The sequence below is a fragment of the Cavia porcellus genome, unplaced genomic scaffold, assembly GCF_034190915.1.
Source record: "Cavia porcellus strain 051 isolate PalLab524CR breed Dunkin Hartley unplaced genomic scaffold, mCavPor4.1 scaffold_37, whole genome shotgun sequence".
In the NCBI taxonomy this organism is placed as follows: Eukaryota; Metazoa; Chordata; class Mammalia; order Rodentia; family Caviidae; genus Cavia; species Cavia porcellus.
Genome location: NW_026947520.1, coordinates 7,666,632 through 7,738,720, shown reverse-complemented (window position 1 = coordinate 7,738,720; position 72,089 = coordinate 7,666,632). Strand labels below are relative to the sequence as shown.

The 72,089-nt window shown below is 37.7% G+C and overlaps 1 protein-coding gene and 2 pseudogenes across 1 annotated transcript; 1 reads left to right on the top strand and 2 right to left on the bottom strand.

Moving 5' to 3' along the window:
* The first annotated feature begins 8,545 nt into the window (after window positions 1–8,545).
* LOC101787354 (neurexin-1-like) lies at window positions 8,546–9,309 on the top strand (annotated as a pseudogene).
* Window positions 9,310–19,064: 9,755 nt separating this feature from the next.
* LOC134474737 (endogenous retrovirus group K member 5 Gag polyprotein-like) lies at window positions 19,065–20,903 on the bottom strand. The gene is made up of 2 exons (XM_063243273.1): window positions 19,646–20,903; window positions 19,065–19,501 (listed from the first exon to the last, which is right to left on the bottom strand). Exons 1-2 carry the CDS (start codon window positions 20,901–20,903, stop codon window positions 19,065–19,067), a joined length of 1,695 nt encoding a protein of 564 aa, XP_063099343.1.
* Window positions 20,904–47,864: 26,961 nt separating this feature from the next.
* On the bottom strand, window positions 47,865–63,478 carry LOC100735408 (olfactory receptor 5M5-like; annotated as a pseudogene).
* Window positions 63,479–72,089: the final 8,611 nt, after the last annotated feature.

The window sequence follows — 72,089 nt, the reverse complement described above, 5'->3', positions numbered from 1 at the left end:
ATTTTCATAGTATACATTTTAGAAACTTTAGAGATCAACTTTGGCAACAATTACCAAGATAACCTGAAATTCTGTTCCTAAGTAGGAATCTAGTGAAAGTGAGGATAAACCAAAGGACATAAATGAAAATTTTGTAGTATGATTTGGAAGAGTTAAATATTGAAAACATTCAGAATATTTATCAAAAGCTACATATATATATGTAGGAATATAGCATTTAAAATGGACAAATTATTTCTGCATAGAATAACATGGAGAATCAAACAACATAAAGCTGAGCAAAAGAAAACAAAGGAGAACATGTTGAATTACAATTCATATGAGTTGAAAAACTAACACAATTAGTTGAGAATGGAAATTGATAAATCAATTAAATTCTGTAGCCATGAGTAAAAAATGACAGATAAGACTGTGAACTTAGTATTTTAATATTTTATCTTGGTGGAAATTATGTGTAATTTATTTCCATATAATAGGCACAATGGCAGCTTTGCAATATTTTATGCAAATAAAGGATACAACTGCAAGTATGTTTAGGTGTGTAAGATAGATGACCATATTACTAAGTTTTATTACTTTATTTATATAAATCATAAAATCTAAGTGTTTTCTATACTGTTGCTATATAATTGTATTTTGTAAGTATTGCTGATGTTCAATCACTACAAAACTTTAATATTCCTTTCTTATCTTCATATGTTGTGTGTGCAGTAAGAGTACTTTTCATTGCTTACCAGTGCGAGTCTGGAGACAGAGGCCTTAGTCATACACTGCAAGCTCATGAAGCAGATTATTATTTATGGGTGGCAAGGGTTGATGGAAGCCTGAGATTCCTTGTGAACCATTGCCTGTGGGCTCAGGAGACTGAGCACGGTGGATGAAGTCCACGGGAGAACTGTCCTGCACTATCCAAGACTTAAATGTACTGAAAATAGACTGAGATGTACCCATTTTGAGTAAGATATTATTGCCTTTTATACTGTATTAGGGCTAGACATTTAACCACAAATAATAAAATTAGTTATAAATAGGAAGAGATGGGAGTGGTGACACACTCCCATTACCCCAGGACTTAGGAGGCTGAGGCAGGAGAATTGCCATGATTTCAAGGCCACCCTGGGGTACATAGTGAGTTCAAGGCCAGCCTCAACTTTATAGTGAGACCTGTCTAAGTAAGTAAGTAAGTAAGTAAATAAATAAATAAATAAAGGAAATTATGAATGAAGCAATTGCACTTCAGTTATGCAGCAATTATAATGTAATTAAATGACTCAATCTGAAATTCAGTTGAAATATCTTGTAATGTCCTCTCTATATTGTGATTTATTTTTATTTTAAAAATGGCTTCATTTTGATTATATTTTTAAAGTACTTATGCATATAAATTGATATTCTTCCTCCAATTTACATTTTTGTATCACTTGCACTAGTATAGCTAAGGCTTCCCTCCAAACTGATATGTACCTTAGAATTCATGGATATTGCAAAGCTTTCACTGTGACTTAACATTAATGAGAATGTATGTATTTACACTGATTTCCTAATGCTAAAGCACAGGCTGTGATTGCAGCAATAAATATCGCATCTCTACCTTGTACACAATTCTCAATAAAAATTGTATCACTTAGCTTCATTTATTTTTAGAGTAGATAAGTTTCCAAGTAAGTATGCTCATTAATATTTAAGATATGGAAATATGTTTGTTTTTGATGATCATATATTTCCATTATCATTTTTGCAAAGTGTGTATCAGCTTATGGCATGAGATCATATCGATGTTTCCATATTTAGATTGCCAGAAATTTTTGCAATCAAACATAATTGTAAACGGCTACCTTCATTTCACAATTATCTCATTGTTCTGAGCAATGAAAGGGGCAGATGTTAAGATCCATCACACATTGCTGTAGCCTAAAATTGGTAGATTTCCTAATGTGAATTAGAAAGAATGAATAACATTTCCAGTCTTCTACAAAAATACTAGTTCATCCTGATTAATATTAAAGTGCTTCAAAGTCATATCCAAAGGAATTGTGTTACTTTTTTTCCACAAAAGAAATTATAGTCACATTAAAAACGGTTTACCCATAAGGTCTAATGTTTGATTATAAATACAAGATTTGAAATACTTTTATTTATGAGATCACTCAAGAAAGAATGACATTAGGGGCTGGGGATTTAGCTCAGTGGCGTACGTGCCTGCCTTGCAAGTCTGTGGTCATGAGTTCAATCCCTGGTACCAGTAAAAATGCAAAAAAAAAAATAATAATAATAATAATGAAAAGAAAGAATGACATTACAATATCCCAAAACTGGCTTTTCAGCTTTCTGAATCACTCTTGGTGAAGTTCTTGGGAAAAAGAGGCAGAAAGAATTAACAAATTTTGGCATCTGCAGTTTGCCAACCACTGTGATACGTGTACTTATTACTTGTAGAGAGCAATGTATCAGGTTGGTCAAAGTCAGAGTCTTGAGACTGCATCCTTCTTCACACTGGTGTGTCACTTTGCCTCTCTTGCTTAATCTCTGTGTGCTTCCCTTTTCTTACTGGCGTAGTGATCTAAATCCCAGAGTCTGCCTCTTAGGATTGCTGTAAGGTTAAGTAAGTTAATGCAAGTAAAACACTGAAATTAATGGCTAGCATGGAGTACGCACAATTAACATTCACCCCCTTTTTATCCTCAGGATGTCTTATAAAGTGCAAGTCCTGATTTTCACATTACTGATGAGGAAACACATACTCAGAGAATTTTCCGATGAATAACAGAGGGTCTCACAATTTTCAGTAAGTTAAAACCTTTTATGATTAAATTACACTATGATTGTTTTCACTCTAAATATATATTGGTAGTTTCCTGTCTGTAGATTTAATGAAAAAGAAAACCCAGAAATTTGGGTCTGTCCCTATAGTCTTTAGACTACATAAAGCTGCAAAGGGAATTTATTACACTAGGGGCACACAGGACTGTTTGTTTTAAAATGTTTAGGAGAAGCATAAAAGTGCTAACACTTTTTGGAATCAGGAAAGTAAAGAGTACAGTGCAGGGAAGATTTTGAATCAGTAGAAACACTGTAGCCAAAGATTGAAGATAAAGTTCACACAGGTAAATGAGCTGACTAGATCATTGTACTAACAGACAGGTAACTTTTTAACAGGAACCATGTGAAAATTGCAGATTGGACCTACAGTAATGCTCTCTGGAACTGTTGCTCCCACCACTATCATAACTGATTGAGAACACAAGTGATCATGAGAACATCATGGAGACTTGTTAGATTTCACTCTTGAAAACAGGCTGTCCATTCCACTTTTTTTTTTTTTGCAATTAGCTTTAGCTGAACACAGGACTATTTGCGTGAAGTTTCCTCGCTATTCACTCTATAGTCAATATATAATTGGTAGAAAAAAAAAACTTAAAAAGACCGTGAATGAACTAGATTATTTTATTTGTTCTATAATCACTTAATGGCTTCATAACTTTTGCTAAAATATTTTTTTGATATTTACTTATGCTGCATTTAAAATTTCATTTGTGTTTACAAAAACCATGTTAAAATCATTATTTGATTATATTTCTAAAGTGGTCCTGTGGGAAAAGCTGGAAATTGCTAGTTTCCATTTTTGAATAGTCGGAGGCTTAGATTCCAAGGAAATACTTTCCACTGGGTCAGGTAGAATAAAGTGGCCTTGGAATCAATAACAAAACTTAGAAATTAGTTACTGAACATTTCTAAATATTTATGTTCATTTATTCATTTACATGAATTGGAAGGCAATAACATATCCATTTTACTGAGGAGGTGACTGAGGTATCATAGGGTTAACTATCTTGCCAAGGTTACAATTTGTAAATGTCAGAGATAGAATTTTATTTTCCACACATTTAAGCACTTGTCCAAACTGCCTTTCTAAAGACAATAAAAACTTTCAAACTTGTGTTTCTTGCCTTCTAGCTATTTAGACTCCCTTACAGAAGTAATGTATTTGAATACGGGCTTATCAAGAAATGGGTTCTGGTTTCTTTGGACGGAAGTTAATATTACATTTGGAATGTGTATTATTTTCCTGCTCTTGCATTTGTCTAATTCTTACATTCTTGCTTTATAGGACCTGGAGGCAGCAAAAAGGCTTACCTTACAGCACTTGAGGTTGAGGGTATTGGGTTTGTAAGCCGAAATAAAAATACCTGTTGTTTCTGCTCCAGAAGTAACCCTGGAAAGAAATATAACAGGAATAGGAATTTATATGTCCACAGGACACAAGCCATCGTTTAAAGCCATAGACTCAGACTTCAACACCAAACCTGCAAGCTCCGTCCGAGTGTTCCTGACCAGCACTGCGTTCTAGGCATGCCCCGTTACACAGTGAGGACCTCGCAGTCTTACTATTTCCAGGTTTTACCAGCTGCAAAAGGAGAAGGAGGGGAGAGTTAAGCAGGTAGAGAACTTGATTCCTCTCGGGATGCCCACTGCCAAAGCAGAGCACAGAAAGCTGGAAGATAAGAGGCTGCAGCGACCTGCACCTATGGGAAGCCGGAGGGGGTCTCCGAGTGAGCCTGTAAACCTAGTTCTATTGGCACAACTTGGGCAGAGCGTGAAAATCTGGAGCGATCCCTGGGGCTGGGGATCCTTAAGGAGCGGCGCAGGCACACTGGATCTTGGAACACAGGCTTCTGCTTCAGTCCACGGCCCCGGCACTGCATTTAAATTCCCTCCCTCAGCCCTCGAGCCTCCTGGGAACCCCTGCACCTCCCGCCAGCCACCTAGAAAGCCCTGAGGGTTGGGATCGCTCCCACAGGGTCTGGGCATGCTCGGTAAGCTGCTCGGTCTCTGATTCCCTGTATCCTCTCCAGTGTCTCGGGAGGGGGAGGGCGGAGGAAGGTGGTGACAAGTCGGAGGCGCTTGCAGCAGGTCCCCGCCAAGGACAGGCCCCCGGCCAGGAGGCGCTGCCCAGGTAAATGGAAACAGGCCTTGCCTCTGCGCCCTGGGCGCGCAGGTGGAACCCCGGGATACGCAGCACCCCTGCTTCTCTGAGGCACCCCGGACCGCCACAAACGCTCGCTCACAGCACGCGGGCCTGGGGCGCTTTCCATGATGCTGCGCAGAGCCAGCTCCTCCCTCTGGCTCCGGGGCACAGCTCGGTGTCTCTCAGCCCCTCCCTCTCTCCATCTCCTCCCACTCCTGCTCTCTTGCTGCACGCTCTCCCCACCGGCTCTGAGGGAGACTGGGAGAGAGAGAGCGAGAAAGAGGGAGAGGGACGCTCAAGCCTGACGCCTCTGAAAAGGCAGCAGCTGTCGCCTTGTCCGTAGACCCTCAGAAATCCGATGCTTCAGGCTCCAGCGGGACCTAAGGGGGAAACCCGGCAGGTAAAGCAGCTTAGTTTGGCTGGGGGAGGAGATGGGGCGAGGCTACCGGAGAAGGATATCTCTTTCCCTGTTGTAACTGAGCCACCATCTGCCACCAATGCAAGGCGAGCATTGGGGGAGGAGGGTGGAGGAGCGTAGATCTTGATTGTTTTGCATGGCTAGAAGGTGAGGTAGTGGACCTGGGGTAGAAACTTAAACGCTAAATGCAGTGATTTATTATCAAAAGAACAAGTCGGTTAAAAATCAAAACAAATGAATAATATATATCTGCCTGTTTCCTCATCCATCCACAGGACGCCTATGCATAATTTGTGCTATAGACTCGCAGCTCTACGAAACTGCTCTGGTATTAGAGATGCAGATGGACGGGAAAATCAGGGAGAATTTTGGGCGTGCACTGGTATTGAGATACTTTACAAAAACTTATGGCGAAAAGGATAGGAACTTCTAAAAATTCTCACCCTGTATTTGTGGTGCACTGTGAAGATATACGTTGAAGGGTGCAAAGGTGTATGTGTGTACATAAACACTAAAATAAATGCAACTGCAGACGATGAGCGGATTGTATTGATTCTTCCAGTGACTTGGGAATGAATTTGATTCTAGAAATGAAAGAAAAGATTAATGAGGCAGTTAGCTTTTGAATTAGAGCTCTTCTTGTTTTGGCTGCAGTAAGACTTTTTTTCTGATCCTTCTATTTCATTGTGAACTTACCAGGTCTTTCTGACACCTATAGAGAATCCTCTTGCTTCATATAAATACAGATTTTTCCACACACAATGAGCTTCATCTAAGGACTATGAGAGCCAGTTGACCTCCCTTATGGTAGGAATATAGTCTTCTACGGTTTCCCCTTTTTCATTCTCAATTAAAAAAATTGTCAAGGCGTGAATCAGTGCAGCACAGAACACAGGGGTGAAAAAGTTATGCTATGTAATACTAATTAATAAAATAATCAGCCTTCACAGTCTCACACATATACATGCAAAAAGGATTTTCTAGTACAGGAGCTTGAGAATCAATTCAAAGCACTCGATTCTAAAAACAGATTTATTTGGCAAATTACTGAACTTTTAGCAGATTCCTGACTCTACTTTTAAAAAAATGAAACTATAGTGAATAGTACACTATTACTGATGATTTTGAAGCGTACCTTTTTTGGATTTGGCATAGGAGTAGACAAGATACGACGAAATTACTGATTGTATGGAATGTATCAACCATAATAAATAAGGAACTATTTTTCTTTTCTTTGCTAGTGGACTGTGTGTGTGTGTGTGTGTGTGTGTGTGTGTGTGTGTGTGTGTGTTGTACTGTGGAGAAGACATCGAGAAGTGGTGAGGGACATAACATCGTAACATAACCAAGTGATACATTTGTAATTGTTTTCAAGATGTGAGAGTAGTTTTTGGCTAAAAATTACTTAGAAAATAATCAGTATTTTTTAATCTCTGTAGCATTTCAAGAACATGTCAGATTAAAGTTGAATAAAGAGAGGTGATTTAATGGAACAGTGAGTGATTCATTGGCCTGATTTTAAACTGTAGCACGCTGGAATGCATTGAATCTGAGGTGACATACATGATGACAACTGCTGTTCTGATCACACAAATTCCATGGACAGTCAGAGAGCAGCTTGAGAAGGCTTGGATCACTAGTTCTGCAAACTGTTTAACACTACCTATTTTGGAGGAACTAATATGGCAAATGAAGCAAACTGTTACTAGAAATGCACGCATGTTTATGGCTCTAATTAGATACTATGTCCTATAATAATTTATTTTTTAATAAAAAGGAGATATCTGCTTGCTTAAATTTTTAAGAGATTCTGAAGAAATCATCAAATTACAAAAAATGAAATGACAGGAATACTATAAAATTTTAAGGTGGCAGCTTCTTGCAGACAGTTTAATCTACTTTGCCCATTATAAAATCTGCTATCGCTAATATTTGAATAGATTGTCTTCTGTCCATGAAACTGGCAGAAAATATAGTTAAAAATCTTGTTTTGAAAAAGGCTTTTGTTCTTTCTTCATAGAGTTTAAAAATTAAATTTCCCTGGAAAAAGATAAGCAATATCAAATCTGTACCTACAGAAACCCGAATCAGCAATTAACAGTTACAGTATAGAAAGGTTTAACAACTTGTTGCAAGAGTGTGACTTTGTCTTACTTATAGATTAGGGCAAAAAAGCTCCAGCTAATAAGGTTAATTCTTCTGCTTACTGTGAGATTAGCACCAGCTACACTGTTGTTTTCTGAGCTGAAATAGTGACTGCTATGATATTGTAACTGACTATAGACTTTTTAAATTTTAATTTTCTACAGATTTCCGGATCCTTATAAAAAGACAAATTAAAATCAAAATGCATCATCAACTCACAAGCAATTGATATGCTGGCCTCTTAGCTTGACCTTGAAGAGGCAGAGAAAAGAAGAGTAGCTGCTGTGATTTGGACATCTAACAGCTTCTGGCTCTTTGACAACTTCCAGGTTTGAGACCTCTTGTTGCAGGGGTTAAAAAGAGAAGTGAACTCCAGCCAGTGAGGTCAAGCACAAGGGTTGTGGCTCTCCCTGCAGCATCTTCTGCATTGGAGGCCCATGATAATGGGAAAAGAAACAGGTCTCTGAAGCTACACTGGGGTTAAAAAAGCAGCACTCTGTCCTGGTTTTGGACACTACCTCCGAAGGGAGCTACTTGAAGCATTCCAAGAATCCCAAGATAGTGGTGGATCACTAGCTTGTAATTTTCTGAGGAAAGCATTCCTCCAATTGCCTGCTTCCCTTCGACTTCGACCTCGTGCCATTCTAGTGGTATCCGCAGATGTTAGCTTTTGAGAAATCCATAGCCTAGACACTCTTCAAAGACGTCACTGGCCACCAATGGATCAGTGACTTCCCTGTGACTTCTAGTTGACACTCAAACGTGGTCTGCCCAGTGCGTACTGTCTGTGGTCTGGAAGCTCCGTGGCTGCCCTCGGTACCACCGAGGTCCACGTGCTCCAGGCGCACTGGGACCATGGGGGTGAGGAAGGGGTTGCAGGAGGAAGACAAAAAGGAAGAGGATACAGGAGAGTGCCCGCTCGTCCCAGTGTCACCACCATGGTGTCTGGGCCCTCGCGTTGCTGCCCCTTGCTACGCTGCCGCCCCTGTGCCTCCCTTCCAGTTCCGGGCTCCGGCATGGGCACAGCACTGCTGCAGCGCGAGGGTTGCGCGCTGCTGTGCCTGGTGCTGCTCTTGCTGGGCTGCTGGGCCAAGCTGGGCAGCGGGCTGGAGTTTCCGGGCCCCGAGGACCAATGGACGTGCTTCCCCAATTGGAAAGCATGCTGCAAGAGAGAGCTCAGCTTCGAGCTGAAGACACATGCCACTCATGGCCTGGTGCTCTACTTCACGACGAGGGCTTCTGCGACTTCCTGGAGCTCGTGCTCATGCGCCGCAGCTGCCTGCAGCTCAGCTTCTCCATCTTCTGTGCTGAGCCCGCCACGCTGCTGGCCTAGACCCCTCTCAACGACAGGCGTGGCACCGCGTGCGCCTGCGGCACCAGTTCTGCAACACAACACTGCTCATTGACCACGTGGAGGCACCCTGGGCTCAGGTGCAGTCCAAGCGCCGCGACATGACAGTCTTCAGGGGGCTTTTCGTGGGAGCGCTGCCGCCGGAGCTGCAGGCCACTGCGCTCAAGCTCACGCGTGCCTCGGTGCGCCAGCACGTGCCCTTCCGTGGCTGGATCCGCAATCTGCGGGTGGACGCGACTCGCTCGCTGCCCGAGGACGGCACGGACGTGCGGCTGGACGGCCATGAGCCCAGCGGCGGGGAGGCCCTTCGAGGTGGAGGAGGGCGAGTGCAGCATTTGTCTCAACAGTGGCGTGAGCTCGGTGGTGGACAACCACGCCATGTACGACTGCTCAGGAACTGGCTTCCGTGGAGAGAACTGCAGCCGGTAAGGGCCCCACGCTATGGTCGGAACACGGGGAAAGGCGGTGCATGGGCAGTCCCCTCCTTCGTCCTGTCTGGAGTCAGAGGGCCATGTCCCACTCTGGGCACAGTCTCAGCTCAGAGGCCCAAGTCTGAGCAAAATGGTACTTTCTATTCCTGGGCTGCTGTGCTTCACTGGCCCCTGTATTTGCCTAGGTGACCTCTCTGCCACCACTAAACTCATGATGCACAGACTTTGCCCATGAAGTGCAGACAAGCGTCTGCAAAATGGTCCTCCAAGTCAGAGCAGAATGGCCCTCTTCTCTCCTGCGTTGCCTTTACAGGGCCACAATCTATCTAGATGACCACTAATTTTCCCTCCTCTGGCAATCAACGTGTGACACAGAATTCTGGCTTAAGGTGTAGATAAGCATCTAGAAGATGGAGCACACACATAATGATAATGAATCTCAAGAAGGGCTCCCTAGGGTCGTTCTGGAAAATACCCACGTGGTTCTTGAAAGGCCGGGGGGGTTCACAGGCACAGCTGCATCTTGTCACAAAGTATAAAGACCTGCTCTTGGTTGTGGTAAAAAAATGAGGGGCTGTGAAGATTTTATGTAGAAACTGGAGGTTTTTCTTGGAAATAGTATTCATTTCCATGGTTACATTCCCCCAAGTCCACCATTTGTCATATTTAAGTAAAATTTTGTGATTTCTGGAAGGTTTTTTTTGGAAGTGTGAGACAGGTCAGGCAATGCTTAGAAATGCTAGAGATTAAATAACATATTTCTTGATTAATGCATTGAGAAGAGAAATAGAGAAATTTAGGTATTGCTGGATTGGGAAGTTTCTGCAGGGTAATGTACAGGATGCGTGTGATTTTCCATGGCAAGAGATTTCCCAAGGATGTTCAGCTAATGACATCTATGTGAGTAGTGGAAGCCCAGATGTAATTTTTGGGGTTCTTGGGGCTTGAAACTGTGGACTTGAACAGGAATAAACATAGCTAACTTTTATTTTCAGCCCTTCACCAATAAATTTGAAGCTTCTGAGTGTTTTTTCTGTGTTGTCTCCAAACAGCGAGTAAGGAAAATATGGTTACAGAAAAGCATATGGACAGAAACCAGGAGAGTTATGTGAAAGCATGAGATGTGCCTGTCTCAGTGGCAGTTTAAAGTAGAGAGATAAATTATGAGTCAGATCATGGCAATCAACACAGAGATAAAAGGCATCTGTGCCTGAAATAGGGGAGAAGGTGAATTATTAAATCTGGTTTTGAAAGCTGTAGGGACAAACGCTCTATGTGTAGTTATTTTGTTTGTAATATCTTTGTTTTTTTCTGTTGACATTGCCAAGGGGAACTAGCCTTTGTAAATCTTATTAGCCTTGACAGTTCTCTCTCACTTGACTTTAACAGAAATGAAGACTTGATAAAGATTGCAATTGTTTAAATAACAAAGGGACTTAGGAAGAAAAAAAGCAGTTCTCTAAGAGGGTTCTGCAGCCTTCATAAGATTAAGGAGAAAGCAAAAGAGAGAGGAAAAGAGAAGCAAGGGTGATTTTATTGTCAGTGCCCTCATGTAGGATTTTTCTTCTAGGTATAATTTTGGCTTAAGTAATTATAAATGATTGTGTATTCCATGGCACATGGTGCACTTCAGCTTTGCCAGTAAATTTCCACAGATGTAAGATCAGATTTTTATGTTTCACAAAAATAAAGCAACATATTTTTCTTCTACAAAATCTACCTTAATTGTAAATCATGAGTAAAATAAATGAGATAATTTCAGTAGCATAATGTGCAGTTGCATACCTTTGCACTGATTAATAATAACAAACATATTATTTTGTAGGAAAATATTGTACTGAATATTCTTATGTCACTTTACGTGATAAAGAAGGCAATTTAATGAAATGTGACTTCCTTTCTTAAAGTAGGAAACAAATATGACACAGTGACAGCTTGTCCTATATGGGACAGTGTTTTAAATGGAATTTCTTATTTTTCTATGCATTTTAATGTAGGGATTTGGGGATCACGCATAATCAGTAACATTTAAGATTGGAGAAAGCATGGAAAAATAATTTTATAGAGAAGCATAATTAGATGTCTTTTAAATGAATTTTATTTTGTTAAATGGATAGTTCTTTCTATAGATGAATCATTTGAAATTATCAAGATGCTTATTGAAACAATATGGTAACTATTATAAAAGGAAAATCAATCCAGAAATGAACAAACACCAGGATTGTTTGTTCTGGGGCACTGATTCATTTTGAAAAATTGAGCTGATAAATAGAGTACAAAGATGACCAGTACTAAATGGAGGGAAAACAAAAGTCTGGATTTTTTTTTGATTGTCACAGAAATGTAAGATGAAGTGGTAAAAGCAGTCTGTCTTCCCAGAAGGATTGGCTCCATTTTGCTTATTTTCCCTGTTTCATGCATGTCAAGTGACTATTGAATAATTAATTGAGAGTGAATGCCTCTACCAATACTGATCATACACTGATGGCTAGGGATAGATGATTTCTATTTGGATGAAGTATGAACAAAGCCCTGCCTATAGCCATGTTTACACGTATTGCCACATTCTTTTTAAAAACTAATTTAAAAAAGCAAGTAAATATGCATTCATTAGAGAAAATTTAGGAAAAACTACAGACAAGCAAACATTAAAAACAAATTGAAATTTATTTGATCATAACTACAGTTTATTTTTAGATTACATTGAAATGGTCTAATAGTCTTTTAGTTGTTTGCACATTTAAAATTCAGTAAAAGAAACCAACTGCTAAAATGAAAATAAGACTACAATGAGAAAGTCCTCTTCTTATTTTCCACCCGAGTGCCTTGTAACCCCCTGATATATGTATGACTTTGTGGAATATTTTTATTGAATGAGTACATTGTTGATCCTTGCTCTACTTATTTATGCCTAGCAAATTTTACCTACTTATTATTGTTCTATAGAAAAAACATAGTATAAATTACATGTAATGTTCTGGTTCCCAACCGAGCTTGGGAAAGAGCATAAATATTTTTATTCCCAGATCTTAAACCAGAATGTCTGCTGAATAAGATTTATCCTTCAGGTTGACAGATGTTGTTTAAGGAAAAAAAATATACATATATATATATATACACATATATTTACTTATATATGTATACAATATATAAATACACATTATATATACATATTATATATATATATATATATATATATATATATATATATATATTACACAAACCTAATTTATGCATTGCTTATGTTCTCTGACTGCTCAGGTTCCTCATTCTCAGAATTCAGCTGCCCAGGCTTGTCATCCTCCCTGAGTGATGAAAACTTATGATCTACATAGCTTTTTTACTACTCATACTCTTCTAAGTGTTCCTGAACCATTATTATTCAATGTTTCTACTTAAGTATTTTGACTTTCCTCATAGCTTGAAAGAATTAGTGAGTTCCATTAGAAACAAAAAGAAAAAAGACAATCAATAAAACATTAAGTTATACATATACTAATGATTTCCAAGTTCCATCTATTGTAAAGTTCTGGTTGTTCAAATTTATGCTAGACTGTGTCTCAGTCTTGCATTCTTTCTTCTTAAATGGCCAGAACCATAAAAGATTGCTTAACAATGCTGAATGTGAAGGTATGATAAACACCATTGATAAATACCAAATATCATTAATAAACTCCCTTTTTTCTACAACTTTCCTAATGTGGCTACATAATCAGCCATATTCCTTCCTTCCTTCCTTCCTTCCTTCCTTCCTTCCTTCCTTCCTTCCTTCATTCATTTCTTTATTCAAAAAATATTGATTGTTTTGCATTTTCCAGAATACTAGGTTCTAGCAATAATATTTTGATTAATAGTACAAGTGATTGATGTGCTTATAGATGGACCTCATGTTCTAGTGAAAAGGTATAATAATGTTTTTTAAAAATGGCGACTTAAAATGATGGTACATATTTTGAAGAATGGTATGTGTAGTAGGGAGAAAAATTTTAAATATTGTGTGTTTACCTAATTCAGGAAAACGTTTCTTAGTGTTAACTAAGATCTGAAACATGGGAAGGATGTGGCTATGAAGTTGGGGAGGAGAATTATTTACTATGGAAAGGCAGAGGGGCAGAGTTCTATGCAAGGTGCATAGCATGTTTGAGCTATGGAGAGAAGACCCTTTAGTGTGGACCTCTTAATTCACACTGGAGAAGAGTAGACCCAGGTTTGGATCATGTCCAAGACTTATTGTTTAGGGTAAAAGTCACGAAGAAGAAATGGAAAGTAAGGGTGGAAATGGGTGATGTTACCACATTTATCATTTGGGAATAGAAGTAGTGCTACAGTGTAGAAAACAGATTGAATGGGGACCAAAGCCAAAGAAAAACTTATTTTTTTCTGTTTATCCATCAACATTTGTCAAGCATCCACTGTAAGTATGCATCAAACTAAGGGAAAAAGTAGGGGAAAAGTTGTAAATTCTTATTTTTTTCTTTTTCAAAGAGTTTTATGAATGAATCCTTCAAATCAGGATACCTGTTTGAAGGAAGATTCTTCTGGGGCTTGGTATAGACTTGTAAGCAAATTCATTATTTAGAACAGTTGTTTGTACTTGTAAAAAGGTATTATCTAAACGGTATTTTTTTTTTTTTTTTTGTAAATTGTCATGTGGTTTGTCTTGGATATACCTACTGAATCCTAGGGCTTCTGGAACCTGATGACAACCTCATAATTTATTATCTGCTAAAGTGTAATAAATTATACTCAATTTGTTTATCTCTTAATAATCTATATTGGCTGTTATAACTTGTGATTTTCCACAGATCACTCCACGACATTTTCCTGTTCTGTATGCATTGCCCACCCCTCCCTTTTTCTGTTCCTCCTTACCTGAGCTCATATAGATAAGTTAACCAATAACCTTGTACCTCCCCAACCATTTTTATCCTAGAAACATTCTCTCCTGAACCCACAGCTCTGCCAGCATTGTATCTCCGCCACCCTTTTTATCTTAGCAAAATTCTGCACCTAGCCCTCAGCCAACAGCCCATTTTCTGAGATCACTGTGCTCCAGATGTCCCTTGTAAAACTCCTCGGACTCCCACCCTGTCATGTGAACCTCAACCCTGTTTTGTGGTTTTTGCGAGTAAAAGCTGTATCCCCACTATGTTAGCACACAGAGGTTGTCAGTCTCCACTGCTCCCTGCCTTGCTGGCTTCCAGCTAAATAAAGCTCTTCTTTTTCTTCAACAACATCTTGACTCATTCTGAGCAACATTTGAGGATCTCATTTCAGGGCTAGAACATTTGGGGGCTCGTCTGGGATAGACTGAGATCACAATGAGTTCCCTACTTTCAGCTAGAGCCCTTTTTGGCTTCATTCGACCACCAGCCTCACAACCTGCTGAAGGACCTCTGTAAGTACATTTTGAGACTCCTAATCTGCACTTGACTTATCTGTCTATTTTAGAGAATTTGTTTCTTTGTAGGGAATATTTGTCTATTCTCATTTGTCAAATTAGGTGGTCTTACAGGGATTTTTGGTTGTGAAGGCATATTATACCATCCTCTTAGAGAACAAAAGGCCTTAGATAGTAGTACTATTAAGTGTCTTGTCTGCATCTTTTGTGTTTTCAGTGTCAGTGTCATTTGTGTCCTTCTAAGGGAACATTTTTCTGCACTGGACATGGGGCAAGGAAATTCAACCACCTCCATTGATCCATTAAAGCTGTTCTTAACCATTTTAAGGAATTTAAACATAGAGCCCGAGGCTATGGAGAATCAGTTCACCCAGGGCACCTCCAGGTCTAGAATGGCCACAGGGGGTTCTGGGTTGGCCAACCGAAGGTTATTTTGACATGCCTCTCATGGAGGCTGTTCAGAGATACGTCTTCAGCCCCCCTTCCCACCCTGACCAAATTGTTTATAAGGTTTGGATTGATCTCATATATGATTCTCCCTCTTGGATAAAGAAATATACACAGGCTTCTTTGCTACAGCCTCAGAACCCCACACTGCTGGCGCCCTTGAAGGACAAACCGAAACCAACAACACCAGCCTTAGAGGGAGATACCGAGAAAACCTTGCACCCCCACTTACTGCGTGACGGGTCAATGATCCCCTAGAGATGAGGAGCCCACTTCTCCTGAAAGATTCCCTCCAGAACTCAGTCCCATTTGAACTCGGAGTCATTACAGACAGGGCTCCCAAGATTCCTCTTCTGCCATCCCTGCCTTGCTCCCCCTGCAAGAAGTCCCCAACCCTGAGGACCCAGCTCACCCTGTTTTTACCTATGTTCCTTTCTCTACTTCTGATTTGTATAACTGGAATGGACAAAACCTGTCCGGCACCGCGTCTGTCCCGCAGAATGAGGCACACGAACACTTTGTCTCTGCAGGCTCCTTTATTGACTGGGCTACAACCTCAATACACGTCCGTCCTTGACAGCTTCCTACGTGTTGTGCGTCGGGCACTTCCTATACTTGGGCTTATATAGCTAATGTTATCCAATCATGGGATTACACGTGGGGACAGGCGATTGGGCGGCAACAAGGAAGCAATCAATCATTACCATATATGGCGGGGACAGTAAGCCGAGCAAGAACCAGGAAGCAGGATGTGTGCGCCATCTTGGGCACACGATGGGTGGGGGAGCAGCGAGGCGGTAGGCGGATGCCATCCTGTGGCTATATTCTCATGGGTAATACGGCAAGCTCCCAACATTTCCCCTTTTCTTATTTACAAGGAAGGACAGCGAGACCTTCCAAGTGACTACAGAGGTCTGTACCCCGCTGTGCATGGCTCTGAGGTCATCCCCCGGCACAGGTTGGCCACCCCCGCGTCGGAAAGGACCTCCAAGCCTCATCCTTTTGCGCAGGGCTAGGGTAATTCAGATGAAACCTAGATGCATACAGACATATAGCCTGACGTCTCTCTTCAAAAACCCCAAGAGTAGAATGTCATGCAGTACCATCTGGTCTCACACCTTGGTACCTCTCGCTGTCTTAATGGAACGGGGCCTGTCTTAGGTTGAGCAAGGTGGGGTACCTTGATCTTACCCGTCTTCGGCTCGCCCATTCATCATCCTTATAACTGATGCTCTGCAACATGAAGGAGATATGCAGTCGCCCGACCACCAGATGGGCCAGCCTCTGCCAGCTGCATAGCCGCCATGGCTGTAAATCTGACTTGTTGTTGAGTCTGCATCAAGCAATCAAGCAAGCATTTAACAACCACTAATCCAACCAGGATAGCAACAGCAATAAAAATCCAGGTAGTCAAATTGGGCCAGGAGAACCAAGAGGTGACATGATTCCATAAACCTTTTAGAACATCACTCAGGGTAGACAAATCAAATCTAACCAGGTTCAACTGAATTTTTTCTATTTCGTCTAATTCCTGACTAACAATCATTGACAGGTTGTGAAATTTTGGCAAATAAGTGTCCTGCAGCCATTTAGTCATAGTCTTTGTAGTTTCAGTCAGGTTGGTGTGAACAGGGGTGACGCAGACCCGGAAAGGCAGCCACCTCTGATCACAGAGTTGAGTGGCAACCTGCCACAACATATCAATCTCCTGCCCGATGAGCTGGATCTCTTCTTGTAGCCGAAGTATAGCCTGGCTGTTAAGCTCAATCTGTTGCCTTTGAGCCTTGATGGTCTCTCGTGTGGCGTTGCTCAGCCGATTGACTGCATCCATGGTCAGCGCGAGCTGCTCGGAGGTCCATGCCTGCAAAACAGCCTGTCCCACTGCAGGGACAAACAGAGAAGAGACCACCCCCGCTGCCTGCCACAACCAATCTTTTATCCCTCCTTTTGTTCTGGTTGGCAACAAGGAGAGTGTCCTGGGCTTGGATGGGAACCCAAAGATAGCTTGGACGATATGCTAGAATGGTGAAGGCCGGGTAACCAGTCCAACAATTAGAGAGTGAGCAAGAGGTCTCATTGCTATCGGATGAATTACAATGGAAGGTGTGCTGATGAGAAAGCACAAACACAAACGGGGGGTCTACACAGACCTCTGTGTTGAGTGGATGGGTCCCGTTTGACGCGCCTGTCACGTTAGCGGTGGAGGTATTGGACAGCGTCTGATTAAGTGTCATGAAGGGGCAAAGGTCCAAACATGCCCCCATTGAATAATTCTGAAGCTTAGTTAAATTACCCTCTTTTCTAGGGTGGGTGGTCCAGAGCCACCATGCCTCACGGGTTATAGGATAAGGGTGGATAACTGAGACACAGCGGCACCAAAAGAGCTCTGCCAGTCTGGTTATTCTAGGGATGTTTGTATCGCAGGATTCGAAGAGTGGGTGCCTCGGGGCCTGGAAGTCCTTACTACAGTCGGGCAAGATGGGCCATCATGCCTGATTAAGGGTCAGGCATGTTTTTGGGGACTTTAACCCATCTGAGGAATTGATTCTGGCTGTGCCCTTGCATTCCATGCGCGTCCAATTCACAAATTCCAGCAATGGTAGGGTTAAGTTGGACCTCTCTAGGGTAATAGACAAATTTGCATATGACAGTATAATCGTGTCAGGGGTAAGCGGGAAGGACATATTGAACTCACAATGGGTGTGTGAAACACGTTTATGGGGAAGGTCTAAGACAGTTTGATTGATAGTGTATACCGTGGGTGATGCAGGAGATGTTGTGGAAAAGGGGGCCAGGGTAGGAGGATGATGCCAAAGACCCCAGAGATATTGGGTGTCCTCTGCACCAGCCATGCTAGCAGCGGCGGCAAGCAATAGTGTGCAGAAGTATATGCTGTAGCTTTGTTTAGGGAACCTGGTATTAATGGGGGCTCCCTGGACACCTGCGGCGGGCGATACCAAAGGGGTCCTCCAAACCTCGGTTACCTCGCATCTGGGGAAGCGATCAATTTTCGAAGCCGGGGTCATCTTCAGGTATCTGGGGTTCCACTGACCGTGGCACGTTGGAGATCCTCACCAGTCGTTCTGGAATCCACATCGGCTCCTTCCCTGGTGTCTGTGGGAAGACACAAACCGCACCTCGGGTCCAGCTGAGCACTGGGTCTGGGCCATTCCATTGTCCTGTAAGGACGTCCTTCCATTTTACCATGCCCTTGTGCATAGGGGAGGGACTGGTATGCTCCTCTGCAGGGGAGCGATCGTGTGCATTCAAGTTTAAAAAATTATATGTAAACAGGGCCAATGAGAGTCTTCCTTTCGGGGGGAGGCCATGGCCTATTCCCTCTTTTTGTTTTTGTAACACCAGCTTGAGCATTCTATGAGCTCGTTCTATAATGCCTTGTCCTTTTGGGTTGTAGGGTATTCCATGTTTGAGGGTAACTTGCATCTTATAGCAAAATTGGGCAAAAGCTTGACTAGTATATGCTGGGCCATTATCAGTCTTTAATATCTTTGGCTTTCCCCATGCGGCCCAGGCCGCCAAACAGTGATTAATAACATGTGTGACTCTTTCACCTGTTTCAGCGGTGGCAAAAATAATCTGTGAGAGAGTGTCAACAGACACATGCATATATTTAAGGGTTCCAAATTCTTGGATATGGGTGACATCCATCTGCCAGATGTGATTGGGACTTAATCCTCTAGGGTTGATCCCAACGGAGGGTGTTGGCAGGAGAACCGTGCAATTTGAGCATAACCTCACAATCTCACGAGCCTGCTGTCTAGATATCCCAAATCACGTCGCTAGGGTGCGTGCATTAACATGATACAGAGAATGGAACTCCTTTGCTGCTGAATAGGGTTCCTGGTTAAATGAAGTTTCTATCAATTGGACTCCCATTTCAGGTGTTAGTATGAGTCCGGAGGCGGCACAGAGGTCCACTCCTGCTGACCCTGGGGTAGCCCTGACTGGCTGTTCACTCCCGGAAAGGGGCTGCTGGGGGAAAGGAGGCCCGCCTTGTAGGAGGGCCCCCTCTGGCCGTTTTTTGGCTGTGAGTCTTTACGGCCAGTCAGAGAATTGCCCTCCTTATCAAAAACAGAGCGGCAGTCCTTAGCAGCATGATGGCCCTTGCGGCACCGTTGGCAAAGGCCCACTTGTCCCACGTCAGATGTCCCATATTGTTGAGAAGCGGTACCTTTACCTTCTTTGTTTGGGCAGAACCTCCTGACATGTCCTGGCTGGCCACACTCAAAACATTTTTTACTCTTTTGCATCTGCTGTTGTGTTGCTGGAGGGTGGGAGCCGAGGGCCACATTAATTGAAGCGCCCACCAGGGCTACAAGACCTGAATTAGAGAGTGGTCCCCCCACTTCTCTACATAATTTGGTCCAGGTTTCTAAACTCTTGTTTTTATGTGGTGTAATGACTGCACGGCAGTCCTTAGTACACTGCTCAAAGACTAGCTGCTTTACCAGGGGCTGCGCCACACTGAGGTCGGGGAAGACCTTGCCAGCGGCATCTAGCATCCTGGCCACAAAGTCAGAGAATGGCTCTGTCATCCCTTGCACAATCTTAGTAAGACAGGCGGTATGTTCGCCTGGCTTGGCAAGCTGTTTCCAAGCGGCAATAGCGCACTTGGTAATTTGATCATAAACTGCCTGAGGGTGCCGGATTTGATCTTGCGCATGGGCTCCCTGACCTAGTAGCATATCCTTGTTCCATCTAGCGTTGCGCTCCCTAGCGTTCTTTTCAGCTTGCTCCCCACAATACTCGTCGTTCCAAGCCTTCCAGTCCATGAATTGGCCTGGAGACAGGCATGCCTTTGCAAGCTGTGCCCAATCCGAGGGTGTCAAAGGGGTGGTTCCTATATTATCCAAAAGAGCCTGTGTGAACGGAGCATTGGGGCCATAGGTAGAAACTGCCTCTTTTAATCCCTTAACCACTTTCATGTCCAGAGCCTGATAATAAGGCGTGCCGGCCTGGTCTTGAAAGACCGGATAGAAACCGGGGATGTCATATGAGGTGAGGCCCCTACGCAGGATGTCCCACAAGCGACCATGAAACGAGCGGCGTCCGGAGGACGGAAGTGTGGCAGGGAAGGGAGGGGGCAGCCCCCAGCCTCCAGGTGCGCTCATTCCCTGGGGTGGCTCCCAGGGAGGGGCAGACGGGGTTGGTCTCGTCCCGCCTGGGGTATGTACTTCCTGTATATCATTCTCCACTCTCTGGAGCTCTTCCTCTAAGCTCTCCATCAACCCTTTACATAAGGTTCTAGAGGGCTTATTAGTCTCCTGTCCTGTATCATGGTGCGAGCATGTCTTGCCGCTGTCTTCCCCTTTTGGGCCTGTCAGAGGGCCCTCCCCTTCCGAATCTGAGGAGTGATCCAGTGAACCAGCCTCAGAGGCCCCTCTTGAACTCTCTGAGCACGCCCGCTCAAAAGCATGGCGCGCCTTCTTAAGCCCTTGAGCTGTGCCTACCATGCTTTTGGCTTTAAGACATGCCCGAACCATCTCCCATATGGGGCGGACCATAGGGTTGACACCCATCCCTTGTTCCCCAGCAAACTGAATATCACATCCTAACTTGTCCCAGGAGGGTAAAGTGAGGGATCCTGTGGGCAGAAACCATGGGGCCAAACCATTGATACATTCGAAAAACTGCAGCACCGTTTGCTTATCTATCCTAATCCCTCGCACCTTAAGCAACAACCACAGCAATACGGCGAGGGGGCCGCAGTTAACATTGCCCATCTTAACAAAATTAAAGAGCCCCGAGGCGCAATAGCCAACAGAGGCCTGCCCTTCTTTTTCGGGCAATGTCGATCCCCGCAAGGGGTTGACAAGTAGATCCCTTAAAGTGTGTCCACCAAGGGCCGGGTTAAGCCGCCGCTCACCCGCAGGTACGTACCGTTTTTCAACACAGTCACAGGAGCCGCAGAAGGCACGGGAATGGTTTCGAGTCTCTGTACGGGCCACCAGCTGTCCGGCGCCGCGTCTGTCCCGCAGAATGAGGCACACGAACACTTTGTCTCTGCAGGCTCCTTTATTGACTGGGCTACAACCTCAATACACGTCCGTCCTTGACGGCTTCCTACGTGTTGTGCGTCGGGCACTTCCTATACTTGGGCTTATATAGCTAATGTTATCCAATCATGGGATTACATGTGGGGACAGGCGATTGGGCGGCAACAAGGAAGCAATCAATCATTACCATATATGGCGGGGACAGTAAGCCGAGCAAGAACCAGGAAGCAGGATGTGTGCGCCATCTTGGGCACACGATGGGCGGGGGAGCAGCGAGGCGGTTGGCAGACGCCATCTTGTGGCTATATTCTCATGGGTAATACGGCAGGCTCCCAACAGCAAAAGAAAACTATTTCAAGTGTCTGAAGTTATAATGCAGAGATCTATTTGCATAAAATATGGCAGCCACTGTTACAGGAATCTTGACCCATGAGTTTCATGTCCAACTTCTTGCCACCACTGCCCTTGGTGTTCCTGGAAGACAGAGTAGGCTGTCTGCCCCGGTGCTCAGGCCTGCCCTGATTTCTGAGCACTTGTCTGTCCTCAACACTGTAGATTGCCCCCGTTTCTTTTTCCTTGATCATGGCTGAGCTCCAGTTACAGTGCTCTCTCTCCTGTGTCCTGGGCCATTTCCAGCCCTGCCCCAGTCATTTCCGCTGGGTGCTTTGTTCTTGCCCTGCTGCACGTAACTGCAAGTAGGGTGATGTCCTCACATTGCAATCTCTTTATAACTTCTGTCAATATTTGTCTTCTGAGAAATACAACTTAGGGTGAAAGAGATTTGGGCAGTAGTGTATGCTCTTCCTAGAGAAGGATGGAATGAGAGGGCTGGAAAATCTTTTTGAGTTAAAAAAATAGCAACCAAAATACAAACTTAAAACATTTATTCTTAGATATTCTATTATGTTGTTTTCCAAGCAAAACTGATTATGCAAACCAGAAGTTTTGGTGCACTTTGACCTCTTTGTTGTTGTTGTTTTGTTTTGTTTTACCTCACTGATGATTCTAAAACTCCAGAAGAAGCCCTTACACACTGGGAGCTCTGATATTGGCCCAGAGGAATGCTCACTTCTCGACTCTCAGAACTGCAAGACTCAAAGTTTGGCAGCAAAGATAAAGGGTTGCAGACTACAGATGAATCAGAAAAAACAATGATAGGATAAAAAAGAGAATGATAGGATAAAATGATAGGACAAAAATGATAGGATAAAAATATGATAGGATAAAAAATAATGATAGAATATACTGATGCACTCTTAGTGACATTATTAATAATATGCCTTGAGCCACAGCAAATATGAGGTTTAGATTTGGAGATATGCAAGTACAGTGCTAGGAAGAAAGAGAAACATATGGATCCTTTAAAAACATTTCAGTTTAGAGATTGCTTTTCATTGTTAATTAAGTCATCATGATTTCAAATGACTCTATTCATCAGCTTCAAAAGGAAACACTTTGTAGTGAGCTAGTAAAAGGCTACACTGGCTGGGCAGGAAAATAACACCACCTCAACAAGTGTTGAGTTTGTGTGGGGATAAAATGTGAACAGAACACAATTGAGAGAACAACTATTTTTTGGTGAAATGCGATGTTTTTTTGAACTACTGTTTTATGACTTGGAAGCAGAAGAAATCGCATGCTAATAGAGCTGGCAGACCAAGGCCTGTTTTTAATAAGATCCAGTGAGCCACGTCACAGAGGTCAGTATCTAGAGCTGCCTGAGGCTGGAGGATGCAAAGACTGAACTTTTGCTTTCAGGAGCCAGCTTTGTATTATTGATATTATGCCATTTCTGCCTCTCATAGCCACCCACCGGGTTGATATGGTGTCCTTCTTACTTTACTAATACCGGGCATTAACCCTGACCCCCTTCTACCTAAAGCCATTTCTCTCTACTGTCGGAGTTATCCATTAAACACAGTATTTATCTGCTAGCTAAAGAATTAAGCACACCGTTTTAAGAATGGCAGGTAATCACTTTTATAAATCATTTTTTCATCTGCCTATTCTCATTTCTCATTATTTTCTCCTAATAGAACCCTTATGACCTAGGCCCATTGCTATTGAGATTGTGAATAATATTTGCATTATCATCTTGTAGTTCTTCTTAGTGCTCTTCCTTATGGACCTGATGGTTTCTGTCCAGTCTGTATTGAATGGAATCCCACCTACCATTGCAACCCATCTGTAAAATCTTTCCCATTGAAGTCTTTCCTGAGATGTTCTTTCTATTCAGCCCTTTCTCTTCTGTAGAGTTAGTGCTGGCTTGATGTAGACCCTCATTCCTACACTCAGTGTGGTTTATTACACTTATTTACCATCCCACCAACTCTTCCCTTTATTTCAAATCCATAGGGAAGCACTTATACCGGCTATTACATGAAAGAGCTGACAGAATCTGCCTTACCAGTAGGAACTCAGTAAATGTTAGTAAATCTAATTAATTTCAAGAAGCTAAGAAGAGAGAATATTCATGGTAAATGTCAAACACAACAAATAAGCAGGTGTTTGAAGAGAAACTCAGAAGTAAGTGAAAAGAAGCTTGACCTCAGTGAAAACTGTTAAAATGGATCGTCATTTCTTCCTTATGTAGATGTGAAGATTAAAAGAGTGCCATCATATTTCATATTCGCAGAGATGAGGTCTGGCAGGCACTCTTATGCCCTTGGATACAGTTTTGCAGATTATAAAATAGTACAACTCTTTTAAGGGGCATACAAAATGTAGCTATACAAATTTAAATGGTTATAAACTTTATTAATGTAACTTTATTTCTGAAAAGTTTTTTCCCTAGAATTACCTGAATACCATTTTTCCTAGAATTACCTGAATAAGTCTCACATGTATGTTAGCATTGATAATTCATTAAATAGACCATGTTAAATCCATGTTCAATGCCTCACAATATGCTGTGAATGAAATATATATATTGAAAGAACTGTGGGGGACCAGCAGTGACTGAAAATATAAGAAGTATGAAATATAAATGACCTTTTTTTTGAGAATGTGTGCAAAGACAACCCTGATCCCCTGGGGCATGGCATCTCCACCCCGGGATTGGTGATCTCTCCATGGAACACAAGTGAGGCACATAATTAACCTCAGTTTGGGGTGGAACATAAGGGGGCGCTAGGGATGCACAGGTAGCCCATTGGTCTTTGTTTGGCACCATAGATAAATTCCTAGGGGTGGGGGAGATAGGAGTCACAGGTAAATTCCTAGGGGTGGGGGATATAGGAGCACCTTGGCTTTACCAGCTACAGTGTCCGGCCTGGGCCAAAAACCTTTCATATCCCGTCTTATAATTATTATTGTGAAAAGGACAAAGATTTCTCTGACTACTTTCTGCTGGCAGGGGTCACTGTACTGGAGACTAGGGGAGTCAATAGGATGATGGCTGAAGCCCAGTAGATGTTGATGCCAGGTGTTTTAGCCAGAACAACTTCACTGGTGAATGCATGTATGTTAGACTGGAAAAACAAAGAGACAAGATGTTATGAGAAGATATAGCATTGTCATAGTTAAGGACCCAGGTGAGGTAGAAGGAAAGGCACCTTTGATTTAGACATGTCATTATATCAGGACCATGTGGAGGTAGGATTATTGTCATGGTGAGGTAGAATTCTGAAAATTAAACATGGGGTAAGGAGGAGTGAAGTTATGAGAGGTGCTTACTCCCCCATCTGAAAGGGTAAAATTTAAAAGGGTAGGAAGGTAAGGCTTATCTCTGATATGTATGACATTGGAGACTTTAGGAAATACTTTTTTAGAGTCCTGCTGTAAAAATGATCATTAGTAGAACATAAGAAATTATTGTCTGTGATACTACAAACTATTTTGAAAAAAATAAGAGTGTAATAGCTAGCGCTGATTTAATATCATCCTGTTTTGAAGCCCCATCAAGTTGTTGTTGATTTGTTTCCATTGGTTCTAACATGTTGTATCTTATTATACCTTAATGTATGTGATAGTATAAGCAAGTTTTTTATAGACAAAGAGATAATATACAAATTGATAAAAAAAAAGAAATTGATGTTTGGTTTCTGTTAGCTGGTTCTAAATATGCTACAATAATTTCATTCTCTTGAATGGTTTTATGGTGTCTTGATAAATTTGATGCTATAGTATATGAAGTTAGACTCAAATATTTCAAGGGAAGAGTCACTATAGTAACTACTATTAATGTCAATCTACCTGGGGGTGAAACAAATGATGCTTAAATTTTTCAGTTCTGACCATTGTTGTTCTATTGGTATGTTCTTTTTAAATCTCAGTCTCCCCCACTTTTTCTTTCCTTTTTTTAAAATTAATTTATTTCTTAGTGTCTTTTAACTAAGGGAAAACTAAATTTAAAATAGTGTGATAGATTATAGTAATTTTTTGTCTCCCTATTAACCTGATTTGAACCCCTGTATTGTTTTCCACATCTTGTTCTGACTATTCTATTATATTCTGTTTTACTTAACAGTATCAAGTTTGAGGGTATAGGCAACCATTTGGAAGGTAACCAGATATTCTATGATGCCCATTATTATTTGACTATTATCTTCTTTGGAATCCTGTAAGCTCTGCAATGTGGTTTTATTGGTTCTATGTACAGTTTTGTTCAATTCGTTTATGCCAGCTGATATAGGCTACTCTTTTTAGGATAACAAGAGGCATAATGGTAACAATTGTTGATCACCTAGTAATCCTTTTTTTTTTTTTTCATTTTATACTATGTCCATCCTCCTGATCTAACTGACTCTGTTTTGCTTTGTCACATTGGGTTTTTCTTTGATACATCTTGTTTTGTTTTGTTTTGTGTTTTGTTTTTTGGCTTTTTAAAAATCTTTTTTCTTTTCCTCTTCAAAGAAAAGTTTTAAAAACTGTGGAAGTAATGGAAACTAAAATGTGTGATTGTTAGCATAAAAAAGAGAGGAAGGAAAGTGATCTAAAGGATATAACTGCAAGTATATTTAAATGTGTAGGATAGAGAACCATATTGCTGAGTTTTTCTTGGATCATTGAACAGAACTGACTGCAGTCTCACTGCATTAATCTCCACTTTTATGCTTTAATTTTGTAATCTGGAAAGCAGTTTGTAAGATGACAATGTGTGATCTATTAACTGGTGAACTCTTACTGTATATTTTTTCTCTTGAAATTCTGTATTACTTCTAGCCTTTTAATGTCTTGCTTCGTTTAGTTTTGTTTTTCTCTTTAAATAAAAAAAAAGAAAAGAAATTAGGAACCAAAGTGGATAACAAAACATGACTTATCCTGTGAGTCATGACTGTGAGGACTTGGTAAGGCAGAGATGAGTAGGAAAAGGATGGTTATATCTAGGGCCTGACTGATGCGAAACCAGAATGGCAGTCTAGCAATTCTGATCACTGTTGAGGTTGCCAAGAATATCAGGTAGGTAGGTATGGGTTGCTGTAATCTGGTTTTAGTCCTTGGAATGATTTGCTGTAACAGAACTTTAGCAAGTACATCGGCAGTTTCTCTGGTTGTGGGAAAGTATTTTATGTATCCTGAAAAAGTATAAACAAAGTGAGAAGACAAAATGTATCTGTCAGTCATGAACAGGGTGGCCTGAGAAATTGGTAAATAAGAAAGGAAGGGGGTGGTCTTATATCACTGAGGAGAGGTTTACTAGCAATAACTGGTGGAAGCTGTTGAGGCCTCTGTGTGACTAAGTTAGCCTGTATAAAAAGGGAACAAAAGCATTTTAAGATTTAGGACTGGGACCTGCACAAAATAGGCCCTGTTTATAAATGTCATAGGTTGACCATTAATACCCATTCCTAGAGATTGAGGACTTACTAAGCAGCCTGAAAACTCAGGAGAACTCTGTACATATGGTCTCTATGTCCACAAATATAGATAATGTCTTACCTGAGAGTTTTAGTGGGACTTGGACACTGAGACGGACACCTTAAAGGGGACTGTCATTGGCCCTGAGCCCCATCAGTCTTTGGCAACAATTTTATCTGTCAGTGATGAATCTGGCAATGCTGGCATTTCCTGTGAGGGCTAGAAGTTAGTATGGCTTACCCACTCTCTGGTGGCTAGGACAGTCCAGTATTCTTGGAGTAAGGTCTCAAAGAACACCAGGATGGGGCACTCTTTTGCCCAATGTCTTCTGCTGCATTTGAGCATGGTCCATGGGGGGCAAGGCCCAGGCAGCTCCACTTCATGTAGCTTTACCTGTCTCAGAACTCCAAGTGTCACAAGTGTTATCATTATCTCTGTTGTTGAAAATATGAAAAGCCATATTAAGATCTCTATAAGGTTTGAAGGTCAAATTTTGCCTTTCTGTTTGGGATTTGGACTACAGTAGAAGGTATCTGTAGAATTAAGTAAGTATGCAGGAGTCAACAGGGTATTTATAACTTTAGTAATGACTTCCCACAAGGAGGATAAGGTCTCAAGAACTGTAGGAACTGACATGTTATTTATGTTATATATATATATAAGGCTTAAGTTTGGCTTCTGCTGCAGTGATGGTCCCACTGCCCTCTTTGAGGGGCCTGTTTTTGGCATTCAAGATCAGAGAGCAGGCTTCATCTGGATGGGGCACAACTTTTTTTTCCAGGGTGCTCATAGAATTACATACTTTTTTTAAAAAAAGGCTTTAGTCTGTCCTCCCTCTTTTGGAGTATAATCTCATTTTAATGGAAACATTTTGCAGCAAAGTTTACCAATATTGTGAATAAATCTACCAAAATTGATCTAATACTGTCAAATTCTGAACACATTTACTTCTTTTCACACCTGTTATTTTCAGTACTATGAACCAAGACAAATAAATTTACATCCTCTCGAGCTTTCTACAGCTTCCTATATACCCTCAAGTCTTCTTTTCCATTAACCAAGACAAATAAAATTCACATCCTTTCGAGCTTTCTACAACTTCCTATATACCCTCATGTTCTTTTACATTAACCAAGACAAGTCTACAACTTCCTATATACCCCCAAGTTAACAGTCAATTACCTTTCTTTTTTCTTTTCAGACAACATTAAAACTTTTAACCAAACCCTTCTCTTGGAATGGCAGGGGGAGAGGAAGCAGTGAGGAGACAAAGGGGATCCTGGTGGGAAAGGACACATTCTCAAAACAAAGGCTTAAAGATAGAGAGTTTTGTAAACTTGTTAGTTTGATAAGCCATAGATAGGTGTGGTTTTGGGGGGAGGGACTAGAAGTGGTCCCCAAGATAAAATCTGGCGTGGGGTCTAGCCAATGAGGTTACAGCCAGATGAGGCAATGGACCATGGTCTGCCAAGTTTAAAGTTGTCCCCCTGCATTCCAGACTAATTGGTATATTATATGGCTCAAAACTCTTAAAAATTGGCCGTCACCAATATTATGAGTGGACTTGCACATGGGTCTAGTAACAGCTCTGCCCAAGAGAACTTATAAAGCTCTGAAGGATGTGAGGGTTTCTCAGTGTGGGTTGATCCAGGGTGGACACAGGTTGCACAGAAAGACCTGCCTTGGGGTGAGGATGTGAGAGCTTTACATGAACCCATGGAAAGGGGGAGAAAACCCACCTGGGGCCTGGACCAGTGGCAATCTCCAAGAGTTGCTCACCTGTGGTAAATTGGGTCAGTGTTGTTTTTGAACTGGCAGAAACAAGCTTACAGCTCCCGAGTGTAGAAGTGAGGAATTAATGCAGGATGCAGTCTGGTCCTGGTCCTGAAGGGCAGGGGAATCAAACTGGGAACCAGTTCCAGGAGTCTCTCCTTTCCCATTCCCAGTCAGGGAACCATATGATAGAACTATGGGGGACTGGTGGCAGCTTTTCAGATAAGAAGTATAAAACATAAATGACCTTTATTTTGAGAATGTGGGCATGGCATCTCCACCCCGGGGTCGGCGATCTCTCCATGGAACATGTTGTGGGGAGATAGGAGCTCCTTGACTTTGCCTGCTACAGTGTCTGGCCTATGCTGAAACCCTTTCATATATTACTATAGGAACCCTAGGGTTATATCTCAGTGACACAAGAACTTGCCTGCCAAGCACACTGTCATGAGTTCAATTCCTGGTGCCTCCCTGAAAAGACAAAAATAAAAATGAACTGATACAAAAGTGTGTTTAAAATATATTTAGTGTATATAATCAGATTTTACATCTACAGGCACATACAAATGCAAATGAGGATTTTTTACACACTTGTATTAAAAAGGTAAATAACCTGTAAAAATTAGATGTTTCATTATTGTTAGTGTAGGAAGTAAAGAAACAGTCAATTGTCACAAGAAAACATGAATTTTAAGAGCAAGTTGATATTAATAAAGAAAGTTGGTGATTTTCCATCCTCTGGGACTTTCTGTGAGTTTTTTGAAATGTCAAACCAACAGTCGATTTCAGCATGAGACTCATTATGTGATTTTGCAAGGAGTTGTATTATGATGCTAGATTGAACATTTTGCTTTAGAAATAACAGGGTGTTCATATTGTCAGAATGGAATATGACATGAACCTTGCAGTATATATTGTAAAAGAATATCATAAAAGAGAATTACATGATTTAAATCTTGTATAATTCTGAGGAGTGTGTGTGTGTGTGTTTCTTTTTTTTAACTTAGACACAGTTTTCCAACTGGATGATCATTCCCTTGGTAATTAATGAAGGGATGCTAGCAGTGTGCATGGTCTGGAACCAAATGTAATGTTCCTTAGCAAAAGATCTGTGTAATAAATGTTGCATTTATTACATCACTCCCTGTTTTCACCCATCTATATTCTCCAATTAAAAATGGCTGAACAGACCAATGCTCTGTCCCAAATCAGTTTCATCATAATAATAATGTTTATTATTATTGTAATGTCTTCTTTCCCCTTATTTAAAACCCGGAAATGTCTGAAAAATTATAATAGACTTCCCTGCTTTTACCTCACACAAATATGAACTATCTATGACTACTTAGTTGACTCTTTAGTTTGCTTAAATTTATGAAGGCATAATGAAAGCTGAAAATAAGCTTAGCACCTCAACTGCTTTTGATTTCTTTTGACTAGTAACTTATGCTACACTAAAATGCCTATACTTTGAAAACAGTTCATCCATATTCATTTAGTCACCAATGCACATAAATTGATTTGTATGCTCATTTTGCAATTTCCATATATGCATTTATTGCAGAAAAGATTTGTGTGCACACTAAAAATGATTCTTTCCACTTTTCCTAAAACATTTATCTGGTGTGAGGCAACAGCACATGAAATCCATGACGTGTAGACCTGTTTCCATACAGAAAATGCACAAACATGGTGTTAAAGGCCTAAATATTCTCATTGGTCACAACTCCTAATTTAGATCTTGCTTTTTTTGGTAGGTCAGGTTCTTGAACTGTTCAGAGCAATACTTGAATTCTATGACGGTTATTTCTGTAGATTGTATGGATTATTTATCAGTGTATAATTTATATGGTAACTAAAGTTGTTCACTAGTTAATGAGTTCTACTTCTTACTTTTCTACCAATTACCATTACCATCTTCTACACTGTTTTATTTAAATGTATCTTAGGTTGTTTTTCTAGTTTGAAAAAATACCTGAAATTTAAAATAATATGATTTGTCCCAGAAAATGAGAGTTGTTATTAAATTAAGGATAATATTCCAAAAAACTAGAAATATTTAAGTACAAATTGCATGAAAAAACTGACAAAATTATTTTTGTCCTAAACATAAGGAATTAAAATAGTTTGGAAAACTATTATTTTGATCAATACGTGGATCTATTGAGTTATCTTTCATATACAATTTAAATTATATAACATATAATTAGTAATACAGTTTTGGAAATTCCCTGTGTCATAAATGAGTAAGAAGGGAAAGAGATTGATATTGAATTGCTCTCTACTACATCTGGGGGGTCTCGATTTTTATGTACAATTTCTCATTTAGTTTTCACAGCCAAAATCAGGCTTGCTTGACTGATTTTCATTTGTGTTAGGAAAACTAAGATTCACAATCTAGAAAGCAAGGAGGAGACTGGAAGACAGGTTTCATTTGTTTCCACTTCCCAGGCTTTCCTCTGATCCCTTCAGAATGGTTCAGGCAAACACTGTGGAGTCATTTGCTCCAGAACCCTGCATGGGCTCCTTCCCATGGTGAGCAGGAGAGCACTTGAAATACTCTCAGATTCCCTGTTGCTTTGATTTGAAGTCCAGACTGGTTCTAATTGATTTTAATTTTAAATTTTTATACCTTACCTCTGTTATATATATGTGACTGTTGTTTCTCAACTGAATTATGTATTTCTAATAATGGCCAGTGATACACTTTACATATGGCTTGTGAATATTACAGAAACATTGTTTATAATCTCAGCACAGAGAAGGTCCTTTGCTTTCCACTGTTATATAGTTCCTTTGATTATTCACTCTGGTGAATACATTTTCCTTTTACTTGGCTCCAGGATAATTTCTTCTTATCCTACAGCTACATCACCTGTAACCTTTTCATCATATGATGGCTTTTTTGGTCAAAAAAATACTCAAACTGTGTTACTTCTAAAACAAGTTATTTTAAGCAAAGGGACTATTACAGGAATATTCTCCTGTTTTCCTCAGATTCTTGATCCAGGGATTTGTGCATATTTTCACTCAATTTATGGTCATAAAAGGGTTAAAGACATCCTATTATAGTGATACATGTATGCCCATGCTTATAGCAGAGCAATTCATAATAGCTAAATCCTGGATATGACCTGTGTGCCCATCAACAGATGAATGAAAAACTTGTGAAAAAATACATATGCATAGAATGGAATACTAAGCCATAAAGGATAAATTTGAGTCATTTGTTGGAAATGGATGCATCTTGAATCTGTAATGCTAGTTAAAACAAATCAGATAAAGAAGGCTGAATATCACATGGCTTAAAGTATAAATAATGTAAAGACCAAAATAAGAAAAGTATAGGAAATGGAGAATTCGTGGATTTGCAAAGGAGAAGTGATCATGTGAAGGTGAGGAGAGGAAATGGGAAAATAAAAAAGGTCAAGCTGCAATATGTATTTATACCAATACCCCAAGATGAATATATTAACTTGTATCACTAGTATATATTAAAAATTTTTTAAAATGCTTATCAAGTCAGTAATTTCAAAAACATCATTTAAAAATAGAGAAATCATTCAAAACTAAGAAGTGTATGCGTTAGAGTATATTTTTGTGTATCATGGTCATATACTTGATATACAGTCCTTTTATGTAACTTTAAACATTTCTGCATCATTTTGAGAGTTTCATTTCACAAATGAGTCCTTAAAATATGGGTAAATATACACAACTCATTTCTATTTCAGAAACATGAAATTCTAGAGTGAAAAGAAATGAGAGATCTACCTCATTATAATATCTAAGTTGGTGATTGAGTAGGAAGTTTTAAACATGTATGAAATTATAAACAGCATTTAAAGGAATTGAGCTTAGGTACCGGGAAAACATTTGTGATCTGATAGGAGGTCAGTGTTTGGCTGGAGTTTGAAATCTACTGGTGAACTTCATGGTTATCGTCAGTAATGGTAGGGTATGTGGAACTCGGGTATAAGGTACACAGCAGGCTTCCCACGGTGTAGGTGTGCTAAGGTGAGACTTCTATGTGAACAGGACAGAGGGAAAAGTGGGAAGATGTGAAGAAAGACGATACTGTCTTGTTTGAGGAAATTTATAATTTGTGGTGCTGAGGAGAAAAAACACAGTGAAAGATGGTCACTGAAGGCTGGAAACTAAGTGTGGTGGGCTTAGAAGAATAGGATGTAATGTAAGACTCTAACACTTTTACTTTTTTTTTTTTTTTTGTACCGGAGATCGAACTCATGACCTTGCACTTGCCAGGCAGATGTATACACCACTGAGCTAAATCTCCATCTCAAGACTCTTAGATTATTGTGGCAGTGGTGATTGCTCTTGGATAGGAAATAAACTAGAAATAAATAGACATGGATACAACTGAGATAGACATTCATTTGACTAGGAATAGATGTGTACATGTTTTGAGTATAATTAGCATCAGACTCACCTAACAATACAACAGAAAGCTTGAATTTAATTTCAGGAAGTAAAAGAGGGTAGAATAAAGGATAAACTAGTCATAAGTCGGAATGGGGTCTGTGAGGAATAATAGTAAGGGAAAATCTGGAACCAGATACAATTATCCAAGGAAAACAAGCAGTGAGAACTGAAAATACCAGGTGATTCTGGCAAACTTTTGTAAGCAGATAGATATAGGCAGATACATCTAGTGACTGCCCAGTGTGACATCCCTTATGGGGTAACATTCATTCATTTACACAGTAATCTACTTTCCCCTTTTTCTTTGATCTAACTTCACATTTCTCATGCTTTCATTCTCCATTACAATCTAAACTTTCCATTTTCTTAGCACAAGAAAGTGCTCCTTTAGTTGGGTAGGGAAATTACTCTCCTGGTCACTAGTGTTGCCCTCGGTGCAGAACAAAATATTTTCATGGACATTTTTAGCTGAGAGAACAGTGTTATGAATTGTCTCCAGAATATTAATTCCTTGTCAATGTCCTAGTTTACTCACCTATTTTTTGTTTTAATTTCCATGATCTCCCATCCTTCCCTACCCAGGTACCTCACTCAGATGCTAACTACACTGCCTTCTGCAGTGAAGTGCTGTATCTCCAGATGCCATTTTTAACTATTGTTTATTTATATAACTATGCACTTTTAAGTTACTTTCATGAAATTTAATTTTTCTAAAATATCCTTAAGTTTAAAAGCTTCAGCTAAGCCCATTGGTGCAACCTGCCTGTAATCTCTCTGCTGAGGGTGGCTGAGGAAGGATATCACAAGTTTAGTTCTCTGGACAATTATGCAAGGCCCTGTCTCACAAAGGGCTGAGGCTTTGCATTGGTGGTAGAGTAACTGATTTTATTCACAGTACTGAAAACATAGAAAAACAACAAACTTTATATTTTGCTTCATAATACATTTTCAGTTGGTTGATGAACTGTCCAAATAAAATATTGCCAAAATGAGAGAAAAGATAAACATAAATAAGAAAATACAGAAATGGCCTGTATTGGAAGGAAATATTTATTTAGAGGCTACTCTCTTTTAGGCTGTACATCCTTCTTTTCTTTTATTTTTTTCTTACACAGAATGTTTATTCATGTTGCCTTGTCTCTGTGAAAAGCTTTATCCAGAGCAGACTTGTGAATGCACTGTCCACCCACCCATCCTGGGAAATACAGAATTATGTGCCTATGCTTCTGAAACTTGAATAAACAGCTGTAATACTTAAAGTTTTCTTTAGAAATCAGAAGTAAGGGTCATTCCAGGATAAACAGTATAAGCATTCTGGGAAGAAAGAGATTATGAAAACTGGTTTTCAGTAGGTCTCTGAAAAGAGAATAGCCATGTGCTAAAAAGATGATGGTCAAACGGTGGGTGAAGAAGGAGTTACAGTAACTGCATCTTCATTTGCAAGCTGAAATTTCAGTGTCATGATGGTTCATTTCTGTAGCCCTCTTCCTGTTTGATAGTAGTTAAAAGGCAATTAATGAACCAGCCTTCTTCCTTTTTCTTTGTTCTTCCCTCTGATGGGAAATATTACTCTCTCTCTCTCTCTCTCTCTCTCTCTCTCTCTCTCTCTCTCTCTCTTTCTCCTTCCTTTTCTCCTTCCCTCCATGTGTGGAGATGCTCAGAGGCACAGAGGCAGATACGCTATTTAATCGTAGTACATTTAGTTTGTATGATTGTCTTTTGCAAAGTCTGTCACTTTACTATTAGAGTTTTTCCACGTGTAACATAGTCACTCCAAATCCTGTCTGGAAGTAGTTCATCACTAAATACATCAGTGTTTAAGATAGGAGGGTATTTATTTATTTATTTTTGGAGTTCTGGGGTCAAACCAAGAATGATTTTACCTCTCAGCTCTATCCCTAGCCCTTATTAATTTTTAATTAAAAGATCTCTTTAAATCACCCTGGAGAGCCTCACTACTCATTCTTCTACCACAGCCTCCCAAGTAGCTGGGATTAAAGATGTGTGTTATGGTGCCCAGCAAGATAAGACACTTTGATGATTAAGTGTTATATTGACTTTTTTGGAGGGTAAAAGGGCATTTTTGAGACAGGATCTTTCTCTGTTCTTCAGGCTGGCTTTGCACTCAGGGTGGAACCCAGGCTGACTCAAACACATGGCAGTCCTCCTATCTCAGCCTCCTGGGTGCTGGGAGCACAGGCATGTGATATTAGACCTGGCTAGCCTGATGCAGTTTTTAAAAAAAGAAGTTTTAAGAAAAGTTAACAGGGCTGGGAATATAGCTCAGTGGCATAGCACCTGCCTGGCAAGTGTGAGACTGTAAGAGTGTTCAATTTTCGCTACCAAAAGACAAAAAAGCAAACAGGAAAAGCAAAAATTTAAGAGCCACAATAATTAATCTTTAATAATTTCTTCTCATTTTGGACTGTTTGTTGTTTAGAATTATATGAGAATTAGACCTAAAAAATGCTTTCAATTTGCATATTCCAAATTTTAGTTTTTAATATGCTGCAAGCTAAATACTAAATGTAATTCATTTAAACACAGATCTCATATCACTTTAGTGATGCTCTTCACAGCTTGTTCAGCTGATACCAGTTGTTCAAGAATTTATCACTTGTTCAAGATCTTCTACATTTACTTGTTTGTTTTCCATTATGAGGGCTCTGTATGATGGTGCATGCTCAAGTGAGTAGAAATTCAAGAGAATCCTAAGTAGTCATAGCTAAAAAATCTGGTTATTCATTTTGCATCAGTTCTTTCAATTAGGGGAGTCTTGTATTAATGCAAGACAATATTGTTTTCATAAAAAACAGAAAGAATTTACTAAGATGTGAAAATATCATTGAAAATGCCCATATTGGAGAATCCATCATATTTTTGAGTTGGAAAGAACCATGAGAAATATCTATGACAACCACTCTTTCTGGAAATGAACCGAGACAAAGAGAAGTGTAAGAATTCTCCAAGTCACAAGATTGGCCTCAGCATGAAGAATGAGAACACAGGCTGAGCATAATTTCCCTCCCTTTTTTCTGGGGTGCAATTATATGTAAAAATCACCTGTGTAAATGCCAAATGTTCATCATCCTATACTCAGGATGCATTCTGATGTCTCCATTTTGATGTCTGTCTTTGGGTTACATTTAAAGACTTTTCTCCTGTCTAGCCCCATTAGGTGACTTCTTTCCTATATACATGGAACAAATTGTTTTAGACTCATCATTAGTCCTTTTATGCACTGGAAAATACATGTGTTTTTATCATGGAAAATCACTTTAACAAATCCACTGTTATGAATTTCATTCTGGAGCCCAAAAGTAGTGGTGCTCTAAGCAAATGAATCAAATGTCTCACAATATGAAGTGCAATTCTGTTTTCTAGGGAGCTTATGATTTGATGAGAAGTACTGTGAACACAACCTTTTAATCATGTTTCTGATTGTGTTGTAAAAGATTCAATTTTATTTTTTAGATTATGGTGTCTGGCAATATTTGGGAATCTATTTGCAGAGAAGGAAAATATTTTTTATTTATTTAGGTTCATGAATGCAGTCCCTGTAACAAGACTAATCAATGAGAGAAAAACACACAGATTTGAATTTTGTGTGATAAGAGAACATTCATAAAGAAAAAAAAAAGAAATGAAGATGTGTATTTTATTTATACTGTAAATTTTACCATTGGACACTCATCTAGAAATGTTGTAGGACACAGAAGGACCTGATATTGTAGTGATAAAAAGATAAATTTTATCAAGTTCTGATTCAGTATACAAACAGCTGATTATGATCTTAGCAATTTGTAGAGAGATTGAGGCAGGAGGATGGAGATTTTGAAGCTACTCTGGGCTACATAGCAAGACTCTATCTCAAAAAACAATAACCAAACCAAAATAAAAACAAACACAAACAAAAAACTCCAAATCAAACCTAACCTCACAAACAAAAAGCAAAATAAAACAAAAAAGCCCAAATAAACAATAACAACAAAAAATTCAAATTTTTCTCCATGGCTCTTCAGAGGGGAGAAATTTACCTTTCCTTTGTTCTGAGGGAGAGTGGCTCTCACAGCAGGATCCAATGAACTACTTCAGGAGAAAATGAGAAAATCCCGCTTAGGTTCATGACCTGCTTCAGAGAGAAAGCCCAAGGCATATGAAAGTCACTTTTTGGTTTAGCCATTTTTTTGTGTGCCAAAGTAACATGTTTTTGGATAGCATGTTCTGAATCCTATCATCAATAAGTACATTTAATTGCTCATACCAAGAGTAAAATAATGCATTTTAAAAATGCATGAGTAGTGGAGAGTTTAGTTTCATAATTTTGTCAGTGCCCAAATTTGAATAAGATTAAATTCATGACTGGAACAGGTAGGCAGGTCTGGGGGGAGGGCTGCATCTGCCTCCCCATCCCGGCTGTGCTTGGAGAACTGTGGAGTTATAAGCAAGCAGGCAGGTGCCCACTTTCCATGAATCCCAGCTTCTTTGGGATGCTTGAACCTTCTGGGGGCACTGGAACAGCAAGGTGTGTCGGGGGTGCCTGTATCCACCTCCCCATGTGCTTGGAGAACTGTGGATTTCTAAGCAAGCAGGCAAGTGCCACTGGTTCCAGAGGCCCAGCATCCTGGTGTAAGTGCCCCACACACTTTCCCCTGAGCCCACCTTGTTTGAGACTATCGAGCTTTCCAGGTGCAGTGGAATAGCTAAACTGGTCTGGGGTGCTTGCATCCGCCTCCTGGTTCCCTGCTGTGCTTGGAGGACTGTGGAGTTCAGAGAAAGCAGGCAAGAAGGCGGCCACTGGTTCCAGATGCCCAGTGGCCTGGGGGAACTGGGTGCCAGAGTCCCATGAGCTGAAGTCACAGAAGTGGATTTCCAACAGACCCTGAGGAAATTTTCAAATAACACTTGAAGCACAGAAATATAGAAAAATGACAAAACATAAGACCAAATTACAGTCTCAAACCTCTAGCCTGTCCAAAGAAATCTCTTAATTATGTATATAGAAGAAAATATATGCCATACACCTCAAATATCAGACATAATGGCAACTGAAATAAACAAGCAAATCCAGGAAGCCTTAAAGGAATTCAAACTAGAAATAATCTTACAGATGAAAGAAGAAATGATAAAAGAAATGAAATAAATGCTAAATATATCTAAAGAAAACACAGTTTAAAAAATGAAGGAACTAAACAAAAAGATAGAACCCTAAATGAGCAATGTAAGAAGCAAACAGAATACATAAAGCAGATGTACAGAGAAATACAAAAATCAGAAGTTCCACTGAAAGCTATAAAAGCTGCCTCAATGAAAGTGAAGATAGAATTTTAGACCTTGAAGACAGGACAGCAACTAGTGAAAAGGAAAGCAAAGATCTTTTACAAGTGAAAAGAATCAGGAAATAACAATACAACAACTACAAGATGATGCAAAGCAAAACAACATAGGATTTATAGGGATAAATGAAAAAGAAGAGGATGACGTAAAGGATGTCAAGAGGATATTTAGAGAAGTAATAGCTGAACATTTCCCAAGGATGAGATCGGAAACTGACATCAGGTTTAGAGAAGAATGTAGAACATCAAATATTCATAACCATAATAAAACTACACTGGCATATAATAATCACCATCCCAGAAATCCAACACAAACATAGATTATTAAAAGCTGTCAGAGAGAAAAGAGATCGTTTTAAAGGAAAACCTATCAGGATCACTGCAGAGTTCTCAGCACAAAAAATAAAGTCAGGAAGAACCTGGAGTGAAGTATTCCAGATCATAAACGAAAATGATTTTCAACCTAGACAGATGTACCCTGCAAAACTATGCATCAAAATCAATGTTGAAATAAGATACTTCCATGACAAAGAACAGCTGAAGAACTTCATGATCACCAGATAAGATACACTTAGGAAAAAATCACTAAGCAAAGCAGATAATTAAAGAGAACAGAAAAATGAAAATGCAAAGCAGAAAGATAACATGCAAACAATAAACCAACATATAACAGTGATAGACATTAATTTAAATGGTCTCAATGCACCAATTAAAAGAAACAGACTGGCAAATGGGTCAAGAAACAAAACCCAACCATATGCTGTCTACAAGAAACACATCTAACCCAGAAGAATACACACAGACTGAAAGTCAAAGGATGTAAAACAATACTTCATGCAACAGGAACCCCCAAAAAGCAGGAGTAGCCATTCTGTTTGCAGACAATGTGATCTTTAAACCAATAATGATTAGAAGAGGCAAAGAAGGTCACTACATACTCATTAGGGGGAAACTTCAAGATGAAGAAATAACTATCTTTAATATATATGCACCAAATTCCAGAGCACCCAGTTATATAAAACAAGTATTAACAGAAATGAAGAATCAAATTATCAGTACAACAATTGTAACAGGAGACCTTAACACCCTCTTCACACCAAGGGAAAGATCAATGAGACAGAAAATCAGCAAAGATTTTCTGTCAACAAATGGACTTGATAGACATATACAGAGTGTTCCATCCAACAACATCAGAATACACATTCTTCTCAGCAGTACATGGGTCATTCTCTAAAATAAATCATATATTAGTTCCCAGAACATATTTTAAAAAATGCAAAAGAGTTGCAATTATCCCTTGCATGTTATCGGATTATAGTGCTTTGAAATTAGAAATTAATGATAAAAGATATTACAAAAATCCCACAAACACATGGAAACTGAATAACAAATTCTTGAGTAATCAGTGGGTTATAGGGGAAATTAAAAAAGAAATTAAGCAATTCTTACAAGAAAATGAAAATACAAATACAGCTTACCAGAATCTGTGGAATGCAATGAAAGCCGTCCTCAGAGGAAAATTTATTGCACTGAGTTCCCACATCAGGAAAACAGAATGAATACAAATAAATAGCCTGATGTTACACCACAAATGGCTAGAAAAAGAAGAGCAAGTCAAACCCAAAGCCAAAAGAAGAGAGAAAATTATAAAAAAAAATCAGAGCAGAAATTAATGAAATAGAGGCTAAGAAAACAATCCAAATAATCAATGAATCAAAGAGTTAGTTCTTTGAAAGAATAAATAAAATTGATAAGCCCTAGTCAACCTTATTTTAAAAAGGTAAAAAAAAAGCCCTCAAATTCATACAATAAAAAATAAAAAAATGTGAAATCATTACAGACCCTATAGAAATATAGAAGATTATCAACACCTATTTCAAAAAACTCTACTCTCAAAGGTTTGATAACACAGAAGACATAGACACATTCCTAGAAACATACGAAGTAGCAACGCTAGGTCAAGAGGATGTAAAACTGCTGAATAACCCAATTTCTATTAATGAAATTGAAAACATAATTAAATCCTTCCCTACAAAGAAGAGCCCAGACTCACACGGATTCACTGCAGAATTCTACAAGAAATACAAAGAAGACCTAATGTTGACACTCCTCAAACTCTTCAATGAAAATGAAAGGGAAGCAATCCTTCCTAATTCATTCCTGGAAGCAAATATTACTCTAGTACCAAAACCTAAGAAAGATGCAAGTAAAAAAGAGAACTATAGACCAATCTCCCTAACGAACACAGATGTAAAAATCCTTAATAAAATATTGGCACATAGGATGCAGCAAATCATCAAGGTTATACACCATGACCAAGTGGGATTCATCCCAGACATGAAGGCATAGTTCAACATATGTAATTCAATAAATGAAATCTACCATATCAAGAAAGCCAAAAGTAAGAATCACATGATTTTTTCCATAGATGCCAAAAAAGCTTTTGATAAGGTCCAACATTCATTCGTGATAAGAAATTTACAAAAAATTGGAATAGATAGTCTTTACTACACTATAATAAAGGCCATCTACAACAAACCAACAGCAGTATCATAGTAAATGGTCAAAAATTGAAGGCCTTTACTCTAAAATCAGGAATAAGACAAGGATGTCCTTTATCACCACTCCTATTGAATATAGTACTGGAAATACTGTCCAGAGCAATTAGACAGGAGAGAGAAATAAAAAGGGTAAACATAGGAAAAGAAGAAATTAAATTATCATTGTTTGCAGATGACATGATACTCTACACAGAAGATCCCCAAACTCCTTTGAAAGACAATTAGATATAATAAATAAATTCATAAATGTAGCTGGATACAAAATCAATACTCAAAAATCAATAGCATTCCTATAAACTAACAATAAAATAACAGAGAGAAATAAGAGAAAACAAACTCTTCACAATAGCGTCCAAAAAAATGAAGTGTGTAGGAATTAATATCATGAAAGAAGTGAAAGATCTGTATGGGGAAAATTATAATACCCCCAAAAACAGAATTTGAAGAGGATCTGAGGAAGTGGAAAGGCATCCATTGTTCATGCATAGGAAGAATAAATATTGTGAGAAAGGTCATTCACCCAAAACTGTTTTACAAATTCAATGCAATCCCAATAAATATACTACCAATACAACTAAAAGATCTAGAGAAATCACTCCTAAAATTCATCTGGAAGCAAAAAAGACCTAGAATAGCAAAGACAATTCTAAGCAGCAAAGGCAAGGCAGGGGGTATCACAATCCCCAAATTGAAGTTATACTACAAAGCAACTGTAGTAAAATCAACATGGTACTCTAACAAAGCTGAAGATCAGTGGAATGGATCAGAAGATACAACCACAACTACAAGCCACCTTATCTTTGATAAGTCAGCTAGACATGTTCACTAGAAGAACAATAGTCTCTTTAATATATGGTGCTGAAAAAGGCCATAGGCCGAAAACTAAAACTAAATCCATGCTTATCACAATGTACTAAATTAAAATCTTAATGGATCAAAGATCTGAATATTAAAACAGAAACACTAAATTTATTGGAAGACAATTTGGGTAAAAATTTTGAAGACACAGGATTAGGCAGAGAATTCATGAACCAGAATCAAATCGCACAGGAAATACTTCCCAGAATCAATAACTGGGATCACGTCTTTTTCAAAAGTGTCTGCACTTCAAAAGAAATCTCCAGCATAGTGAAAAGAATAACCACACACTGGGAAATATCTTAGTGAACTGTCCCTCAGACAAAGGACTTCTGTATAAAACATTAAAAGAATTATTAAAAATCATACCCCAAAGTTCAAAGATCCAATCCAAAAATTTTTTCCCCAGGTGACTACACAGTTCTCAGATGAAGAAATACAAATGGCAAAAAATACATGACAAATGTTCAGCACCATTACTAATTAGAGAATTTCAAATCAAAACCACACTGAGATTCCATCTCACTCCTGAAAGAATGGCCAGGATCAAGATAACTACCAACAACAAATGCTGTAGAGACTGTGTTTTAAAAGGAACTCTCTTGCACTGTTGGTGGGTGTGTAGACAGGTTCGAGCATTGTGGTGGTCAGTCTGTAGATTTCTCAAAATGGTGAGATTGGAAGTCCCATTTCTTCCAGCTATTCCATTTCGAGGCATATTCCCTGAAGAATTGAAAACATCATACCACAGTGATATATGTGCACCCGTGTTTATAGCAGCACAATTTGTAATAGCCAGATCTTAGAAACCATCTAAGTGTCCCTCAACTGAGGAATGTATGAAAAAGTTGTGGTATTTTTATACAATGGAGTAATACTCAGGTATAAAGAATGATCACATTGAGATATTTATAAGTAAATGGACACGGCTTGAGACCATACTCATAAGTGAAATAATTCAAACTCACATGTATTAATACTTTATAGTCTCCCTAGTACAAGAAATGGTAAGAATACATAAAAGTATGTGGTAAGCATGATTCCCCATTATATTTCTTTAAAGTTTTATAATTTTTATATTCATTAGTTGGAATGTTTTTATTCTAGGTTGTTTGATTTTATTTTCTGTGCTGCTATGAACTGCTATTTTGAAGAAAACAAGAGATTATAATAGCTGGTGTCCATTTAATATCATCTTGTTTTGAAGTTCTACCAAGCTTTTGTTCTTCTGTTGCCATTGGTTTTGTCATGTTGGATTATTGGATTTTTTTATGTGTGATAGTGTAAACAAAATTGTTATGGACAAAAAGATAAAATAGTAACCATTGCACATTTTTGTTATTTGGTTCTGAATGCCCTATAATACTTTCATTCTCTTGAATTGTTTTATACTGTTTTTCTATGTTTGATGCTATGGTGTATGAAGTATACTCAAATATTTCAAGGAGAGAGACACCATGTTATCTACTGTTATGTTGGTTTGTCTTGTGGTGAAACACTATGTTGCTTAAATTGTTCTGTTTGATCTGCTTTGTTATATCCTCTTTTTATTAACCTTTTTAAAATAAAATAATGAAAAAATAATTTTTATGAACAAAACAAAATATGCCTACTTACTCATGTTTCCATGTGAAATAAAGCTATTTTTCTTATTTGTACAGTTTCCAGCCAGTTAGAAATGTTTAAATGGAATTAACTGTCCTAACAGACATTCAACTTAAAGGTTTTACAGACAGTGACATTTGTTTGTGACTGGATTGTTCTCAAACTGCAGTTCACAACATTTATAAGGCTTGCTACTTTATTCCTCAAGATAATCTTAAGTAGCATTTGGGTTATGTTTTTAGACGGAAGAAACTCAATTTGACTAATTTTTTCCCGCTTCCCAGTAGGTGGCATCTGAGTTCTAGTAGGTGGGTGTTCTTTAAGACACCAAAAAGCCACAAGGTTTTTTTTTTTATGGTTTGATTATTATCTTCTTTTAAAGTCCTGCAGTGTCTCCAATGTAGGTTTTATTGGTCTTGTTCGGTACTGTTTTGTTCAATTCTCTTATACCTGATGATATGGGCAACTCTTTTGAAGATATCAAGAGTCATAATGGTAATCATTTTTGATCACCTGGTATGCTATTTTTGCATCATATACTATGGCCACAAGGATTTTTGACCTTACTGTCATCATCTATAGATATTTGTATTTATTCGTTTATTTACTCAGACATTTGTTATGCATTTGACATATAGGTAATTATATCTGTTCTTCTACAGCTAATGTTCTGATTATACATTAGCTTCTGGGTTTACTTCTACATTTCCCATATTATACCAGTTATTTTTCAGTTTTATTCACTTTTCCAGGATCTTTAGTAAACAGGGAAGCTTTTGGAGCTTTTATACCATAATAGACCATACCAGTCCTTGGAAAACTGAGGTATTATCTTTCCTGATACATTCTGTCATCACTTTTATTTTACAAACTTATGACTTTCTTTTTTTTTTTTTTTTTTTTTTTTTGTCTTTTTCCTTTTTATCAGTACCGGGGATCAAACTCACGACTGCCTGCTTGCAAGGCAGGTGCTTATGCTGCTGAGCTAAACCTCCAGCTCCACTTATGACTTTCAAATAGTTGAACTATATTTTATAATGGTCAACTCAGAAAATGAATACAGGTTACCTAAAAAATTTACAGATTTAGTGGAATAGCTGTTAGTAGTGTTGATTCCCAAATTTAATACCATGAAAGAGGATGAGACACAGAACCTTCTATTTCTCAGGCACATTCACAGTTCAAATTCTTCTAGCTTTGATTTTGTCTCTCCCAGTTTTCCAAATTAAAATAGGTTTCAAAATGTTTTAATACATTAACCTTTCACATTTTTTAAAAATTTTGAGTATCTTATACTTTGCCTAATGTGTATATAATTATGATAATGTGATAATGCAAAGTTATGTGGTTGATCTTCATCTTTGGCTCCTGGCCCAAGCACCAAGAACTCTTAATTTCCTAAGTGATCAGAGCATAGAAGTGATGAGTAATTTTTGTCATATATAACAAATCCCTTTTAAGCACACTTGTGATTTGTGTTAATGAAAAGTCCTTTGAAAGCTTCTAAGAATGGAAGACTGTTTACCCATAGAAAGTAGCCTTAGGATTAGATGGCCCCAATTTAAAATCTGCCTTCTGACCTCTGTAAGAATTGAGTGAAACACTGAAGAACTAGAGACAACTTCATACTCAATGTCAAGTGACCTAATCAGTTGTTCCTATGTAATAAAGACAAAACTCAACAGAGCAGGAGTACTCATGGAGCTTTTGGTGGATGCACACACAGATATAGTGTGAAGGGGTAGTGGACAGGAGGTGCAAGGTGTCACCCAATCCCATGGGCCTTGCATCTTCTGCAAATGGCTGGGATAAACTAATGATCTGTGAATTAATCTTTTATTAACCATTTCCTGACTTTTGTGAGCTATTCTAGTAAATTACTAAACCCAAGAAAGGGATCATGGGATATCTAGCTGATAGCCCCTTGGTAAGAAGTAAAGGAGACTCACACTTGAGATTGGCATCTTTAAAAGGGAAGTCTTGGTACTAAGCTCTTACATTGTGGCATCTGGGACAGATTCCACATTGACATAGTCATAAATAGATGGAATTGTTGGACACCAGAGAACTGAATTCTTTGGTGGGGAGCAAAACACAATAAACAAAACAAAACAAAACAAAAACACCTTAGAATGCACTAGTGTAATTTGGCTGAGTTCGTATCAGAACCCCATGTACAATGATGTTGAATGAAACAGGTGGAATAATGAGAGTGGTAACTACAGCAACTAAAAGAATGGCAGCAAATTCTGTTGAAGGGAGCCAACCTGATTGTGTTGCCATCACAGTTCATTAAATGGTGCCTCCAGTGAAATGATAATTAAATATTATTTGTGGTTTAAAAAATCCCTTACACAAGAAAAAATAAAGTTAAGAAAGTAAATAAAATGAACCCCTAATCTATGTAAAAACAGAATTTTCCATATAATCTTGGTTTCAAAGCAACTAGTTTTAAACTAGTCCTTTAGAAAATATGTCCTCAGAGGCATTTTATGATACTGAAAAGAAAATATAGTTGTAATAGACAGCCTCTAGAGAATGCTTATTTACGTGGTGAAACATCACATAGGAGATTTCATGTAACATTTATTGAGATTTTACTAGGTGTAAAGAAACTACTATCATCTATGAAGCATGATGCTATTACTATTATGTGCTGGGTATCATTATAAATAGGTTGGTTACACAGTTGAATGAGAAAAGATGAGGGCTACTTCAAGAAATAATTTCTTATTAATCAATTTTAATTTATAGACACCTATGTATCTAAACAATTTTAGATTGTACAGGAATAGGTCATCACCTGGTTAAGTAAATATTACAGCCTTTTGTCACAAACATGAAAATGGGCAATTTTATTCTAGCTACGTCATCACATCCTTTGAGTTTAATTATTTTCTCCACTAAGTCAAGCTTTTGAATTAGATGATGTCTAAAATACAACCAGAATTAAGTTATTTAATTCTATTAAGCAATTGAAAATAATGCATCATACAGAAATATTTGAAGTAGAAAAATCAGTTAAAAGTATATATCTTATTTTGAAGAGTTTGAAAAAGAGTTGTTCACTTGAAGGTGAATCAAAGTTGACTGGCAATACAGAACTCATGACTGCTTAACTGTCACCTGTGCTGGAATACACACATATGAGAGAGGGGCAGGTCATTTACATACAAACCATTTTTTTAGTGCATTAGAGCTTTATTATCCATTTTCTCTTTTTTACTCCATCAAAGCTATGCTACCCATGTATTCTCCCATGTTATTGTGGACATTTATACACTTTACTAGAGAATAGTACACTATTCTATCACTATGAAAAGATACCTGTGATAAACAACATGAAAGGAGAAACTTTACTTTGGTTTATGGTTTCAGAGATTTCAGCCTGTGGTTGGTTAAGCTGGCTGCTTTGGGGACTGTGCTGAGGGAATCATCATAGTGGGCAATAGAGCAAATCAGCTCAACTTATACTAGCCTGGAAGAAACAGAGAGAGGGAAATAGGAGCCAGAGTCTCCCCAGGAACCTGAGTCCTCCATCCAGAGCCTAGTTCCTAATGCTCCCACTATCTTCCAATAGGCAAGCCAAATATCAACCCACTCAGTTATTCCATTGATAAGATCAGATATAAAATGGTTTGTTCCCCCCAATCCAAGTCCCTACTGTGATCACAGGATCATTGGTGACTGAACTTTCAACACAACAGATTTTGGAAGAAAATTCATATCTAAATAACAATATTCTCCAAGGCTGTGAAATTGTTATTTAATTATAGATAGAATACTGATCATTTACTGTAACATACTGTAAAGTGTGACAATATCATTAGATATTGACCTGTAAGATATGAGCAGATATGTTGTCAGGAAGATTTACAACATCTATGGAACATTTTCACAAGTGAGCTAATTTCTTAGTTCCCAATCAGGATCAGAAAATAACTTTATGAATGTTATCTAAGCTTAAAATTAAACAAATTTTGAAAGGTTAGAAACAAAAGCATTCAGTGTTTAGCTGTGGACCCCTTTGATTGATTAATCTATGAGGAAAGCAAAATAAAGCAAAAACAGAAAAATAAAAGATACACTTAAATCAACTCCTTTTGACTGAGATGTCAGTATCTAATAGGAGTGGAGTGAAATGTCTCAGTTATAACCTTTGCTAACCTCTGCTTTCAGAAATTTTAAACTTGGCTGCTATCTACAGGAAAAGTTAGAAATTCATTGAGCCAAGTCAGCCCATGATATGATGTCTAACTAAAAAATGTTGCACTTTTTATTTCTAGAGTATTTTTAATGCAAGCCCAGAACTTTCATTTGTCTAGTTTTTGCCTCCCTATTGCTTTTCTCAATGCACCCTTCACAACCTTGTTCCTGAGGCCATAGATCACAGGGTATGGCATAGGGATCCCTGTGGTGTAAAACATGGCCACCGTCCTGCCCTGATCCACTGACTTTTCTGTGTGTTGCCTCAAATTTATACAGTAGGGGATTGTACAGAAAACTACTACTGTCAGGTGGGACCCACATGTGAAAAAAGCTCTCCTTTCTCCTTTGCAGAGTGGCTTTGGAAGATAGCAACAAGGATAATCAAGTAGGATATGAGGATGATCGGGAGGGACTGCCCATTCCTGGAGCCAGATACAATGCATATGGACAGCTCTTTGCTGTAGGAGTCAGAACAGGCCAATTTGATCACAGGAAGATTGGCACAGTAGAAATGGTTGACTTCATTGGTGTCACAGGAGAGGCTGTCAGTCTGTAAGTTTTCCATCTCACTAAGAAGGAAGCCATGGACATAAGTAACAATGACCAGGCACACATAGACAGTCTTAGACATCTTGCAGGTATAGTGTAGTGGGTTAGAGATGGCCAGGTAGCAGTCATAAGCCATGATGGCCAGCATACAGTGCTGTGTGAGGACCATGGTAATGGCAATATAGCACTGTACCAGGCAAACAACATAGAAAATGTTTTTTTTTTTTTTTCTGATAAGAAATGTTCTAGCACTTTGGGGGTGACATTTGTGGAGAAACACAGGTCCAGAACAGATAAGCTCGAGAAGAAAAGCATATGAGAGTGTGAAGTTCTGGGTCAATTTTTATTAAGAGAATGTTGTCCAGGTTTCCCACTACCGTGATTATGCCGTCAATAAAGAAAAATATGAAGAAAGCAACTTATAAACCCAGATTCGTGGTTAAATCCAAGAGAATGAGTTCCGCTCCTTCACTGTAGCTCCTTCTGGACATTTATTCATGTCATCCACGCACTGGTTTAATTATCTCACTTCTTCATGTCACAAGGCCCTGGTTTAATTATATCAGGAAAATTAGAAAATCATGTGTTATTTAATTATTGAAACCCTTGGGGGCATACTATATTTGTAAAGAAAAAGTCAAAGTACGTCCATTACATTCACCTCAGTAGAAGTTCCATAATTAAATATTAAGCTTGGGGTTGACTCAAAATTATAAAGTATCTCTATACTTTAAAAAAGTTAGACTTGAGAAGAAATAAATTGTAAAAGACATTTTCAAACTTCTTAGATTATTTCAACATTTTTAGCTATGGCAAAAATGAAAATAAAACTACACTGTAATTCCACCTCACCTAGTCAGAGTATCTATCATCAAGGAAACACAGTAAATGTGTTAAGAGTACAGGGAAAGAGCCACTTTTATGCTGCTTCTACCAAAGTAAATTTAAAAAACTGTTATAGAATTCAGACTGATGGTCACTCAGAAATCTCAAAATAGAGTTAATGCCTGATCCAGCTGTCATCCACCCTCCTCCATACGCACCTGAGAGAACTGAGGTCCACATAGATTAGAGATACCAGCAAACCCTTGTGGGCTGTGGCACAAATCACAATAGCAAAGTCATGCCATTATCCCGAGTAACCATCAAATGATGGATAAATGAAATGTGGGTATAGACACAGGAGTTCCTCAGTTATGAAGAATGAAACCACAGAATTTGCATAAAAGTAGGTATGTTTCTGCTGCTCACAAAGAAATCATTATTTTAAATGAAAGAAGCAGAACTAAGAAGGACAAATATTGCATATTTTCTTTTCTTTTTTTGTCTTTTTCCTTTTTATCGGTGCCAGGGTTCGAACTCACAACCACCTGCTTGCAAGGCAGGTGTTTATGCCTCTGAGCTAAATCCACAGCCCCTGCATATTACTTTTTTTTTAACACAAGAAGATAGAGAAAATAGACAAGGGAAGAGGGGGAAGATTAAAGCAGATGAAAGGAGTTACACAAGGGGGAAAGAGAGAAAAGAGAAATAATGCAGTTGTGGAGATGATCAGAGTGTGCTATATGCAAGTATAACAGCAAGTGTGTTTAAGGGTGTTAAATAGCTGACTATATTAATGTTTTTGGATCATTGAACACAGCTGTTTGCAGTCTCTCTGTTTGAATGTCTACTTTGTATTCTTTGATACTGTGATTTGAGCAGCTATTTCTAAGATGATAATATGTAATCTATTAACAGGTGATTTCTTACTGCTTTTTTTTGTAGTTCTGTATTACGTGTACCTTTACACCGCTTTGTTTTGTTTTGTGTTTTTCTCTTTTTCCTCTTAAATAAAATTAAAAAAAAAGAATTTATCAAATGAAATCCAGTATTGTGTGCAACTAATATGCACTAAACAAATGGAAAAAAGGAAATAATTATAATACCGGCTTGCATGCTTGCATATACACACACAGAGGCACAGAATTTTCAAAAAGACAACAAATTTTCAAAAAAACTTCCCCAATTTGTTATTCTGAAGAATGGGACATGGAATTCCAAGAAGGACATGATTTGTCAGACTGAGAAATCTATCATCCCTTATTATTTCCCTGTGATGCTCTATCCTGTAACAGTCTAACATTTGCACCAACTGTGGAGACCCTGAAAAGAGTTTTACTTATTTGTGTGTTATTGTTTTGGAAGGAAGTGGTGGTGATGTGTGTTCTCTTTCTAAGTTTTAAAAATGATTGTTTTGAAATTCATGTAAACTATCTCTTATATGAGTACATAACATTGCCAGTATGGAAATATAAGCTTTTTATTCTTAGTTTTTTGTATTTTGTATTTTTACAACACAAGTTAGTCAGTCCTTCTATCAGTTCTGCACTCACACTCCTTCATTGATACCTAGGTTCTCATGAACGGTACATTCATCTTTGATGATTTAGCATATCTTTTAGTTCATCCTAGGTTTACATTTATCTCTGTGTTAGTGCATGCATGCTGTAAAAATATCTGTACATTCCCCAGGCAGGCTCATGCTTTCATCAATATAATGTGTAGGCAGTGGTTTTCCATGAATTTCCTCTTCTTTCTGTGTCGTAACTGTGATGTACACACAGTCATTAGAATGAGAGAATGTAATCATGCCTAATGACAAAAATCTCATTTTAAAGTTCTCTGTCTAGGCTTGCTCCATACTAATACAGCCTGTGATTTCTGCTGCTCACAAGAATAAGTGAAGAAGGTCACATGTTCCAGGACAGCCTGCCTAACTCAGCAAATTCTTGTCTTAAAATCTACAAAAGTAAATAAGGAAGGAAGGAAGGAAGGAAGGAAGGAAGGAAGGAAGGAAGGAAGGAAAGAAGGAAAGAAAGAAAGAGAGAGAGAGAAAGAAAGAAAGAAAAGAAAAGAAAGAAAGAAAACAAAGACGAAGGAAAGGAAGAAAGAGGAAAGAAAGGAAGGAAAGAAGGAAGAAAAAGAAAGAAAGAAAGAAAGAAAGAAAGAAAGAAAGAAAGAAAGAAAGAAAGAAAGAAAGAGAAGTTTAGCAATGCATTTCAGTGCGTGTTTTGGATTCAATCCTCTGTATTGCAAAAAATTTTTAAAAAATTTTAACAAGGAAACTAACATGAAGCAAAGGTATTTACAAATGAAAAAATAGAAAAAAATACATGTCTGGAATTAAAGGAAATTTTAAAAAATCTATTTAAAGAAGAAGAAAAATAACCTTCCTCCACAAATGATCTGAAATAATAAAATTATGAAAATATTATATGTGTATCCTATGTGTGTATCCAAAAAGACATTGTTGGAATAAAAAACAATAATATGATTCATGGGGGAAAACCCTGAAGCTAAAACAAATGAGGGCATGCTGGCATGCTGCAACTCACCTCTGGCAACTCCAGCTTCCCGGGCTGAAAGAATTTCAAAACAAAAACAAAAAAATCTACCCAAGAAATATCATAGAACTAATCTGATGCAATCAATATTAAAATCTGCTTTAAATGAAAGGTATTTTTTAAGCATTAAGCTTATTAGTTTTAAGTATTCAATACACATTATAGTACCGTGAGCAACAAATTTAAGACTAAACAATAGCATGTCAACTTCAAACCAGTAAAGAAAAATCTTAAAAATAAAATGCCAAGTCTGTAGAATGTTAAAGAGAAATGAAATGATGGAAAAGACAATTACACTATAAGGTAACTCTCCAAATATATTCATGATCACAGCAAGTGAATACTGAAATTTTGAAAATGGATATAAAACTAAACCTCAAATAAGATATTTTAAAAGTATGCATCTAAAATGTAAATGCATTGCAAGGTTAAAAACAGAATAATAATTATTGGTAGACACTATTTCACAAAATAAACCTAGCTCAATACTACTAATGTCAAAGAAAAATGACATTTACCGTCCTAAGTGTTACTGAGAATAGAACAGATTAGTGCATTTTAAAATATTTAATTTATGACATATGGTGCAATTTTAAATGCATTTAAAAAAGATCTTCACATATAGCACACAAATAAATAGGATAGCATTATATTAGAAGATTTTAACAATAATTTGTTAATACTTATGCAATGTTTCACAAATGGGTAAAGGACCAAGGGATGTAAGGAGCAAGGGGAAAAGCCAGTAAAAGAATTCTGAATGTTGTGTGTACATACCAGCTACCTGTGACCAGTGTAATCATCATGTATCACAAAAAGTTCCTAATAAAAATTAAAAATACTAGCTTCAGGAAAAGAACAGCAAATTTTAAAAGACTAGTTATCCATTGACTAGCTATGTATTTCACTAGAAAATCTAAGCATCAGATTATGAGTTTTTCTTAAGCTTGCATGAAACATGTTCTAGACTGTCATTTACTAGAAATGTAATTTTCTTGTACAATTATTTTGAAGTTAATAAAATTATAAACTCAATTGATTTTATAATTTATCAAATTTGGATAACATAAATGTATATTTCTACAGAGAAATGATTGATTTATAAATTGCACTGGAGCCTCAGTTCAAGAGCTTAATTCTATTTCTAAGTTTGGGGAAAATGACCACAGCGGTGGTTGTCACTCCATGGAGAATCAGTGAAGGGAGGCAAAATTGTGGCCAACTCTTCTGTTCACACACAGGAGCATCCATGACCCAAAGTTCTATTGAACTGTTATTGAATAATATTTTCAAAGCTTTCCACATTTCGAAGATTTCTGATTCTTTAAATGACTATTTATATGAGAATGTGTAGTCAAGTAGTTATACTAAGAGAGAAGAAAGACAGTTAAAATGAAAAAGATCTATTTGCTGAAGCAGGCCTCCCAAGAAGTTCCTATGCTTCTCAAATAAACTTAAAACATCCTACAAAGAAGTTTGTGTGTTTTTCTCACAGTGAGGCCAAGAAAGACCCTGGATATTGTAATTAAGGTTGTACCTTTTTTTAAGCTATGCTCAGGATGACTGGTGATCAAGAGCAATATTAAACCTACTCTTCCTAATCCCCCAAATCTCAGAGATGTTACTGATTCCTCAAAGATGAATCTCACAGTAGTATGACTCCTGAGTGATCTTCTGTACTCAGTATAACAAGACCTGGCCCCTCTTACCATTCTCCACCACCCTGAACTCGGTTCTGCATGAGGGGCTCTCTCCATGATCTTTCTCTTCTCTCCCTCTTGAGAGCCCTGATCTCTGTCATCTGAAATACAATCTATCAGCATAGCCTACCTTGTCTTTCAGCTTCCCTTTAATATTCCCCTCAGCAAGTCTTTGTTTTCCTGCAGGGCTCAAATTGAGTGGTTATGTTTAATCTGAACTTGACATGCAGAGTGAGTGTCTTATTCTTGTTACCTTTTCCCCTCCGTCTTCCTTAAAAATACAAACTTTCAATCATTTATTCCCCAATTGCCCACGATTATTCACTGCCCACTACAGTACTAACTTGCAAATCAGTTCCTTCCTCATTGTTTGTCTGTGCTTTTTAAAACAGCCTGTCCCCCACAGGTATGTTGCTTACTACTCTTAGTGTTAGACAGGAATGGATAACTGCACTTCTCTCATTCAGTGACCTCATCTCTTCTCAAATTCGTGCTTTTGAAAACACTTCCTTATCTATTATTATGATCATTTTAGTCTTCATCTCATTTGATTCTCTTGCATATCACCCTTGGTGTATAGCCTTCTTTCACTCCGTCCTACAGATGCTCCTACATGCTCTTCTCCTTCACTGTTGTGCAGCTTCCTTGTTTATCCTATCTATAGTGATTGTCAATAATCATAGTCAATGCCTTTATTTGTATTATTCTCTCTTTCCCTGTGTTTTTCTTAGAAGACCTGGGTAAGGCTAAATCTGACACCATCTGCCTTTAATGCTAAATCTATGTGGTCATTAAAGCTGCTCTAAATTCCAAATTCCAACCTTTCTTCCCAAACACCCCCATTACTTTCCTAATAAAGTCTCTCTTCTCTCTGTCACTGTCTCTGTTTTTGTCTGACTCTCTCACTATCCCACTTACCATTTGATTTTTTGACACCAGCACGGCCCCAGGGAGTTTAAGATCATCACTCCCAGTGTTTAAGTGCACGGCTAGCTTCTAGCCACACTAGACTGGGCTCTGCAGGTTACACACCTAGCGAACTTCTTTCAGCCCGGGAAGCTGGAGTTGCCAGAGGTGAGTTGCAGCATTCCAGTATTGCCTAGGGAGAGTTTAAGATAATCACATCCAGTGGGTAAGTGCTTGCTGAGCTTCCAACCACACTAGATTAGGCTTGGGATGTTTTGCGGGCCAGACTAGACCATGCTCAGCGACCTTCATCAATCAGGGGTGCTGAAGGCATCTGAAGTGCGTTCCACCGCATAAGTACTAGCCCATGAAGTGCTTTGGAGCATCACCCACAGTGGTTAGGAGCCCACCCACCTTCCTGGAAAACTGGAGGTGGCATTCGATGTCCTATGAGCCTGACTGGATCACGTTCAGCACCTCCATTCAGACCCAGGAGCAGAAGGCAGAGAAGGCAATTTCCAACACACCCTGAAGGAACATCAATTGAAACAGGGAAATATAGGAAAATGACAAGACAAACGACTAAAATGCAACCTCAAACCTCCAGCTCATCCCAGGTAAGCCTAGGAGCCATGTACATAGAAGACAATATATTTCATACATCTGACATACCTGAAATAATAGCAACTGAAATAAGGAAGCAAGATCGGGAAGCTTTAAAGGAATTCAAATTAGAAATAATCTCCCAAGTAAAAGAAGAAATGATAAAAATAATGAAAGAAATGATGAACACATCTAAAGAAGACACAGTTAAAAATTAAAGGAAAAACTCAAAAACGAAGAATTCCTGGATGAACAATATAAGAAAAAAAGAGAATAAATTAAGCAAATTCAAACAGATACACAGGAAATCAAGAATTCCATTGAAAGTCGTTAAGACTATCTCAACAAAAGTGGAAATAGAATTTCAGACCTCGAAGACAAGATTGCAGCTACTGAACAGGAAAGGAAAGATCTTTTAAAATTAACAAAGTATCAAGAAATAACAATTCAACAGCCACGAGATGAAGCAAAGAAAAACAGCATAAGATTGACAGGAATAAATAAAAAATAAGGGGACAACACAAATGATATCAAGAGGTGATTTACAGAAGCAATAGCTCAAAATTTCCCAAACATGAGAACAGAAGCCAATATTTAGATTAGTGAGGCATATAGAACTCTAAATAGCCATGAACAAAATAAAACTACACCCAGACATATAATAATCACCATCCCAAAAATCCAACATAAGAATAGAATGTTAAAAGATGCTAGAGAGAAAAGATAGATCACCAATAAATTTCAGCACAAACAACAAAGTCAAGAAGACCATGGAGTGAAGGATTGCAAATCCTTAAAGAGAAATAATTTCCAAATGAGATGGATGTACCCTGCAAAACTGTCCTTCAAAACGGATGGAGAAATAAGACAATTTCATGAAAAAGAACAGTTGAATAACTTCATGATCATCAAACCAACCCTGCAAAAATACTGAAAGACATTCTAGATACACATCTGACAAAACCACTAAGCAAGGCAGACAATTAAACAGAATGGAAAGGTAGATGGAACAGCAGAAAGATAACATGTCAACAGTAAACTAATATATAACTGTTATAATCATTAGTGTAAATTGTCTCAATTCACAAATTAAAAGAAACAGACTGACACCATGGATCCATTAAAAGACATCCAACCCAAAAGGAAAGTCAAAGGATGGAAAACAGTATGTCATTCCACAGGAAGCCCCCCAAAAAGCGGTGATAGCTGTTCTGTTTGTAGACAACATGATGTTCAAACCAAGAATGATCAGAAGAGATAAAGAAGGTCACTACACACTGGCTACAAACAGGCTACACACACTACACACTGGGAAAATTTCAAGAGGAAGAGATAACAATCTTAAATATATATGCAACAAATTCCAGGGCACACCGTTACACAAAGCAAGTATTAATAGGAAAGAAAAACCAAACAAGCAATAACACAATTATAGCAGGAGAGCTGAACATACCATTGACACCAAGGGACAAATCATCCAGACAGAAAATCAGCAAAGGAATAACAGAACTGTGTCACACCTGTGAACAAATGGACTTCATACACATATACAGAGTATTCCATTCAACAACATTAGAGCACTCATTCTTCTCAGCAGTACACGTGTCATTCTCTAATAAAGACCATATATTCACTCAAGGAACATATTTAAATAAATGCAAAAGTGTTGAAATTATCCAATGAATGTTCTAGGATCACAGCCCCATGAAATTAGAAATTAGTGACAAAAGATAGTGTAAAAATTCAACAACCATGTGGAAACTGAATAACACACTCCTGAGTATTCAGAGCTTCACAGGTGAAATTAAAGAAGAATTAACCGATACCTACAGGCAAACGAACATAAAATACAACTTATTAGAGTCTGTGAAGTCAATGAAAGCTATCCTCAGAGGAAAACTTATTGCACTTATTTCCCAGACCAGGAAAACAGAACAAATACAAATAAATAACCTGATGTTAAACTGCAAACATCTAGAAAAAGAAGAGCAAGTCAAACCCAAAGCCAAAAGAAGGAAGGAAATTATAAAAATCAGAGCAGAAATTAATGTAATAGTGACTAAGGAAACAATCTAAAGTATCAATGAATCAAAGAATTGATTCTTTGAAAGATTAAATAAGGTTTATAAGACCCTACACAATCTTTTTTAAAAATGAAAGAAAAAGCTCAAATTCATGCAATAAGGAATGAAAAAGGTGAAATCACTATAGGCTCTGTGGAAATACAGACATTAACAACGATTTCAAAAACCTCTACTCTAATGTGTTTGATTACAAAGAAGAAATGAACAGATTCCTAGAAACATATGAACTACCAAAACTTGGTCAAGAAGATATAAAACTGCTGAATGACCTAATTTCTATTAATGAAATTGAAAATGTAATTATGTCCTTATCTAAAAGGAAGAGCCCATGCCCAGATGGATTCACTGCAGAATTCCACAAGAAATACAAAGAAGACTTAATGTCAAAACTCCTCAAATACTTCAATGAAAGCCAAAGGAAAGCAAATCTTCCTAAGTCATTTCTGGAAGCAAATATTACTCTAGTACCAAAACCCGAGAAAGACGCAACTAAAAAGAGAACTACAGGCCAATCTCCCTAATGAACACTGATGCAAAAATCCTCAATAAAATATTGGCAAATAGGATACAGCAAATCATCAAGAAGATTATACACCATGACCGATTGGAATTCATCCCAGGCATGCAGGGATACACCAACATATATAAATCAATAAATGTAATCCACCATATCAATAGAGCCTAAATAAAGAATCACATAATCATTTCTATAGGTGCAGGAAAATCTTTAGATAAGGGCCAACACTCATCCATGATAAGAACTTTACAGAAAATTGGAATAGGTGATCTTTACCTCAATATGATAAAGGCATTCTGTGACAAATCAACAGCCAGTATCTTATTAAATGGGCAAAAACTGAAGGCCTTTACCTTAAAATCAAACACAAGACAAGGATTTCCATTATCATTTCTCCTATTCAACATAGTACTAGCAATACTAGCCAGAGTAATTAGACAAGAGAAGGAAAAATATAGGAAAAGAGGAAGCTAAATTATCATTATTTGAAGATGACATGATACTCTACATAGAAGAATGCCAAAACTGCATTGAAAGACTCCTTGATATAATAAATAAATCCATCCATGTAGCTGAATACAAAGTCAGTACTGAAAAATCAATAGCATTCCTATACACTAACAAAAATCACTGAAAGAGAAATAAGCCACACCCTTCAAACTAGCATGCAAAAAGGTGAAATGCTTAGGAATTAATCTCATAAAAGAAAGAAAAGATCTATAGAGGGAAAATTATAATTATAATAACCTAAAAAAATAAAAGAGGACTTCTGAAAATGGAAACACATCACTTGTTAGTGGATAGGAATAATAAATATTCTGAAAGTGGCCATTATTCCAAAACTGTTATACGGATTCAATGCAATCACAATGAAAACACCATCAACATACCTCATAGATCTAGAGAAATCTAAACTCTTAAAATTCATCTAGAACCAGAAGGGACCTAGACTAACAAAGGCACTTCTAAACAGCAAAAGCAAGGCAGGTGAGATCGCAAACCCTGACTTGAAGTTATACTATAAAGTCACTGTAATAAAATCAACATGGTACTGGAATAAAAACAGATCTGAAAAACAATGGAATAGATCATAAGGCACAACAAAAACTACAAAGAAGCTCAACCACCTTATCTTTGATAAAGCAGCCAAACATGTTCACTGAAAGAATGACAGTCTCTTTAATAAATCGTGCCAGAAATCTGGCTCTTCATATGCCAAAAACTAAAATTAGATCTATGCTTATCACAATGTACTAAATTAAAATCTAAATGAATCAAAGATCTCAATATTAAGACAGAAAAACTAAATCTATTAGAAGACAAACAGAGTAAATCTCTTCAAGACATAGGGGTAGGTAGAGATTTCATAAATATTAATAAAATTGCACAAGAAATACTTCCCAGAATCAATAACTGGGATCACATCTTATTCAAAAGTTTCTGTATGTGAAAAGAAATCTACAGCATATTTAAAAGAAAACCTTCAAACTGAGAAATAATCATAGTGAACTTTCCCTCAAACAAAGAAATTCTGTCTAAAATATAAAAATAATTTTTAAAAATCAGAAAGCCAAATTAAAAAAAAACCCAATCCAAAAATGGGCATCTCAGATAACTACACAATTCTCAGACAAAGAAATACAAATGGCAAATACATGAAAAAATGTCCATTATCATTACTCATTAGAGAAATGCAAATTAAAACCACACTGAGATCCCATCTCACTCCAGAAAGAATGGCCTCAGGATCAGTAAAACTACCAAAAACAAATTCTGGAGAGGCTGTGGCAAGAAAGGAACTCTCCTGCACTGTTGGTGAGAGTGTAGACTGGTGCAACCCCTGTGAATCTCAGTCTGGAGATTCCTCAAAAAGAAGGGATTTGAAGTTGTATTTGACCCAGCTATTCCACTTGTAGGCATATTCCCAGAACTGAAGACTTCATACCACAGTGATGTATGTGCACCCATGTTTATAGCAGCTCAATTTCCAATAGCCAGATCTTGGAAATAACCTAAGTGTCCATCAGCTGAGGAATGGATAAAAAAGTTGTAATATTTTTATACGAGGAAGTACTACTCAGCTATAAAGAATGACACACTGACATATTTATAAATAAATGGATCTAACTTCAGATGATACATATAAGCAAAATAAATCAAACTCAGATGTATGAATATCATATAGTTTCCCTACACTAAGAAATGGTAAGCATACATAAAATTTTATGGTAATCCTGATTGCCCATTACATTGATGTAAAGCCTTATAAAATTTTTTCATTAGTTAGAATAGATTTATTGTTTTGTTTGATTTTATTACCTGTGATGATATAAACACCTATTTTGAAGAAAACAAGACATTATGATAGCCATTGTATATTTCATATCATCTTGTCCGAAGTCTTTGAATTCTTTTTCTTCTGTTTCCATTGATTCTATCGTGTTGTATCTTATTGGATATGTGTTATAGCATAAACAAATTATTCATGGAAAATAAAATAATATAGTAGCCATTGTTCATTTTCTGTTATTTGGTTCTTAATGCCCTGTAATAATTTCATTCTCCTGAATGGTTTTATAGTATTTTGCTATGTTTGATACTATTGTATGTGAAGGTATGCTCAACTATTTCAAAGAAAGAGACTTTATGGTAGCTACTTAATATCTGATTCTCTTGTGGTAAAGTGCTGTGTTGCTTATGTTGTTCTGTTCTGATGTGCTTTGTTCTGTCCTCTTTAATATTAATCTTTTAAAATAAAATAAAATAATTTGAAAAAGAAAAAAATGATGAAGTAAAAAGCATTTGACACTATTAAATAAGCAACTAGATAGCTCCATAATTATTTTAAAATCAATACAATAACTGGAAACTAAAGAGGCCAGCCAAGTAGCCATTGAAATCTGGTACACTGAAATGTACAGTACTGGCATAGTGTGGTCAACAAACATTTTATAACTTTTACATGAATAAAATTTCCCTTATGGTTATTTTTTAATTTAAAAAAGAAAGTCAAACAGCAAAAAAGATAAAAATAATACAGGAGTTTTTAAAAATAACATTAAGAAATCATCACTAGACAGCTTCCTGCCACACTCAACCAGCTCAACAGTTTTTGGGCCTGCCTGCACCAAGTTCCCAATTTCCTGACTTGCTTGGCCTCTCCAGGGATCTTGGGCATTCCTGTGCCCTCAATTCTGGAAACTGGGGAAATTAGTTGAGTGTCCCTGCATGATCTAGAGACCTGGGAATTTAAGATTATTGCTCCCAACAGACAAGGAACTTCACAGCTTCCTGCCACACTCCACTAGCTCTGCAGGTCTTGTGTCTGCCTGCCCCTCCTACAGTGATACTCTCTCAATACAGGGAACTGGGCAACCAGAGTCCCAGGACCTGAGGGCATAGAAGAGGATGTCCAACAGGCCTAGGGGAAGCCTTTCAATAACACTTTAAACATGGAAATATGGGAAAATGACCAAATGAAAGACCAAAATACAATCTCAAACCTACAGCTCATCCCAAGAAACCTTAAGAGCCATGTACATAGAAGAAAATACACCTGAAATACCTGAAATAATAACAACTGAAAGAAAAGAATCAACTCTGGGAAGCCTTAAAGGAATACAAAAAAAGAAATAATCTCCCAAGTAAAAGAAGAAATGATAAAAGAAATAAAAGAGATGCTTAACACATATAAAGAAGACACAGTTAAAAATTAGAGGAACAAAACAAAGAGATAGAAACCCTGGATTAACAATATAAGAAACAGAGAGAATACATGAAGCAGATTCAAACAGATATACAGGAAAACAAAAACTCCATGGAAAGTGGTCAAAATCACCTAAGTGAAAGTGAAGATAGAATTTCAGACCTTGAAAACAAGATTACAGCTAGTGAAAATGAAAGAAAAGATCTTTTAAAAATAATGAGGAATCAAGAAATAACAATTCAACAGTTAGAAGATGATGCAAACAAAAACAAAATAAGATCGATAGAAATAAATAAAAAAGAAAAGGACATTACAAACGATATCAAGAGGATATTTAGAGAAGTAATACCTGAAAATTTCTCAAACATGAGAATGGAAACTGACATCAGTATCAGTTAAACATTTAGAACTCCAAAAAGCCATAACCAAAATAAAATTACATCCAGACATATAATAATCACCATAACAGAAATTCAACATAGGAATTGAATATTAAAAGCTGTTAGAGAGAAATGACAGATTTCCAATAAAAGAAAGTCTATCAGAATAACAGCAGACTTCTCAACAAAAACAATAAAGAAAAGAAGAGCATGGAGTGAATATTTCAGATCCCAAAGTAAAATGATATCCAACCTAGACTGATGTACCCTGAAAAACTGTCCTTCAAAATAAATTGTAAAATAAGATACTTCCATGAAAAAGAACAGTGGAAAAACTTCATGATCACCAAGCCAATCCTGCAAAAAACACTGAAATACAGCTTAGATGCACTTAGGAAGAAAACCACTAACCAAATCAGACAACTAAATAGAATAGAAAGATGATGCAACATCATAAAGATAACATGTCAACAATAAACCAACATATACCAGTTATAACCATTAATGTAAATGGTCTGAATGAACCAATTAAAAGTAACAGAATATCAGAATCTATCAAGAAACAAAATCCAACCACATTCTGTCTAAAAGAAACCCATTTAACCCAAAAGGATACTCACAAATTGAAAGTCAAAAGATGGAAAACAAATACTTCACACAACAGGAACACAAAAAAGGGAAGTAGCCATTCTGTTTGCAGACAATGTGAACTTTAAACCAATAATGATCAGAAGCGATAAAGAACGTCACTACATACTTGTTAGAGGAAAACCTCAAGAGGAAGAGATAACTATCTTAAATATATGTGCATCAAATTCCAGAGCACCAAGTTATATAAAACAAGTATTAACAGAAAAGAAAAATCAAATTATCAGTAACACAATTGTAACAGGAGACATTAACATACATTGACACCAAGGGACAGATCAACCAGACAGAAAATCAGCAAAGAAATAACAGAATTGTATCACACACGTGAACAAATGGACTTGATACACATAGGCAAAGTGTTCCATCCAGCAACATCAGAAAACACATCCTTCTCAGCAGTACATGGGTCATTCTCTAAAACAGACCATATATTAGCTCACAGAACATATTTAAATAAATGGAAAAGAGTTGAAATTATCCCTTGCATGTTATCAGATCATAGAGCTTTGAAATTAGACATAAATGATAAAAGAGACTGCAAAAATCCCACAAACACATGGAAACTGAATAACACACTCTTGAGTAATCAGTGGGTCATAGGGGAAATTAAAGAAGAAATTAAACAATATCTACAAGAAAATGAAAATACAGATACAACTTACCAGAATATGTGGGATGCAATGAAAGTTGTCCTCAGAGGAAAATTTATTGCACTGAGTACCCACATCAGGGAAACAGAATGAATACAAATACATAACCTGATGCTATGTCTCAAACATCTAGAAAAAGAAGAGCAAATCAAGCCCAAAGTCAAAATAAGAGAGGAAATTATAAAAATGAGAACAGAAATCAATGCAAAAGGAACTAAGAATACAATCCAAATAATTGATGAATCAAAGAGTTTGTTCTTTGAAAGAATATATAAAATTGATAAGCCACTAGCCAACCTTATTAAAAACAGGAAAGAAACAGCTCAGATTAATGCAATAAGAAATGAAAAAGGTGCAATCACTACAAACTCTATAGAAATGCAGAAGATCATCAACACCTATTTTGAAAACCTCTACTGTCAAAGGTTTGGTAACAGAAAAAAATATACAGATTTCTAGAAACGTATGAAGTACCAAACCTAGGTCAGGATGTAAAACTTTTGAATAACCCAATTTCTATTCATGAAATTGAAACTGTCATTAAGTCCTTACCTACAAAGAAGAGTCCAGGGCCAGACGGATTCATGGCAGAATTCTACAAGAATTACAAAGAAGACCTAAAGCAGACACTCCTCAAATTCTTCAATGAAGTTGAAAGGGAAGCAATCCGTCCTAAGTCTTTCCTGGGAGCAAATATTACATTAGTAGCAAAACCTGAGAAAGACCTAACTAAAAAAGAGAACTACAGACCAATCTCCCTAATGAACACTGATGCAAAAATCCTCAATAAAATTTTGGCAAATAGGATGCAGCAAATCATCAAGAAGATTATACACCATGACCACGTGGGATTCATTCCAGGCATGCAGGGATGGTTCAACATACCTAAATCAATAAATGTAATTCACCATATCAATAAACAAAAAGTAAGAATCACTTAAGTAATGATCATTTCTATTTGTGCAGAAAAAGCGTTTAATAAGGTCCAACATTCATTCATGATAAGAACTTTACAGAAAATTGGAATAGATGCTCTTTACCTCAATATAATAAAGGCTATCTATGACAAACCAACAGCCAGTATCATACTAAATGACCAAAAACTGAAGGCCTTAACCTTAAAATCAGGCACAAGACAAGGATGTCCTTTATAACCACTCCTATTAATATAGTACTGCAAATATTAGCCAGAGAAATTAGACAAGAGAGAGAAATAAAAGGAGTAAAGATAGGAAAAGAAGAATCTTAATTATCATTGTTTGCAGACAACATGATACTCTACATAGAAGAACCCCTAAACTCCATTGAAAGATATTTAGATATAATAAAAAATTCAGTAATGTAGCTGGATAGAAAATCAATACTCAAACATCAATAGCATTCCTATACACTTACAACAAAATCACAGGGAGAGAAATAAGAGAAGCCACACCCTTCCCACTTGCAGCCAAAAAAATGAAATATTTAGGAATTAGTCTTAGGCAAGAAGCGAAAGACCTGGCAGTGGCGTGGGTGGGCGAGTCAGGGGCGCCTTCATTCACCTCCCTGTGTGTCTGGAGGACTGTGGATTTCTAAGCAATGGGGCAAGCATCAACATTTCCAGAGGCCCCACTTCCTGGGGTAAGTGTCCTGCACACTGTTTCCCCAAGTCCAGCTTGTTTGGGAACCTGGATCCTTCCAGGTGCACTGAAGCAGCTAGGCGGGTCAGAGACACCTATGTCTGCCTCCCTATTCTGGCTCTGCTGGTAGAATTCTGGAGTTCCAAGCAAGCAGGTGGGCACACACTGTCCCTGGAGCCCAGCCTGTTTGGGGCCCTCACAGTGTCTGGATGCAGAGGATTGGCTGGGTGGGTCTGGGGCACCTGCATCCATCTCCCTGTGTTTGGAAGACTGTGGATTTCTAAGCAAGCAGACGAGCATCACCAGTTTGAGAGGGCCCGTGGCCTGGATAAGTGCCCCACACACTCTCCCCTAGGCCCAGCTTGTTTGGGACCCTTGAGCTTTCAGCTGCATTGAAACAGCTAGGCAGGTTGGAGGCACCTAACTCCACCTCCACTTTCCTGCTACACTCTGAGAACTGTGGAGTTCTAAGTAAGCAGATGGGTGCACACTGTCCCCAGTGCACAACTTGTTTAGAACTGCAGAGTTCTAACCAAGCCCTGACTGCCACGGGTTCCAGAGACCCAGCGGCCTGGGGGAAATGGGTGCCAAAGTCCCACGAGCTGCGAACATAGAAGTGGAATTCCAACAGACCCTGAGGAAGCTTTTGAATAACTCTTGATACACAGAAATATAGGAAGCTGACAAAACGAAAGACGAAATTACAACCTCAAACTTCCAACCCATCTCAAGAAATCCTAGGAGCGATGTATATAGAAGAAAATACATGCCATACACCTCAGATATCATCCATAATAGCTACTGAAATAAACAAGCAACTCTGGGAAGCTTTAAAGGAATTCAAACTCAAAATAATCTCCCAGATAAAAGAAGAAATGATAAAAGAAATGAAAGAGATGCTGAACAAATCTAAAGAAAACACAGTTAAAGAATTGGAGGAACTAAATGAAAAGATAGAATCCCTAGATGAGCAATGTAAGAAACAAACAGAATACATAAAGCAGATGCACAGAGATATATGGGAAATCAAATACTCCATTGAAAGCTGTAAAAACCACCTCAATGAAAGTGAAGATAGAATTTCAGGCCTTGAAGACAGGATTACAGCTTACTAGGAAAGGAAAGATCTTTTAAAAATAACAAACAATCAGGAAATAACTATTTAAAAGCAGCAAGATGATGCAAAGAAAAACAACATAAAATTGATAGGGACTAATAAAAACAAGGGGACAACATAAAGGATATCAAGAGGATATTTTGAGAAGTAATTGCTGAAAATTTCCCAAAGGTGAGATCAGAAACGGACATCAGGTTCAGTGAAGTCTATAGAACTCCAAATATTCAAAACCAAAATAAAATTACACCCAGATGTACAATAATCATCATCTCAGAAATCCAACACAATAATAGATTACTAAAAGCTTTCAGAGAGAAAAGACGGATCACTTATAAAAGAAAACCTATCAGAATCACAGCAGACTTCTCAGCACAAACAATAAAGTCAAGAAGAACATGGAGTGAAGTATTCCACATCGTAAAGCAAAATGATTTCCAACCTAGACTAATGTACCCTGCAAAACTAACATTCAAAATCAATGATACTTCCATGACAAAGAACAGCTGAAGAATTTGATGATCATGATGCCAATCCTGCATTGAGTGATAGTTAAGATACACAAAGGAAAAAACCACTAAGCAAATCAGATAATTAAACAGAACAGAAAGATACAGATGCAACAACAGAACGATAAAATGTAAACAATAAACCAGCATTTAACAGTCATAACCATTCATTTAAATAGCCTCAATGCACCAATCAAATGAAAAAGTCTGGCAGAATGGATCAAAAAACAAAATCCAACCATATGCTGTTTACAGGAAACCAATTTAATCCAGAAGGAGACTCACAGTCAAAAGATAGAAAACAATACTTCATGCAACAGGAATCCAAAAGAAAGCAAGACTAGCCATTCTGTTTCAGACAACGTGAATTTTAAACCAACAATGATGAGAAATGGCAAAGAAGGTCACTATATACTCGTTAGGGGAAAACTCTAAGAGGAAGAGATAACCATCTTAAAAATATATGCACCAAATTCCAGAACATCCACTTATATAAAACAACTATTAACTGAAATGAAAACTCAAATTATCAGTAACACAATTGTAACAGGAGACCTTAACATACCATTGGCACCAAGGGACAGATCAAGCAGACAGAAAATGAGCAAAGAAATAACAGAACTGAATCACACTTGGGAAAAAATGGACTTTATGGACATATACAGAATGTTCCACCCAACAACATCACAATAAACATTCTTCTCAGCAGTACATGGGTCATTCTATGAAATAGACCATATATTAGCTCACGGAACATATTTAAATAAATGCAAAGAGTTGAAATCATCCTTTGCATGTTATCAGATCATAGCGCTTTGAAATTAGAAATTAATGATAAAAGATATTGCAAAAATCCCACAAACACATTGAAACTGAATAACACACTCTTGAGGAATCATTGGGTCACAGGGGAAATTAAAGAAGAAATTAAACAATACCTACAAGAAAATTAAAATACAGATACGAATTACCGGAATCTATGGGATGCAATGAAGGCTGTCCTCAGAGGGAAATTTACTGCACTGAGTTCCCACATCAGGAAAACAGTACAAATACAAATAAATAACCTGAAAATGCACCTCAAACAGCTACAAAAAGTAGAGCAAGTCAAGCCCAAAGTCAAAAGAAGGGAGGAAATTATAAAAAACAGAGCAGAAATCAATGCAATAGAGACTAAGAAAACAATCCAAAGAATAAACGAATCAAAGAATTTGTTCTTTGAAAGAATAAATAAAATCTATAAGTGCATAGCCAATCTTTTTTTTTTTTTTTTTTTTTTTTTTTTTGGTCTTTTTCATTTTTACCGGTACCAGGGATCGAACTCATGACTGCCTGCTTGCAAGGCAGGTGCTTATGCCACTGAGCTAAATCCCCAGCCCCATGCATAGCCAATCTTATTCAAAAAAGGGAAGAAAAAGCCCAGATTCATGCAATAAAAAATGAAAAAGGTGAAATCACTACAGACTCTACAGAAATATAGAAGTTCATCAACACCTATTTTGAAAAACTCTACTCTCAATGGTTTGATAACACAGAAGAAATAGACAGATTCCTAGAAACATATGAAGTAACAAAGCTAGATAAAGAGGATGTAAAACTGCTGAATAACCCAATCTCTATTAATGAAATTGAAAATGTAATTAAGTCCTTACCTACAAAAAAGAGCCCAGGCCCAGACAGATTCACTGCAGAATTCTACAAGAAATACATAGAAGACCTAATGCCGACACTCCTCAAACTATTCAGTGAAATTGAAAGGGAAGTAATTCTTACTAAGTCATTCCTGGAAGCAAATATTACTCTTGTACCAAAACCTGAGAAAGGCCCAACTAAAAAAGAGAACTACAGATCAATCTCCCTAATGAAAACAGATGCAAAAATCCTCAATAAAATTTTGGCACATAGGATATAGCAAATCATCAAGAAGATTATACACCATGACCAAGTGGGATTCATACCAGGCATGCAGGAATGGTTCAACATACATAAACCAATAAATGTAATCCACCATATTAATAAAGCCAAAAGTAAGAATCACATCATCATTTCTCTAGATGCAGAAAAAACCTTTGATAAGGTCCAACATTCATTCAACATAAGAATTTTACAAAAAATTAGAATAGATGGTCCTTAGCTCAATATAATAAAGGCCATTGTCATGATTTATGTTTGTTTCCCCCAGGAATCATGAGTGTGAATTGTGCATTTGTTATTCATTCACTGTATAGTGCTTGGATTGAAGGTGTTAGTGCTACACCCACTTAGGGGTGGAGCCAGGATATGATGTAATGGAAGGAAGAAGGTGTGTCTTGCTCTTTTTGCTAATTTGAGTTTGCTGTTTGCAGTCACCATGAAAAGCAGCCCAGCCATGCCCACCTGCCTTGCAGTCAACTGAGTGTGGACTGAAACCTGCAAAAACTGTAAGAAATAAAGCTTTCCTTTCCCAACTTTCGGCATCAGGTATTTTGTCTCAGCAACGAGTAAAAAGAAAGTAAGACAGCTATCTATAACAAACCAACAGCCAGTATCATCCTAAATGGCCAAAAACTGAAGGCCTTAAGCTTAAAATCAGGCACAATACAAGGATGTGCTTTATCACCTCTCCTATTTGTATAGTACAGGAAATACTAGCCAGAGTTATTAGACAAGAGAGAGAAATAAAAGGGGTAAAAATAGGAAAAGAAGAATTTATATTATCATTGTTTGCAGATGACATGATACTCTACATAGAAGACCCCCAAAACTTCACTGAAAGATTCTTAGATATAATAAATAAATTCAGTAATGTAGCTGGATACAGAATCAATACTCCGAAAGCATTCCTATACACTAACAACAAAATCACAGGGAGAAATAAGAGAATCCAGAGTTCTAACAAGAAAAAAAAAATAAAATATTTAGGAATTACTCTTATGAAAGATGTGAAAGACCTATGCAGGGAAAATTATGATACACTGAAAAAAGAAATCAAAGATGATCTCAGAAAATGGAAAGACATCCCTTGCTCATTGATAGGAAAAACAATCATTGTGAAAATGGCCATTCTTCCAAAACTGTTATAAAGATTCAATGCAATGCTAATAAAAATACAATCAACATACCTTATAGATCTGGAGAAATCACTCATAAAATTTATCTGGAACCAGAAGATTTATCTAGAATAGCAAAGGCAATTCTAAGCAGCAAAGGCAAGGCAGGAGACATCACAATCCCTGACTTGAAGTTGTACTACAAAGCAACAGTAGTAAAATCAACATGGTACTGGAATCAAAGCAGAGCCAAAGATGAATGGAATAGATTAGAAGAAACAACCACAACTACAAGCACAATCAAACAGCTTATCTTTCATAAAGGAGACAAGGATGTTCACTTGAAGAATGACAGTCTCTTTAATAATTGGTGTTGGAAAAACTGGCTCTCCAGTTGCCAAAAACTAAACTAGACCCATGCCTATCCCCATGTACTAAATTAAAATCTAAATGGCTCAAAGATTGGAATATTTAAACAGAAACACTAAATCTATTGGAAGACAAATTGGGTAGAAAATTTGAAGACATAGTGATAAGTAGAGAATTCATGAACAGGACTCAAACTGCACGAGAAATACTTCCCAGAATCAATAAATGGGACTACTTCTTATTAAAAATTTCCCGCATGTCAAAAGAAATCTCCAGCATAGTGAAAACAAAACGCACAAACTGGTATAATATGGTAGTGTACTCCCCTTCAGACAAGGGTCTTTTGTCAAAAACACATAAAGAATTAAAAGATGTCAGACCCCAAAATTCAAAGATCCAATCCAAAAATGGGCATCTGAGATGAGTACACACTTCTCATATGAAGAAATACAAATGGCAAATAAATACATGAAAAAACGTTCATCCTCATTGGTCATTAGAGAAATGCAAATTAAAACCACACTGAGATTCCATCTCACTCCTGAAACAATGGGCAGGATCACGAAAACCAACAACAACAAATGCTTTAGAGGCTGTGGGGAAAAAGGAACTCTCCTACACTGTTGGTGGGAGTGTAGACTGGTATAACCTTTGTGGAGATCAGTTTGGAGATTTCTCAAAAAGCTGGGATTGGAAGTCCCATTTGTTCCAGCTATCCTACTTCTAGGCATATTCCCAGAAGAACTGAAAGCTTCACAGTGATATATGTGCAATTATGTTTATAGCAGCACAATTTGTAATTGCCAGATTTGAAAACAACCCAAGTTTCCATCAACTGAGGAGTGGATAAAAAAGTGTGGTATTTCTATACAAGGAATACTACTTAACTATAAAGAAGGATCACATTGAGATATTTATCAGTAAATGGGCTCATTTTGAGACCATACTCATAAGTGAAATAAATCAATCTCATATGTGTGAATACCGAATAGTATCCCTAATGTAAGAAGTGATTCAATTATATAAAAGTATGTGGTAATAATGATTCCCCATTATGTGGCCTTGGAGGCTTATAAAGTTTTCACTTTATTAATTGGAATGGCTTGATTCTGAGCTGCTTGATATTATTGCCTGTGATAAAATGATCAGCTATTTTGAAGAAAACAAGTCATCATAATAGCTAGTGCTGATTTAATATATTATTTTGAAGGCCCACCTAACTCTGGCTCTTTTGTCTCCATTGGTTTTATCATGTTGTATCTTGGTGGATTATATTATATATGATAGTATAAACAAAAACTGTTATTGGCAAAGAGATAATGTAGAAACCATTGTTCATTTTCTGTTAACTGGTTCTAAATACCCTACAAAGCTTTCATCCTATTGAATGGTTTTACACTGTTTTGATATATTTGATGCTACAGTATATGAAGTTATATTCAAATATTTAAAGGAAAAAGACACTATGGTAACTACTATTAAGTTGGGTTATTTGGTGGTGAAGCACTAGGTTGCTGAAACTGTCCTGCTTTGACCTACATTATTATGTTGTTATGTCCTCTTTTTTCTCAATCTCTCCCTTATTCGTTAAAAAATTATTTAGTTATTTTTCATGATTTTTTTCATTAAGGAAAATAATCAAAAAAATTAGCAGGACATATTATAGTAACTTTTTTGATTTCCTATTAACTTGATTCAAAGTCCTGTAATACTCCCACTATCTTGTTTTGACTGGTTAGACTCTGTTCTGTTCTGTGTGATAGTGTCAATTTTGTGGGTATAGGCAACTACTTGGAAGGCAATAGGATTCATTATGATGCACATTCTGATTGGACTATTATCTTCTTTTGAAATCCTGTAATGTTGACAAGGTTTAGGTTTTATTGATCTTGTTCTCTACTGTTTTGTTCAACTTTATAAAACCTAATGAGATAGACAACTCTTTTTAAGGAAGCAAGAGGCATTATGGTAACCATTGTTGATAACATTGCTATGTCTATCTTTGGTTTTGACTGACAGCTTTGTTTTGTTGTATTTGACTTTATTCTCTTCCAAGAAAAAGTAATAAGAACTATGAGAGTGATAAAGCCCCAAATTTGTAAATTTTGTTGTAAACAGAGAGGAAAATGTGCTCTAAAGGATACAACTGCGAGTGTGTTTAGGGGTGTTAAATAGATGTCCATATTAATGTTTTGGTTGGATCATTGAACACAAGTGTTTGCAGTCTCACTATTTGAATGTCCACTTTGTATGCTTTGATCCTGTGTCTTGAGCAGCTATCTCTAAAATGATAATGTATAATCTATTAAATGGTGATTTCTTACTGGTTTTTTTTTTTTTTTTTTGCAGTTCTGTATTACTTGTACCCTTACACTGTTTTGTTTTGCTATGTTTTTTCTCTTTTTCCTTTTAAATAAAATTTTAAAAAATTCCATCTTATCTCACAAAGTCACAGAATAATTGTTTATGAGGTTGTGGTGATGAAGAAATCCTTTCCACTGTTGCTGGGAATGTAAACTGATACAAGCACTATGGAGATCAGTATGGAGAGTTTCAA

Bases quoted from the DNA above. Each gene is read 5' to 3' on its own strand.
- LOC134474737 (XM_063243273.1), bottom strand. From the start codon at position 20,903: ATGGGCAATGTTAACTGCGGCCCCCTCGCCGTATTGCTGTGGTTGTTG. The intron at 19,502-19,645 runs GTGTGGCGCAGC...TCTCTAATTCAG, and splicing joins CAAGGTCTTCCCCGACCTCA to GTCTTGTAGCCCTGGTGGGC.